The sequence below is a fragment of the Bidens hawaiensis genome, unplaced genomic scaffold, assembly GCF_021521415.1.
Source record: "Bidens hawaiensis isolate Kalapana, Puna unplaced genomic scaffold, B.hawaiensis_p1.1 tig00016475_1, whole genome shotgun sequence".
NCBI classification, from domain to species: Eukaryota; Viridiplantae; Streptophyta; class Magnoliopsida; order Asterales; family Asteraceae; genus Bidens; species Bidens hawaiensis.
Window position 1 is genome coordinate 97,316 of NW_027492515.1, and position 72,089 is coordinate 169,404.

Here is a 72,089-nt window from a genome sequence, read left to right on the forward strand (position 1 = left end):
AATCTTTCATCATTCACCTATAACACAAGTGACCACATCTATTCTGTAATTTCTTTACAGGTCAACCCTCCTTCCCTAATTGCTCATGTCTTCATCGTATCATCCACCCACAACTCGTTATTTGATGAAATCGATTGAGTTATATGATTCAATTAAAATAGAATTCAATCTTCAAAAAACAGAGCATCACTTTTTTTAAGGGGTTTAGATGAAATCAACCAAATTAATCAATTGAAATAACATATGAAGAAGAGTAAACAGGAATTAAGAGTGTGTGAAATCAATTGAACAAGATTTGAACTTTAGGAATTAATTGATTTTGATGGTTGAAGAGAAGATACGTAAATACTTTGAATATGTAATTTCAAGTAGAATAATTTTAAATTTCAAGTAGAGTATTTTTAAATTTTAGAGTAATTTTCAATTTCAAATAATGTAATTTTCAATTTCAAGTAGTTTAATTTTCAATTTTAAGTAGAGTAATTTGTATTACAAATAGAGTAATAAACTTATATAAGTAGAGTAATTAATGTAACCATACACTCAGACTCTATTTTGTTTAACAAGAACAATTCCTACCTTTGTTGCTATTGTTGAATCTGTATTACTTTTGATTTGTTTATCCAGGTTTACAAATGAGATAGCCTTCACTTTAATTTGATAATGATGTCATCAGCAATATCAATCAAATTTTTGTAGTTACTGGGTAATATTTGAACCATCAATTTTTACAAATTCACTGATTTAAAGCTTTTTAAAATAGATTGAAACAATACAACATTCGATTTGCCAATCAACTTGTAGTTACTGGCTAATATTTGAACCAACATGATTTTGAAGCAGGCTATTTGAGGAAGAAGAAATAGATACAATAATTACTCTACTAACAAAACAATTACTCTAGTTGAAACAAGCAGCGCAATTTAATTACACTACATAGTTTACAAATAGAGTAATTACTCTATTTGTAAACTATTTAGTGTACACTACGTGTTTATTGAGTTATCAGGTAATTACACTACAAACATGATTTTCACTTACTTACAAAAATGTCACCGCCTCCACTTTGTTTTAGTTCGCACGTTTAGTACAAATATTTAATTTGTATGATAACCTTCCCATGTATGTGTGTGTGTGTGTGTATATATATATATATATAGGGAGAGGATCAAAAGAAAACTCACCTTTAGAGAGAAAACTAAAAAACTCCTAAAGAATTATTTTTAATTAAAAATAAAAAAATATTTTCAAAATTATGTTTTAGCCTTTATTCTTATATTTTCTTATATTTCACTCGAAAAAAAAAACCCCCGCTGTAATGCACATACGTATTACTGTGCGATACCGTTGTATTACACATGTATATTACTATGTATTTTTTAGTTTAATAGTGTTTTATTGCATATATTCAATATTTGTGTATTGTATATGTGTATTAGTGTTGTATTATATGGAAAAAAATAATAATAAAATAAAAGTCGATGCGGTGCACATGTGCGTTAATGTTGTATTACACATACGTACTAATGTGTATTCGATGTGTGTATTAGTCTTATATTGCATATATACAATAGTGTTGTATTCTATGCAATACAAACACTTTTGCATATATGCAATGCACACTATTACACATTCGCACTATACCGACGAGGTTACCGACAAGTTTTTTTTTTTTGGAACCAATAACAACATATAAGAATAATTGAAAAAAAAGAAACTTTAAAAAAAAATTTAAAAAAAAGTTAAAAATAGTTTTTTAGAAGTTTTTAAGTTTTTTCTTTAAGAAAAGTTTTCACTAGAACCCACCCCTATATATATATATATATATATATATTATATGGGATCAAGTGTGTGTAATTGTGTGTGCGCACCTAATATATATATATATATATATATATATATATATATATATATATATATATATATATATATATATATATATATATATATATATATGGTTTTCTTTTTTTATTTGGTAATAATATCATTAACACATATATGATATATATATAAGTGTCCCCTCTTAATTAAAGAGCCTATATCTTATATATCTATAATATAACAATTAATTTTTTGGTTTACTCATGACTCTTGAACTAAAAACACACACATATATTTTACTCATCGACTCTTAATTAATCTAAAACAACACATATCTTACATGATCATTATCTGATTTATATCCTATATATACTTTCTGTTTATTGCAGCTGGTATGTCGCCTTTCTTTCTATGGAACAAAGAAGAACAAATGCAGGAAAGACAAAGACAGCACGACATTATATAGACATGAAGTGTGGTACGTACGTAGTAGGAGCCAGTCTCCTTAGTTAAGATTGGTCCAACTTTTGTCTTTCATACAACAGTTGCTTTCTTATAAACCTGCCCATTTGAGGTAGCAAAACTTTTTAATTTTTGTATTTTTCTAAATAAATGTATATAATAAAAAAAAAAATAAACCCATACTTTTGCAAAAACAAAAAATAAAAAGAAAAATATTTGACACTGTTTTCTCTAACGACATCCTCCCACTGATCCTCTCCTAGTCCACTTTTCGTCTTGTTGAGTTGGTACGGAAACACGTGTCAATCTCCGGTAATTGATGGTAAAAAAATATATTCTACATGGCTATTTTGATGATTTATGTTATTTTTTAGTAGCGCATGAGATGAAAAATTGACCTAGGAGCAAAAAGTTGGTATGGAGAAACGTGTCAATTTCTGGTTAGGTGGTTGTATACTTGTATGTACATTATTAGACCTATTATTTACAAAAGAAATACGTTATGCGATTTATTATTATACGGAAATGCAAAAATAAGTTGTACATTGATATATGTTGTAGTGGATTTCTTTCATTTCATTGTTTGGTGATTACTACGTACGTAGTAAAGTAAAACGTAAAACCTACCATCAAATTCAAGTGTAATTATGTATATGGCTTTCAGTAGGGTGAGAAAACCCCCACCAAAAATCAAATTAATTGCAATAACGACTTATGACCTAACCAAAGTAGGTTCAGTTTCTATACTTCAAAAAATATTTACTATAATAAAGCTAGCCAGTTTAATCACGTAAAGAAATACTTATTATTATAATAAAAAAATAAAAGTTTGTTGCCGTTTATAAAAAAAAGTTAAAAAATATACATATGTTTGCATATATTTCATATTTTTTAAAACAAACACCTATATTGAAGTCTATTAGAGTACTCAATATTATCCAACTGCCAACCCTAGATGCACAACTTGATAGCCAAAATATCCAACGCCTTATAAAAGTGCAACATTCCATCAATTAATTTTATTACCATTTCATGTCACACATGTGTATGGTAAGTATAAAGGCAAGATGATGTAAGCAACATGATAATAATCTAGCTGTTCATTGTTCATCAAAGTCTTGTAGAATAGATGTTTAAGTGGGTCGACTTTATTTTGTATTTTATTTCTATTTGCATTTAAGGTTGGGGTTAAAATTCAATTTTAAACAAATAGGAGGTCGTAGTAAGTATATTAAATGTACTCCGATTAAACTCAAACTAATAATATTAGAAGCATCACATCAAACTTTACGATATTAGATTTTAGGTTTTCGCTTGTAGATTTTAGATTTTTTATTCAAATCATTGTATCTTTTGTTTATTTCCGTCATTGTGTCGTTTTTCATTGACATCGTTTTTTTCTCAACATTATGTTATATTTTATGATCCATTATCTTTGTACCATTCGTAGATTACTGTAAAATAACCTAACCTATATTATTAAATTATTAATCCCACCAATAGTTCTTTGTATTTGATATTAGATATGCCGTCGATATCGCTGATATATCACTTATACATCGGTTATCAGTCCCTTGGCAAAATATCTGTCAAAATATTGGTACCGATAATATCGGCGATATTAACCGACATTTTACCGATATTGAACTGATATATCACCGATATTCCTGATATTACTGCTTTAAGTATGTATTATCAATTTGTAGTGTTCAATGCTAGTATTTTAAGTCATAATAGTTCCTACTTGCTAGGATTGTTAGTGTTTTAAAAGTTGCTAAAGGTTAATTTGTTAGTGGTAGGAGAGTATACTGAATTATTAGTGTTAAATTGTGTAGGTCCTCTAGAATGGATCTAACAACTTTGCTCGGATCAATCCGTGTTGTTGGTTAGCAGAAATCACCAACAGCACTCGGATCTCGGATCTTAGTTTGTTTGATTTATTTGCTTGAAGGTAGGAGAAGAAGAGAAGATGGAGAGAAAAACTTTATTTCCTGGAAGTTGTGTCTTTAGAGTTGTCATGAGTTGTGTGGAGAAATGGGCTTTTATAGGGTCCCCATTTCTCCACAGTTTACATTTTAACCGTACAAAATAAACATACCGAGTACGTAATACACCGACTAAAAGCAAACTAGAACGACATACACAATCCTAATAACAATATAGAGTATTGGCCCTACAATCTCCCTCTAGGATTGAGTATGTCGAGGAACCTTCGTCAAGTTCTTTGCTTCGTCTTTATTTCTTGAAATTTAGTACGTTTCTTGATCCAGGATCTTGAACGAGATTGAATCTTGAACAAATCTTTATTTTCCAGTCTTGTAGACTTGAATTTCAATCTTATTTTCTGGGAAGGATCGGCAACAATAAATTTTAGAAACATCAGTTGCGGGAGGCTCGACATCCAATTTTCCTTTGTTGACTTTCTTGAGCCGACTGGTTTCATTCCTTGTCTTCAGACACAATCAGTTCATCTTTAGGTTCAATCACCAACTTTCACGTTCTTGTTTTCTTTTAAGCGCTTCAGCATCTGCAACTCCAAGCATACTTGATCTTGATCTACCTGTCCATGTACACCTGCACATAACTTAGAACGAGTAAGATTCGTTCACAGACCCTCTTGAGGGTCAAAGAAGAATTCGTTCACAGGCCCTCCCAATTTCAGTCCCTCAACTTGTAAGTGATTTGTTTAAGTCCTAGGTTTTCAACAAACTTTGCATGAAGGACCTTAACAACAAAACACATGATTTTGACTAAAACAAAGTTTAATAAAATATGTACGAACATAATAAAAACTTAAAATCTTTTTTTTATGCATAATATTTTGAAGTTGAAACTAAAATAAAGAAGGAAATAAAAATAAAAGATAGGAGTAAAGATGAAATTAATATTATATATCAATAATATTTACAAAATTTTCTAACGATTTTAATATTTTTGTGAGAAAGATCACAACATGGAATCACATTATCTGTCAACATTCTAGATCACACTTCTATTTGGACATTATTATGCCAAGAACCCAAAGTTGAGGTGACATGTGAAAGCAAATTAAGCCCGAGGTATGATGGAGTCTGTAACATGTCAGATTAAATGGAGACCACACAAGCATTGTGCCTAATACATACCTTAACATATCACATTGACTCCCAAATACTTGTTAAATTTAAAGTGGACAAATTAAAATCGTTACAAATTAAAATCGTTAAATTTGTCCACTTTAAATTTAACAAGTATTTGGGAGTCAATGTGATATGTTAAGGTATGTATTAGGCACAATGCTTGTGTGGTCTCCATTTAATCTGACATGTTACAGACTCCATCATACCTCGGGCTTAATTTGCTTTCACATGTCACCTCAACTTGACTTAAACCTTTCTTATTTGATCACAGTACACTTATTAACACACTTGACACTTTATTTTTGTACACTTGACTCGATCTAGAAAGATTAAAATAAAGCAGAAGTTCAGGGCCTTAACATTCAGGTCGGATAATACCGTATTATTGCGCAGAGAAAGTCCAAGGCTTGAACAAAATAAAGAAAATAAAACAAAGCAGAAGATTCAGGGCCTTAATAATCATATCTTGTATGACTACAAACGTAGAAAATCCAAGGCTTGAATCAAAATAAATGAAGAAATAAAGCAGATGTTAAAAATCTTAAGACAGACATCTTTTTATTTTTCTTTTTCTTTTCTGACTCTTTGTTTGTCTTTTCTGACAACTTTCTTTTCTTTTCTGACTCTTTTCTTGACATAATAAAGTAAAACTGACACACGACAGTATAAGACAACTGTGATCAGGTAAAAAGGGGCTTGGGTATGACATGTTTAATTGCATTTCAGTCTTCATGGACATGACTTTAACGGAATAATGCAACCGCTTCATAACGTGTAACCACTAGCAAAGGCAGATATTTAAGTTTATATCACTATGACACTTAGTCATTTGTCAAGCCTATCTACTCATCAAGCAATGATCTTGTTGGCTTTTGATCTACTCATTTCATGTGCTAGAATCGTTAGAGATAATTTCTTATCATTTTCCAAGGGTTGGATCAATTTCTCAAAAATTTGAAAATTTTAATTATCCGACTCCCTCTAAATAGGAGCTCCCTCTAAACGGGACAATTCCTTTTAGATTTTCTTAAAAGTAATATAAAATATTTTTGGTAAATCAAATGATTTGTTTTTGCTTTTCTTAAGATGAATTGAAAATCTTTTTGGTGAGCTTTAAATAACTTAATTTTCTCCCTCTAAAATTGTGACATATTTTTAAAATATTTACAATTTTATATACAAAAAGATAGATAGGTTGTTTTAATCAAGATTGATCATGCCGATCTATTCGACCCGAAATTCAAATCGAGCATGATCGATGGTTTTAGTGAAAAGGTCAGCAAAGTTGTTGTCAAATGGACTATCTTAAGCATGCATTATCACATTTTATAACAAAGTTGAAGAGATTCAAACCGAGACCCAACAGCTGATGCTGGATCTATCACTTAAGAGAAGAAGTTGGACGAGGTTAGTTTGAAAACGCTCGATAAGTTGTGGTTTAGCCATTTGAACAAGGCTTCCATTCCTTGAAGTTTGTCCTCCCATGTCGCTTATGAAAAACTTGAATCCGCCATCAAATGGTTTAGCATCAAATAGCAAGGGTTCGTCTCCCATCATATGCCGGGTGCAATCACTATCTATGTGCCTAATACTATTGATAGTCCTCCTTGATTAACCCTACATGCACTAAGTGTTTAAATAGACATGGGCTCCCGGGATACTTTTGTCCCTGGAAGGTCAACCGTAAACCGACCAAACTTGATTTTATTTCCTGAAAACCATTTATTTCTTGGTGCATCCTCACTTGATGAAGGGTAGTCCTTAGGAATCCAAGCAAAAACTTGTTCCTTGGTTTTGGCAATTTTGGACTTTTCTTTTCTTGATTTTTGAAACTGTTTTTGGTGAATCCTTAGACTTTACAGTCTTAGGACCCTTTTTGATTTTATTCTTTTTAGATTTCCAGAAAGGTTTCTTTTTGCGTTTTACTTTATTTACTTTGGATCTCACATCCATTTCACTGGGTTTACTATCAGTTTGATCAGTCCTTGAATCAGGGCTACTGAAAGCTCCTTTTGGGGACTGACTAAGCCGCCTTTGAAGTTCAAGCTGTTGCTTGAACCAGTGCTTGCAATGTCTTGCAAGGTGAGAAGAGTGACCACACACAAAACAGCACTTTCTCCTAGGAATGCCATAGAACTCATCTGAACTATAATGTGGTTGGTGCTGTGGGAAAGGTGATCCTTGGAAAGGAATATGATTATAAAACACATTTGTGTAATATGGATCAACAAAATTTTGTTGATAATGATCATAGTAGTTGTTATCACAGAAGTTGTATGACTGAGGATTTCTTAATTGATTGGTTGTTTGAGAAAATGATCGTTTATTTGGTGGAACATATTTACACGAAGTACTTGGCTTTTCATTTTCAAAAACTTTACTCACTTGAATTATCCTCAGTCTCACAACTTGATGATGAACAACTTGATATGTTCACCTCAACAGGCCTACTTTCGTTGACACATTTTTCAACAAAAGTTTCATTACAAATGGTTTCATAATCACAACTCGTGTCCGTTTCCAACGACCCACTTTCTTCAACACAACCGGCTTCAAAAGATACATTGATGTTAGTTTTATCAGATGGTAGGACTGGAGCTGCAGTTTGTGAGGCAGAATGTAACACCGTGAAAATACCCCATCTAATTTTGGGCTAAAGATGCCAATTCTGAAAGATAAAGGACTGAAAATGAAAATTTTGGGTTTTTAGACCCATCGCGCTACGCGGTGGTCTCTTGACTAACTCCATCGCGCTACGCGACAGAGAATCACACAATTCAAGAAAAAGGTAGGCGTCGCGCTACGCGACGAAGAAACTCACTGGTCTCATCGCGCTACGCGATGACCAGGTTAAGTAACCCGGGACACGTGGCTAACCACGTGTCAACACGTGGCAGCTTCTGATTAACTGCGGCGTCGCGCTACGTGACGGCCTTGGGGAAAAGGCCATCGCGTTACGCGATGGTCTGCAAAACTCACCTATAAAAGGGCAGCTACAGGTTTAAGCAATTTCATTCCATTTTCACCTTAGTTTTCAAATAGTTAACCTTGGTAAGCGTGCAAGGAAGTTCCGAGGTGTTGAGGGCTGTTTTTGCGAAGAGACGAGGAGTCGTTACACTGTTTAACGAGTTGTTGATCGTATAAACAAAAAGAACAAGCCAAACCGCTGCTGATTTCTTAGCTCTTAAGTTCCGTCGAGCCGATTAAGGTAGGATTAAGGTTAAGTTACTTTACCAGTTACTTAAAATACATAAGATATAGCTTAGTTAAGGGTATAGTCGTTAAACTGTAATTATTTTCCAAGTAATGTTTTATAAAGCAAAGACGTTGCTTCCACGTGAAGTAATGTTATCAAAACTATTATTTTGACTGGAATGTAGTAACTGGAAAGGGGGTATCATTAGTAGACTCTTCTTGCCTAAGGAAAGCAATTCGTACAAATCTCAATCAACCGCGGGACCCGTTTGCTTACCTGGAGAAGTTTGCCAACGTGATATCCTTTATTAGGCCAAAGCGTGCTATTCCAAACGTCATATGTAAATCCAAAGTATTTTCATAAAACAACTATAACTATCCTAAGGTTAGGTCAGACCTAAGAGTCTGCTGATCAGACCTCGTGTCTGCTGAACTGAATCAGACTTCAAGTCAGCTGATCAGACCTCGAGTCTGCTGAACTGAATCAGACTTCAAGTCTGCTGATTAGACCTCGAGTCTGCTGAAACTAAAACAGACTTAAAGTCTGCTGAATAATACCAACTAGGTACTTATGCATACCTATTATGAATATAGGTTAATTGAATACTGAAGCCAAGGAGGTTGATATTTCCTACTGATAATATAAGGTGAACACGTTAACCTTTTACTGTCTGAACTGATTTTACTCTTGTAATAGACTGGTTGTTTATTACAAAGAGTCTGATAAATGTTTGCATGATATATAATCTCTAAAATCATTATAATACAAAATAGATAATAAAAAGAAACTCAGACCGAATATACATGTGTCTGGATCCAAGCATAACTGATAATTGGCATACAAAACCAAGTCAGTCATAACCGGTTCTCCAACAGGGTTACATAGCCTAGGGGAAAGTTGTCTCCGAACAGGGGCTATGTACTTGGGGAACCTTTGAATTGTGTGTTTAGGGCAGTGGTAGGAATGGACAGGCATTCTTGCTGAGATTGTGAACAGAAAACTATGTTTGTATTTAACGACTGTTATAAATGTTTTATCGAGTCAACGTTTCACCAGCATATAGCTGACGTGTTTTTCCCACCCTTGCAGGTAATTAGATGACAATAGATGGTATACAAGGATTGGAGTCATAGAAGATCGCTCGAGATGGCTCGTTTTGAATATTATAAATCCTTGTATTATTAATATCACGATATTGTAAACTTGAAACTCGGGTGTTAAATTCCCGAGTAGTTTTGATAATGAAATTTAATATTTTAATATGTAAAGACTTCCGCTAAAATAAACCCGCTACTCTGATATATTTACAAAACATGTACCAACTGTTGGTCATACTCCTAGGCCCTGGATCGGGGTGTGACAGGTTTGTATCAGAGCCATCGGTTTCAGCGAATTAGGTATTAAAATTAGTACCTAGGCTTTACCCATTTAAGTAGGGATAAGTTATGATTGGTAGTCTGCCTATCCCTAAGTTATTATATTTACAGATGTCTTACACTAACTACTATGGACAAAAACGTCGGGTCGCAAGGCGATCTAATCCTGCCCCCGATGCTGAGCCGTCTGACCAAGTTAGCACAAATTTTGGTCCTAAGTGGCCAACTGTTTCAGTAAATCCGACTAAACCGGTGCACGTAAACCCAACTGATCTGAATCCGATGAATCCAAACCAGTTAAACCCTGTTGATCAAATCGATCCTTACTTGGCTTACGGAAGCCAACCAATTTATGCTCCGGGAAGTCCAGAAATGCCAATAGAAATATCCATGACACTTCTGAAAGTGTTCCAATGACCGGTACCCCGAACTATTATCCATATGATCTGGAAGTTCAAAGTAGAGTCAAACAAGAAACCAGTACTGAATCCTCAAGTTGGATGAACTGTCATTCTAACTAGAGTCTATGGCATTTTGGATCACCCCCACCAGGTGCTCAAACTTTAGCCGAACCAAGTCGAAGATCGGTTTATTATTCTGATAATCCTAGTTTTCCACCGTATCACGGACCTGTACCAACCATAAATGAACAAGCAAACAAGATACGGGAAGAAGCCCACCTGATTGAAGAATTTTATACAACCAACCTTCCTGATGAGGAAATGCAGACTTATATAGCTAATCCTCACCTGTATCCGAGAGAAAATGCCTATCTTTTTCCTTCGGCATCCGCACCAGTAGGGTATCCCAACCCACCCAACTCGGTGATGGATGAATTAAGAAACGAAAGGATCAAGAAGAAAAAGATGGGTGATAAAATCATAAAAAAATGTGATAAGATGAAGAAGATGGTTAAAAAATGGACCAAAGATTAGGATTATATACTGCTGTTGTTGTATTTCTACTTTTTGTAATAAAAGTTTGCGTATTGAGTTTCAAATTCATGTATTCATATGATTTACAGAATGTCTGAACAACGAGAAACCCGAGTCAGTCAAGGGAGTCAAGCTGATAAAGCGAAGACCCCTGAAAATAATAATTCAACTACCGGAAGAATATATTGGAGGAATTCGTGATATGATAAAAGAAACAGTTTCTCCGTTAATCAAAGAAGCGGTGACTCCTTTAATAAAAATTGTTCAAGACCATACCGCGAATTCAAAAAGTGTGGCTAGATCAAAATCAAGATCAATTAAACAACCAAGTCATAGCATATCTGTTCATTCTAAACCAAAAGATTCAAAAAGGACGAGGGATGATAAAAAAAAAGAACCAAAAGATAAGGGATACGAGAGTTCTACTGCTGAGTATGAGCCAAGACAAACAAAGAAAAGGAAAGTCAATACGGGATATACGTTTAAGGACTTTCAAGTATATAAACCGAAAGAATTCTATGGGGATAAAAGTGCGATTGTTACTCTTTGTTGGCTCGAGGAAATGGAGTCAATAATTATTATCAATAAGTGTACCGAAGAGGAAAGTATCCAGTACTCGTCCCAGATGTTTAAAGGAGAGGCACTAGAATGGTGGAACACATTGATTGAAATCAAGGAAAGAAGTAATATGTACAATCAGGAATGGAAGATTTTCAAAGAACTGGTCAAACAAAGGTTCTGCCCGATACATGAAGTCGATCAAATTCAAACCAAGCTTTGGAACCACAAGGTCACCGGCACTAATCTCAAGGAATACAACACGAAGTTCCTTGAATAATGTAGACTTGTACCGCATCTGGTTACACCAGAGTACAACAAAGTAACCAAAGATACGTTTATGGGTTGCCAAAGGAAATTCGTGATCATGTAAGATCACATATGCTTGCTAGCATTGAGTCTACAATTGAATTAGCAGGATATCTGATGGAAAGTATGATTCGAAATAAGGATGAAGAGAAAAAGATGGTGGTAGAAAGAAAGAGAGAGAATGATGGTAGACAGAAGTTTGGAAAAGGTAGAGAAGGGTCAAGTGTGTTTAATCGACCGTTGTGTAAGAATTGTGGTAAAAAACATGATGGTAGATGTTTGAAACCCACCCCCAAAGTTGATGTTCGCAACTTTGATCCGTATTCAACTTGCAACTTTTGTAAATGACCGGGACACAAAGAGGAGGATTGTAGGAAGAAATTGATCATCTGTTTTGATTGTGGTGAGAAAGGGCACTTTAGTGCGGAATGCACTAACAAGAAACCGGCAGTTGGAGGCGCCAGTGGTAGTGGTGCCAGAAACGAAGTCAAGAGGGGAAACGCCCGTGCATTCATGCTTAACACTCAGAAGGCGGGAGAACTACCAGACGTGATTACTGGTACGTTTCCTATTAATAATGTTTATGCTAGGGTTTTATTTGACTCAGGAGCCAATCAAAGTTTCATAGATTATAAGTTTTATAGTCTATTGAATGAACCTCTAGTTAAACTAAAAAATCAATATGAAGTAGAAACGACTAATGGAAACTTAATCCGAATATCTGAGGTATTAAATAGTTATATTATCTTAGCCGGATATGAAATGCCAGTGCAATTGTTACTAATGGAGTTAGCTGGATTTGATGTTATTTTAGGGATGGACTGGTTAGCCGCCAACCAAGCCCGAATACTATGTAACGAAAAAGCTATTGAAATTTTAACTCCAAATAAGAAAATGATGCGAATAGCTGGCGATAAAGATAATCGGTAAGATAGGAATCATTTCAAAAATAAAAGCTAGTCATTGTTTGGGAAAAGGTTGCTTAGCATTTATGGCTTATGTAACCAAGGAGCCCGAGTCTAAAAAACTAGAAGAGGTCCTAATTGTCGCTGAATTCAAGGATGTATTTCCTGATGAGTTGCCTGGAATTCCGCCCGATTGAGAAGTTGAGTTTAGAATTGACTTAGTTCCCGAAACAACTCCAATTGCTAAATCTCCTTATATATTAGCACCAATTGAGATGAAGGAACTGAAAAAGTAATTGGATGAGTTATTCAAAAAAGGATTCATACGACCGAGTTCTTCACCCTGGGAGCTCCAATATTGTTTGTTAAAAAGAAAGACGGATCTATGAGGATGTGTATTGATTATCGAGAATTGAATAAAGTCACGATCAAGAATCGATATCAGTTGCCAAGGATTGATGATCTTTTCGATCAATTACAAGGTACAGGTTGTTTTTCCAAAATTGATCTAAGATCCGGGTATCATCAATTGAAAGTTTAAAAAGAAGACATATCCAAGACAACATTCAGGACCCGATATGGACATTATGAGTTCACTGTTATGCCTTTTGGACTCATTAATGCTCCGGCAGCTTTTATGGATATGATGAATCGAATCTGCAAACCTTACTTAAATAAGTTTGTTATTGTTTTTATTGATGACATTCTTATCTATTCCAAGACGAAAGAAGAACACCAAGCTCATTTGAAAACCATACTCGAAACGTTAAGGAAAGAGAAGCTTTATGCCAAATTCTCGAAATGTGAATTCTGGTTATCCGAATTACAGTTTCTTGGACATATTGTTAATGAGAAAGGTATTCAAGTAGATCCGACAAAGATTGAAGCTATTACCAAATGGGAGAAACCCAAGACTCCGACTCAAATAAGAAGTTTTCTGGGGTTAGCAGGTTATTATAGAAGGTTTATCCAGAATTTCTCAAGGATAGCGGTTCCATTGACATTATTGACCCGCAAGTCTGTGAAATTTGAATGGGGACCAAAGCAAGAAGAGGCATTTGAAACTCTTAAACAAAAACTAACAAATGCACCTGTCTTAGCCTTGCCTGAAGGACAAGATAACTTCATCGTATATTGTGATGCTTCACATACAGGAATGGGATGTGTTTTGATGCAAGGGAAGAAGGTAATTGCTTATGCTTCACAACAGTTAAAAGTTCATGAAAAGAATTACACCACACATGATCTTGAACTTGGAGCTATAATTTTTGCGTTGAAATTATGGCGACATTACCTATATGGTGTAAGGTTCACAGTTTATACTGATCACAAAAGTCTAAAGCACATATCTGATCAGAAAGAATTGAATATGAGACAGAGACGATGGATGGAGACGTTGAACGATTATGATTGTGAAATAGTTTACCATGAAGGTAAAGCTAATGTGGTAGCTGATGCTTTAAGTAGAAAAGAACATGAAAAGCCAAAACGAGTGCGAGCTTTGAGGATAGAACTCAAAATTGATCTATTAACTAAAATCAAGGAAGCTCAGAAGATGGCACTAGAAGAAAATAAACATAAAGGCTGAAAAATAAAATGGAACAATAGATCAATTAGTTAAGGGTGACGACGATATACTCAGATTAGGGAATAGAATCTGGGTGCCAATGGTTGGAAATCTACGAGAGAAAATATTAGAAGAAGCCCACAAATCCAAGTATATGATGCATCCGGGTAGCAATAAGATGTATCATAATCTCAGGGATGAGTATTCGTGGATCGGAATGAAGAAAGAGATTGCCTTGTATGTGGCTAAGTGTCTAACCTGTTCAAAAGTTAAAGCTGAGCATCAAAAGCCGTTGGGTTTGTTAACACAACCTGAGATTCCGGTTTGGAAATGGGATATGATTACTATGGATTTTATTATGAAATTACCCAAGACGTCCCGACAAAATGATGTTGTCTGGGTCATTGTTGATAGACTAACCAAATCAGCCCATTTCATTCCAATTCAAGAAACATATAGCATGGATAAATTGGCGCAACTGTATGTAGAAAATATTGTATCATTGCATGGTGTGCCGTTGTCAATCATATCCGATAGAGATAGTCGTTTCACTTCTAACTTCTGGAGAAGTTTTCAAAAAGCGATGGGTACGTGTTTAAATTTGAGTACTGCTTATCATCCACAAACAGATGGACAGAGTGAGAGAACAATTCAAACATTGGAAGATATGCTTCGCGCTTGTGTTATAGATCTGGGTGGAAGCTGGGATACTCACTTAGCGTTGATGGAATTTTCGTATAACAATAGCTATCACACAAGCATACAAATGGCTCCATATGAATCACTATACGGACGGAAATGTACAACACCTGTATGTTGGTCTGAAATTGGTGATAATCAGTTATCTGGTCCCGAGATTGTTCAAAGAACAACTGACCAAGTAATACAAATTCGAGAAAGATTAAAAGCAGCAAGTGACAGACAGAAAAGTTATGCTGATGTAAGACGAAAACCGTTAGAATTCAAAGAAGGAGACAAAGTGTTGCTCAAAGTATCACCTTGGAAAGGTGTGGTTCGTTTTGGAAAAAAAGGGAAGTTAAGTCCGCATTTTGTTGAACCATTTAAAATTATTGAAAGAATAGGTCCTGTAGCCTATCGACTTGAGTTACCCAAAGAAATGCAAGGAATCCATGATGTATTTCATGTATCGAATTTAAGGAAATGTTTAGCTGATGAGACACTTGCTATGCCTCTAAGGGATGTACAAGTGAATGAGAAACTCAAGTTTTTAGAGGAGCTGATACAGATTGAAGATAGTCAAATCAAGTTTTTAAAAAGCAAAATGTTGAAATTGGTCAAAGTAAGATGGAATTCCCAACGTGGTCCGGAATTCACTTGGGAACTTGAGTCCGAAATGAAACGAAAATATCCACATCTCTTTGCATAAATTTCAAGGATGAGATTTTTTTAAAGGTGGGGAGGATGTAACACCGCGAAAATACCCCATCTAATTTTGGGCTAAAGATGCCAATTCTGAAAGATAAAGGACTGAAAATGAAAAATTTGGGTTTTTAGACCCATCGCGCTACGCGGTGGTCTCTTGACTAACTCCATCGCGCTACCCGACAGAGAATCACACAATTCAAGAAAAAGGTAGGCGTCGCGCTACGCGACGAAGAAACTCACTGGTCTCATCGCGCTACGCGATGACCAGGTTAAGTAACCCGGGACACGTGGCCAACCACGTGTCAACACGTGGCAGCTTCTGATTAAGTGCGGCGTCGCGCTACGCGACGGCCTTGGGGAAAAGGCCATCGCGCTACGCGATGGTCTACAAAACTCACCTATAAAAAGGCAGCTACGGGTTTAAGCCATTTCATTCCATTTTCACCTTAGTTTTCACATAGTTAACCTTGGTAAGCGTGCAAGGAAGTTCCGAGGTGTCGAGGGCTGTTTTTGCGAAGAGACGAGGAGTCGTTACACTGTTTAACGAGCTGTTGATCGTATAAACAAAAAGAACAAACCGAACCGCTGCTGATTTCTTAGCTCTTAAGTTCCGTCGAGCCGATTAAGGAAGAATTAAGGTTAAGTTACTTTACCAGTTACTTAAAATACATAAGATATAACTTAGTTAAGGGTATAGTCGTTAAACTGTAATTATTTTCCAAGTAATGTTTTATAAATCAAAGACGTTGCTTCCACGTGAAGTAATGTTATCAAAACTATTATTTTGACGGGCATGTAGTAACTGGAAAGGGGGTATCATTAGTAGACTCTTCTTGCCTAAGGAAAGCAATTCGTACAAATCCCAATCAACCGCGGGACCCGTTTGCTTACCTGGAGAAGTTTGCCAACGTGATATCCTTTATTAGGCCAAAGCGTGCTATTCCAAACGTCATATGTAAATCCAAAGTATTTTCATAAAACAACTATAACTATCCTAAGGTTAGGTCAGACCTAAGAGTCTGCTGATCAGACCTCGTGTCTGCTGAACTGAATCAGACTTCAAGTCAGCTGATCAGACCTCGAGTCTGCTGAACTGAATCAGACTTCAAGTCTGCTGATTAGACCTCGAGTCTGCTGAAACTGAAACAGACTTAAAGTCTGCTGAATAATACCAACTAGGTACTTATGCATACCTATTATGAATATAGGTTAATAGCATACTGAAGCCAAGGAGGTTGATATTTCCTACTGATAATATAAGGTGAACACGTTAACCTTTTACTGTCTGAACTGATTTTACTCTTGTAATAGACTGGTTGTTTTTACAAAGAGTCTGATAAATGTTTGGATGAGATATAATCTCTAAAATCGTTATAATACAAAATAGATAATAAAAAGAAACTCAGACCGAATGCACATGTGTCTGGATTCCAAGCATAACTGATAATTGGTATACAAAACCAAGTCAGTCATAACCGGTTCTCCAACAGGGTTACATAGCCTAGGGGAAAGTTTTCTCCGAACAGGGGCTATGTACTCGGGGAACCTTTGAATTGTGTGTGTAGGGCAGTGGTACAAATCCCGGGAATGGACAGGCATTCCTGTTAAGATTGTGAACAGAAAACTATGTTTGTATTTAACAAATGTTATAAATGTTTTATCGAGTCAACGTTTCACCAGCATATAGCTGACGTGTTTTTCCCACCCTTGCAGGTAATTAGATGACAATAGATGGTATACAAGGATTGGAGTCATTGAAGATCGCTCGAGATGGCTCGTTTTGAATATTATAAATCCTTGTATTATTAATATCACGATATTGTAAACTTGAAACTCGGGTGTTAAATTCCCGAGTAGTTTTGATAATGAAAATTAATATTTTAATATGTAAAGACTTTCGCTAAAATAAACCCGCTACTCTGATATATTTACAAAACAGGTACCAACTGTTGGTCACACTCCTAGGCCCTGGATCGGGGTGTGACACAGAAGGAACAAATTTCACAGGTTTTGGTATTCTACCAACCCTGTATGACATTTCTTCCTCAGGAGAAGTATTATAGCTGAACTGGGGTAAGCTGGTATAATTATCATTTAAAGGTGGAGGTACAACAGTATAATCATACCCTAGCCCAGCCTTCTGCTTAGTACTTCTTTGGGCTCCAATGATATCATCCAATTTCTCCGATGATGTTTCAAATCTTTGGATTATCTTTTCTTCTTTTCTCTTCTCAGAAGCATCAAGTTTAAAACTTTCAATTACATCTTTTAGTTTTGAAATTATGTTTTTATAATAAATTACTTCTTGTTTTTCTTGAAAAATTTTAATCCTCAGATTTGCAAGATCATCACGATGAGTTTCTATTTTCTCAACGTAAATCTTGTCAGCTTTTACATACTTAGCATTTAATTCTCGAAGTTTTGCATTTTCTTTCAAAACTTCATTTTGATGATATCTATAATATGTAACCTTGTCAATGCAAGCTTGCATGCATAAGTTGTGGTTTACCTCATCGCAAGGTGATGTGTCGAGAATGATAGGACATGCATGGCTGCTTCCACCTGCAGCACTTATCCCAACTTTATTACTTGACCCAACTTCATTTTCTTTGGACTGATTGTTCATTTGGAGCTTATCTTCCATTATTTCAAAAGACTTTATGGTAGAAGCCAACTCTGAGAGTGTCATGGTATACAGGTTTGTGGTTCTCTTAATGGTAACCACATTGACGCTCCATGTATAAGGTAGTGAATTCAACAGCTTCATGTTGATCTTAAAATAAACCATTGATGATACCGGCACTTCTCATTTTAGTGACGAGTGACTCAAATCTGTTGATGAGAGAGGCAACCGATTCTCCTTTAATATGTGTAAGCATGTCGAATTCTCCTTTTAATATTTTCTTTCGGCTTTCTCCCATATCTAGATTTCCTCCAAGCTTAGATTCGTAAGACATTTTTTTTGTAGAGAAAGAGAAAATGAAATTAAGTTTTTTTTTTTTACTACTGTACCGAGAAATACTCGAGTCAAATGGTAAACTCAAGTCGAATGTGAAACTCGAGCCGAATGTGAAACTCGAGTCAAAGGTAAACTCGAGCCGATTGTTAAACTCGAGTGGAATTTGGCTCTAGTGAAGTAGAGTGGAATTTGGCTCTAGTTAAGCAGAGTGGAATTTGGCTCTACTTGACTAGAGTGGAATGACTCTAGTAGACTAGAGTGGAATTTGGCTCTAGTGGACTAGAGTGGAATGACTCTAGTGGAGTAGATCCAAAATAAATCCATGACCCAGTGGAATTTTACTCACTTTGCACCAACAACAACAGTACACCAAATACTCAAATACCAAACACCACACCAAATCTCAAAATTTCACAAACTTTTCACAACCAAAAACAAAGAATCTGTGAGTTTCTTGTCATGAACCCGTAACCCACTTTTTCACACAAAACAACTTCAAATCCAACAAAAACTAAGATCAAAATCCGAAAAGTTTGACCCGAAAACCACAAAAAGTTAAGCCGAAAGCTCTGATACCACTTGTAGGTCCTCTAGAATGGATCTAACAACTTTGCTCGGATCAATCCGTGTTGTTGGTTAGCGGAAATCACCTACAACACTCGGATCTTAGTTTGTTTGGTTTATTTGCTAGAAAGGAGGAAGAAGAAGAAAGACTGAGAGAACTTTTATTTCCAGGGAGTTGTGTGAATGGGTTGTAATGAGTTGTTTTGGAGAAATGGGTAAGTGACTCTTTATATAGGGTCCTCATTTCTCCAAAGTTTACATAATAAACGTACTGAGTACGTAATACACCGACTAAAAGCAAACTAGAACGACATACACAATCCTAATAACAATATAGAATATTGGCCCTACAAATTGCTATATATATGAATTTTACATGATGTTAAAAGTTACCGGTATATCCCATCGATCTCTCACTGCAATAACCGATATATCTATCCGATATTTTTCCGCATTGGCTAGTTAGGATATTAGAACTCTCAAGTTTTATTAATATTAACTAATAAAAAGTAAATAACCACGTTAGGGCTCCTCCGGACCCAATACAAAGCAGCAGGCTTCATATATAAACCACCATTGTTGCTTGTAAAACGATGGTGACCGGAAAGCGTATCAAGTCACCACTTGAAACCAGCTGACGCCTGACGCCTCGCCTCATTTGAACTCGTAAGCAGGGCCGTCTTCGAGAATCACTAAAAGGTTTTGGGCCAAAGACGAATATAAATTCGTGCCTTAAGTAAAATATAAATTCGGTAACTCATATATAATAAGTAAATGATCGATATGATAATTGGGCTATAAAGATAAAACGAGTTAACAGGTTTACTAGCAATTTTTATATAAACTTTTTTTAATAAAATTTCGGGCCTCAGGATGATCGAGCCTAAGTCGGTCGACTTCCATGGCATCCCATTCCAGACGGCCCTGCTCGCCTGAGTAAGTCTAGCTTTGACAGAGATGGTGATTGTTGGGTTAGATGGTGATGGTGGTTTTTAGCGGCGGTGAGTGGATATTCATTATTTTATTATTTAAAAAAAAATTATGAAATCAATTTTTATCTATTTATTTTATAATAAATGATATTTTTATTTTTCACTATGGTTTTTAAAAATTTAGCTGAAAAAGTAAATGCGGTGTGGGTCATTCTCAACCCGAGGTTCTACATAAACATCCCTCCTTTAAGGATAGGTGAGGAACATTGCACCGCCTGTCCAAAATGGTCACGCGTGACGTGTCTAAATAACCATGGTCACGCGGGCCATTCTTTCTTCCAGCCATTTTTTTTTTCTGTTCTCTTTCTTCCGGCCATTAGGTGGAGATTGAAATACAATGAAGAAAAGCTGAATTGACACTGAGATGACACAGACGTAACGAAAGATGGTAAATGAACCGCACTAACAGTAATTTTAGAAAAAAAAAAAGAATTAAATCTGTAATATGAATATGTCACAAGAACCAACACTAGGTTGTGAGGGTTTCACAGGAACATCGCCACAAGCTAAGGGGCCACGCACAGGGTCGTCTGTGAAAATAGTTAAAAACAATTTTAGCGTTTCATAAAGCTATTTTTTATTAGATTCAAATAATTAAACATTTAAATTGATTTATTAGGTTGTGATTTGGGTTGCGCAATACTTTTTTTAATTAAAAATTGGGCTTAAATATATTGGGTTTAAACACTAAGTATTTGTTTTGGTATGTGGTAAATTGGTAATAGAAAGGACAACTAAATGAAATGATCAAATGAATGAAATATATCATTAGCGGCATTCCACTTATGTTTGGTTACCATGTGATAATGAAATAAATTATTATTTTATGTTATTTGATCGATAAGAAAAAACAAATAAATAATATAAAAAGAATAGTGAGTGGCAGCCGAAGTTGTGGTAGGGGGTGGTGGTGCTGGGCAGATTAAGCTCTGGCGCGAGCCTGGGCCCAAACAAGAGCTTGCATGCCCCTAAGTGTCGCATCAGCTTGTTTTCTCACGAGCCGGACTCGTACTATTGCTTGGAGTCTAACAAATGCTTTTAGTGCTCGTTTTGCCTACGAAAAGCACATCGATAAATAACATTGTACACAAAATCCAGTAACTTAGCATCTGCCCACCACCTGTTCGACGAAATGCCTGTGAGAGATGTACGTTCTTGGACCATTATTATTTCGGGTCCTTCTAGACTCGGGTCATACTCATACCGTCTAGCATTGGACTTATTTACCCAGATGCTAAAACAAGGCATTACTCCAAGCCAGTTCACATTTTCAAGTGTTCTAAGGTGTTGTGCAGCTGCAAATGAGCTTGGTTTGGGTAAATAAATCGATTCTCAGTTGGATATTAAGAAGCGGATCGTGTTTGGATACGACGCTGGAGAATTCTGTTTGATTATGCTACCAAGTTTTTCGAGTCGATGAGTGTTAAAGATACTGTATCATGGAACATAATAATCAGTGCTTATGTAAAGAATGGTGATTTGGAGAAAGCTTTAGGAGTGTTTTGGGGATTACCGTTTAGAAACGCGGAAACTTGAAACACGCTTATTGACGGGCATTTGCAAAACGGGCATGAAAAAGTTGCGATGCAGCTTCTTTACCAGATGGTGGAGACGGGGCCGCCTTTTACGAATGTTACGTTCTCTATATCATTGTTGTTAGCATCTTGTTTGACTAATGTTGACACTGGAAAGCAGATTCATGGTCAAATTCTTAGACTTAGAATTGGAATGCATGATGTGGTTATCAAGAATTCGCTTATTGACATGTACTCGAAATGTGGTCAAATGCACAAAGCAATGATCATTTTCAAACTTCGAATCAGTATGTGTCTGCAAGCTTGATTGTAAACGGGTACATTCAAAACAATAGATTAGAAGATGGTTTAAAATTTTTCTTATTTATGATAACCGAGCATGGTAAAGTTGACGAATATACCCTCCACGAGTGTACTCTCCGCTTGTGCGGATGCTGGACTTTTGACCCTTGGTCAACTAATACACGTATATATAATAAAAACCAGGCATGTACTAGATGCGTTTATAAGTTCATCAATGATAGACATGTATGCCAAATGCGGCCGGTTGCAATCCGCTTGGTTAATATTCGAACAATCCAAGACTCAAAACGTTGTGTTGTGGACCGCTATAATATCATGTTATGCGTCACATGGCAAAGGCACGGAAACAATTCGTTTATTTGAGACGATGGTTAAGGAAAGGATTAAACCGAATGAAGTAACTTTTGTGGCAGTTTTAACCGCGTGCAGTCACGCAGGTTTCATTGGTGAAGGGTGCAGGTACTTTGGGTTGATGAAAGATGTTTATGGGATCGAGCCGGAAGTTGAACATTATACGTGTATGGTGGTGGATCTTTTGGGTTGAGCGGGTCGGTTGAGTGAGATAAAGGGTTTTATATATGAGAATAATGTTTCACATTTGAGTGCTGTTTGGAAAGCTTTTTTGTCATGCTGTTATTTGCATAATATAGTTTCAAGATTTGACTTGAAACTATCAGTTTGGTTCATACCGGGACCTGTTAGTATTGAAATAGCTCGTTGATCGAAGTTCGCTTGAAACTCGCTCACAATCAGCTTGTAGATATACGAGCAGAACCGAGCTGTCTGGATTCAGTAAGATAATCACAAGTCCATTCTTACGTATTTGTATGTACGAGAGAATATTAGTTTATGTTGTTACATACATGGTCCATCCATATATACAATTCAGAAATACAAAACATTCAAATTTTTATAAAATATGCGAGCGATGTCTGCATATTTTTCTTCTTTGCCATTCTCTGTCGGGGTCAAACAGCTGGTCAAACTTCCCAACTGAACCATTCCGTGTTGATCCATCTTCACACCAATTTTTTATAAAAGGATACTTATAGAAGTTATCATTTTGCATAAAAGAAACCACCAACAAGCATAATTTGATTTCTAATAACACTACTAAAGCGCTAAGAAACAAGCTATGATATCAACTTTCGTTATATACTTCAAAAAAGTGGCTAAAAATTACCAGGAAAGAGCGAAAGCCCGACTGAATTCGAATTGCAGCCCATTCTTTCCTAACAAACATGAAATCTTTAGGCGGAGCTCTAACCACAGCAGCAGAAAACGAAGCCTCATCAACACGAGTAGCATCCGAAGTTGGCAAACACCCCGCACCTTTTTATCGCCTTTGTAGATGATGCCACCAACGAACCTCCTGCTGATAACATAAAAACCGAACCGAACCCAAACCGGAACTTAAAAATCTGAAAATTAGCCCAAAATGAAAACTGAAAAACTGACACCAAACCAATTTCAAAAAATCAAAAACCAAAGTTATTAATTTTGGTTCAATTTTAGCCCAAAACAAACCCAAACCAAACACAGAAAAACCGGGAAAAAAAGACTAAATATACGGGCCCAGGCGCGGTTATAATCCTGCCTCCTTTGTTCAACTGTCTTAACCGAACTAGATTTATTATTGACAATTTGGCCCGAGGTTTTAACAAAGTCTTGGTCTACGCGTGTTTATCAGTTTCTGAGCATTTAGTCAGGACATCTGATAATAAGCAGAACACAGGCGGTTTAGTTTCGGCTAACAGTTTGACCACAATCATTCAGGACCCTTGATCATCTATAAAAGTTATCAAGACCCACAGTCTGGAGACTGTTGTGTGGTGCAACATTGTTAGCCACATGTCAAAGAGACAAGATGTTGGAAAATGTTGAAACTCGAATTGTTGTTTTTCGGTGTTCTGGGTCAATTTTTGGATGACGAAACACATGAAGATGTGATCACAAGTAGCATAAAACCAAAATTGTGGTAGTTTGTGTTTACCATTAAGATCCACCTTTCAACAACACTTTGAACAAAATTGACCTAAAATCAGAAAGTAAAACGAAACTTGTAATGCAAATAGAGTGATTAACTTAAAAACATAAAAAACCTATTACATGATAGGTTCAACACACAAGTAACATCCTAGTCCTAGTACAGAATAGAACAGAACAAAACAAAATAATAAAGCAGAGTTTTTTTAGTAACGAAAACTCAACGGCTGCGGCTGCTGCTGCTGTTAGAATGGTGCCTGTTCCAAACAATTTGAAAATAACAGAAGATTAAAAAAAAAAAAAGCACGGGTAATATACCACCGATGGTAATTAATTTGGGTCGATTAAATCCTCCTCATCGGTCATGATATCATCAAAACTCGCGTCAGAGTCTTGCCCGCCATCGATCTCATAAGCTACAACTGAATGATAAATAAAAAAGGTTACTATACTATATTAGCTAGCTAGACTAGATGGATAAAGAGAGATTTAACATCATGTTTACCATCTGACTCGTGGTCGGGCGCATCTAGTGCGATGCATTCTTGTACAGTTGGTTCGAGATAACGACAACGTGATAGACAACATAGATCATGATTATAAAAAATGCGTCCACGCGCCATCAATAGTCGAACAATATCTTCTTCAGTCAAAACCGAAGCAGGTGATTTTGTGGCGTTGCGCTTGTTGGATGTTCCCATTGCCTGGAACAATTCCCCAAAATATTATTACATGTATGGTATGGTATGGTACTTGATTTCTGAACAAACAAGTGCATACCATGAGCAAGTGATTTTGTGGTGCCCCCAAGCTTGTTAGATGGTTTGGTAAAGAACAATCTACGACGCACACATCAATGATCATAACAAACAAACAAACAAACATAAATACAAACATAGATAAATCATAAGACTTATGCATACATACATACATACATACCCTGAGCAAGGGATTTTCTTCTGCCACTCTCATTACCTGCATGCACCATGTGTAAGGAACAATCAGGGCATGCATACATACATACATGTATATACATAGAATGATAACAGCAGTAGAAGAATGCTAAAGACTCACCATAAAGCTTATTCATACGCCTGGAATTCATTAGGCAAAACCCTAACTTGCAATCACAAATCCGGATACAATTTAATTTATTTATGCATATTTCGCCCTCCTTAATGTTAACTTAAAAATAGCAAATTTATCTAATGACTATTTAACCCTTAATGTAACTAAAACTTTAAAAATTACATATTTACCCATTTTATGTTCTAACCAAATATATTCAACCAGATTGTTCATGTAAAATGCTAAGTGATCGAATATGAAGATTGATATGTTCGTTTCATTATATCTGTCTCATGATATTTTTTCAAATCTTGATTAATAGGATGAAACGAGAACAATGAAATTATAAAAATCTACCGAAGGGCAATTTTGTCATTAATAAATATTTAATAAAGGAATGAGAAATATACGATTAATAATTTGGGTTGGGTGGAGCTAAGGAGGTTGAAATATGCGATTGTCCCGGAAAAAAAAATTAATAAGGTGTGTTGTACTAATAGGGTCTAGCTTGTTGCTAGCCTCGGTTTTAATGTTTTGAATAAATTAGGTTCTATCGAAGTCTGATAAATGGGGACTCAACTCATATATGGGAAGCTATGGAGACAAATGGGGACTCAACTCAACGCATACGCGGGCTCGACTAAATGGGGACTCAACTCATATATGGGAAGCTATGGAGACAAAGATCATCCAAGTAGCAAAGGAGACTCTCGGGGTCACAACAGGAAAGTCAAGTGGGCATAAGGAGTCTTGGTGGTGGAATGACGCAGTGCAAGACAAGATAAGGGACAAACAAGGATGTTTTAGGGAGCTAATGAGGTGCACGAATGAGGAGGAGCGAGTGGATTTGAGGGACAACTACAAAACGGCCAAGATAGAGGCAAAGAAGGCAGTGGCGGAAGCAAAGAAGGCGGCCTTTAAACGGATGTATGAAAGTCTAGAAACAAAAGAGGGGGAACATGCTATGTTTAAGATTGCCAAAGCCAGGGAGCGTAGAAGGCAAGATCTAGGACCGGTGAAGTTCATAAAGGATACAGATGGGCATGTACTGGTCAAGGAGCAGGACATCAAGCTAAGATGGCAAACCTACTTCCACAATCTTTTTAACAATGGGAGAGCTTACCAAGAAGAACATGACAACACAAACTTTCATCGACAACAATCGAATAACTGCTACTGCCGACGGATCACACGAGAAGAGGTGAAGGACGCACTTAGGAGGATGGGAAGGTCTAAGGCGGTTGGCCCAGACAACATACCCATCGAGGTGTGGAAGTGTCTGGGGGAGGAAGGAGTCATGTGGTTAACTACTATGTTCAATAGTATTCTCAAATCAGGTAAGATGCCAGACCAGTGGAGGAGCAGCGTTGTAGTTCCTATCTATAAGAACAAAGGAGACGCCCAATGTTGTGGTAACTACCGAGGAATCAAACTACTAAGTCATACTATGAAGCTATGGGAAAGAGTGATTGAGGTTAGACTTAGACGAGAAACTCAGGTTACGGTCAACCAATTTGGCTTCATGCCGGGGCGTTCCACCACAGAGGCAATACACCTTATAAGAAGATTAATGGAAAAGTATAGGGAGAAGAAGCGTGATCTACATATGGTGTTTATTGACCTAGAAAAGGCCTACGACAGTGTGCCACGACAGGTGCTCTGGGAGTGCTTGGAGGGTAGAAGAGTGCCCAGGAAATACATAGAGATAATTATGGATATGTATACCAGGAGTGAAACAAGTGTCCGTGCGCCAGTGGGGGATACTGATTTCTTTCCTGTAGAGGTAGGTCTTCACCAGGGGTCAGCGTTGAGCCCGTTTCTTTTTGCAGTAGTCTTGGATGAGTTGTCAAAGTCGATTCAGGGGACTCTCCCGTGGTGCATGATGTTCGCAGACGATATTGTGTTACTTGCTGAGAAAAAAACAAGATCTAAACATGAGGCTTGAGGAGTGGCGAACAACCTTAGAGACAAAAGGTTTAAAGATTAGCCGATCTAAGACGGAGTACCTACACTGTGATTTTGGTGAGATAAACGACAGTGAAGACGCACACATCACAATTGAAGGGCAGGTGGTCCCGCAGGTAACGAAGTTCAAGTATTTAGGATCATTTGTACAGAGCGATGGGGAATTAGACAGTGATGTGACCCACCGAGTTCAGGTAGGATGGTGTAGATGGAAAGCAGCCACAGGTATATTATGCGACAAGAGTTTCCCGACTAATCTGAATGGAAAATTCTATAGGGTGGCAGTTAGACCTGCAATGCTATATGGAACAGATTGTTGGGCCATCAAGAAGGCACAAGTGCGGAAGATGGAGGTAGCAGAAATGAGAATGCTACGTTGGATGTGTGGGCACACAAGGCTAGACAGAATAAGAAACGTTGTGCTTCGCGAGAGATTAGGGGTGGCGAACATAGCAAACAAGATAAGAGAGTGGAGATTGAGATGGTTTGGACATGTAAAGAGAAGACAGACGACGAATCCTGTTAGATCCGTAGAAAACATTACTATAGAGGGGAGGAGGGGTAGAGGACGACCGAAATTGACTTGGGATGAGAGGATTAGGCATGATTTGATAGACCTAAACCTCTCCGAGGACATGGTTGAGGATAGGAATTCGTGGAGAAGTAGAATTAAAGTTAAGGATTTTTAGAGAGAATTGAATACCTTAGGGCTTAGACTTAACTTATTTAGGTCACATACCATAATGGTATTTCCCTTACATATTTTATTATTATTATTATTAGCTTTTATATTGCGGTTAAACTGTGACCTTTTTATTAATATTATTATAATTAGTAGTAGTTTTTTATATAACTGTTAAACTTTGATTTCCTTTTTTTTTGCTTCATACACAAGTTCTTAGAGCCGAGGGTCTCTCTGGAAGCCACCTCTTTATTCTTTTGGATAGAGGTACGGTGTGCCTACATCCCACCCTCCCCAGACCCTACCTATAGCTCTGCTGTCGGTGGGATTTTACTGGGTATGATTGATTGATTGATTGATCGAAGTCTGATAAATAATAAAACTAAGGATCTGTTTAGTCGGGCTAATGGAATGGAGGATAGATGTAATGGAAGAAGGGATATAATGGACGAAGGATTGAAATCGATAATTAACATTCATTTGGTTAATCTATGAGAATTGAATGAATTATTTTTTTATGTTGTTTGGTAGCCGCAATTAATTTTCTTTTTACCAAAATAAGAAAATTGCAATGGTGACGATGACGACGCCAAAGACGATGACGGTGGTGGTGGTGGTGGTGGTGGTGGGGTCGGTGGTAGTCAAGTGGTGGTGGCGACGATAAGTGGTGGTGGTAGTGGTTTCGGCAGCGTGACAATGGTTGTGACAAACACATCTTTTTCCTTTGGGGAGGGTACTCTGAGTAGTGGGTACCTCGTAGGACCTCGACCCGCCTACTCGGGTCTTGTATGGATATGCAGGAAGGGGTGCTCCTAGGTGTGTGTAGGGGTTGTGTTTGTTCGCGAGAATGGATTCCTCGTCAAGTCAGTTTGGGGGGTGTGGACACACTTGCGCGAATTCGGGTAACGGCTACAAGGGAGAAAGAAAAAGGAAACTGTACCCGACCAGGGATGGACGTAAACTCGTAAGCTACCGAGGGTAGGGATAATCGTCCAGGTCTTTTTGTGAAAGAAAAAAGCCGCCCCGCCGCAGCAGGCGGGTTGCTTCCTCTGTCGTCGCCGGGGAGCTCTTGGCGAGGAGACCTTAGGAAAAGTTGCTAAAACAAATGGGGGAGGAGGATCGACCCGTTCAGTAGAATTCCGAAGAAAGACTGTTGGCAGCAGGTGGAGACATTTCTTTGGCCCTTCTAAATTGCAAAATCAAAATGCAAAAAAATGCGGGCAGGGTGGAGCTGGCAGAGGGTTCGAGAATAGGGTAGGGTCATGTTCTTAAGATTCAGATAATAAAAAAGTTCCAAACCCTTTATGTATGCACCTCCGTACAAGTGCTGCGTACAAGTTCCGGTCAGGATGATTGGGAAAGATCAAACCAATTTAAATCACAGTAGTAGTAGCGTAAAGGCCGTAAGCCGGGGGGGGGGGGGGGGGGCGGCCATAACATCTATTACTTTCACACCTCTCTCTTTTTTTAGATATCTATAGATAAAGAGAGAGATCCGCTGCGTGAGCAATCCGACTGTGCGTTACATGTGCTCTACAGGCTGCACTCCATCTTTCTTCCCCCTTTTTCTTTTTATTTGGAAGACGGGCGTTGCGTTTGGTTCGAAAGGCAAGGTTTTCAGTATGTCTCCAGAAAGGCCCCCACTAGTCCGGCTAGCTAGTGAGTGGTTCTTTCGGGCGGGAAGCAGGCCGGGCCCTACGGGCGGGCATCCCCCGCAACGCAAGCAGCATTGTTCGCCACCCCCTGAGAAGCAAAAGATTCTAGAGTCCAGGCTGAAAATACATGCATAGATAGTGGTCTAATGACAAGGCCGACGACGGAAGCTCGGGACGGAGCCGTATGATGCGGAAGTCTCACGTACGGTTCCCTGAGAAGGGAGTGGCTACCTACTGGAGCTTCGACCAATCACCACCGGTCATTTCCGCTTTGGGACCACCCCTTACTCTACCATTATTATAGGGGTATGGGGTTCGAGACAAAGAAAGATCAAGGCAGCATATCAGCTTTTCCTTTATACTTTACTTGGATCTGTTTTTATGCTATTAGCTACTCTGTTGATTCTTTTCCAAACAGGAACCACCGATTTACAAATTTTATTAACCACAGAATTTAGTGAGCGGCGCCAAATCTTTCTATGGATTGCTTTTTTCGCCTCTTTCGCCGTCAAAGTGCCTATGGTACCAGTTCATATTTGGTTACCCGAAGCTCATGTAGAGGCACCTACGGCAGGATCCGTCATCTTGGCGGGAATTCTTTTAAAATTGGGAACCTACGGCTTTTTAAGATTTTCAATACCCATGTTTCCTGAAGCGACACTTTGTTTCACTCCTTTCATTTATACTTTAAGCGCGATTGCTATAATATATACTTCCTTGACCACTTTAAGACAGATCGATCTTAAGAAGATCATTGCTTACTTCTCAGTAGCTCATATGAATCTGGTGACTATTGGTATGTTTAGTCTGAACATACAGGGAATTGGAGGTAGCATTCTACTGATGTTAAGTCATGGACTGGTTTCTTCAGCCCTTTTTCTTTGTGTTGGTGTTCTATATGACCGACATAATGTGGCTACAATAACAGTGGTGGCGGCAGTGGTTGTCAGGTGGTGTTAGTAAAAGAGAAATGAAATGAACAAAAGAGAAATGTAAAAAAACAATTTTGATAGTATGAATAACACCTTTTTTTAGTCCCTCATAGTAACTCATTTCATTCTCACCGTCAAATTAAGCAAGCTAAAAAGAATATGGGTCACACATTTAGTTAAATTAAGCTAAAATGCTTTTAAATTATGCACCCCAATGCGCACTAGGCTCCTGCGTTTGGGGAGGGCCCAAATCGATTCACGAACTGATGTACACAGCCTCACCTTACACATTTTGTGCAAGAGGTAGTTTCCACGGCTTGACCTCTATGTCACAAAATAGCAACCTTACCAGTTGCTTGAAGGCCCGTCCTCAAAGCTAAAATGTATTTCAGTACTTAAAATCAAGACAATGCACCAACAAAAGATAAAAAAATAAAATAAAACTTTTAAGGTCATATCAATAAATAAAAACAGAAATCCAAAAGATTCATATCTGAAATCCAAAATAAGTTAAACAACAAGCTGTTGAACTCTTAACAATAAAACAGTAACCAAATTTGTAATCTTGTTAACTACTATAATAATGCTTCTTTCAACCTCTTCTACTTCTCACTTCGTCATACCTATCAACAAACATAGGTGGATACAAATCTTTACCCAACTCTGCTGAATAAAGATCAGTGTCACTTCTTCTTGCAGTCACCGCCTTCGAAAGCGGGCTCGGGTTTTGACCACGAGACCGCCTTTTCGCCTTGTTCGACTCCGTTAGACTCATATAACTCGGTTTGCTCACACTCCCACTTTTGCTGGATAAACGAGTCGCCTCCGAAGTTGAAGACGACGAATTGGTTGACGATGCAGTGTCGTCAAACACAGAGCCAGAACACGGGTTTGTTGATGATGAATGCGTTATCGGGCTTGACATTGACATATACGGTTTTGCAGACACACGAGTTGAAACTAGATTCTTTGGTCGGTATATGAGCAAGACTTAACGCTCCGGTCGTCAAGATTCTTGCAGCCGTCCATCCATTTAACCAACTCCATTCGGAGTTTTGTTTAACAGATCTTGGTGAACTCGCCTTGTTTTTCGCTAAAATGTTGTTTGGATTCGCTCTTTGTCGCTACAAGCCAAACAAAAATGCATACTATGTTACTAAAAGTTAATCATAATAGCTAAAACGCTAATATTAATAATAATAACCTGCTGATAAAGAGCATAAGCCTTAGCTCTATCCCTCTTAATGAGACCATCTTGCTTCATTTGTTCTTTTGATTTTAATTCTTCGGATGTTGCATTACTATTACACCATCCACCCTATTAAATAAAATTAGAAAACATTAGCTGACGGGTAACGAATAATTAAAGTTTAGACAATGAATAAATTGTACCTCAGATATTTTGACAGTCTGGTTTTTAGAAGCCACAGGAGATTCTGTGGTCCGGGCAGATTGAGCTCTGGCACGAGCCTGGGCCCGAACAAGAGCCTGCATGCACCTAAGTGTCACATCAGCTTGTTTTCTCACAAGCCGACCTCGTACTATTGCTTGCAGCCTAACCAATGCTTTTAGTGCCCGCAAAGCTCGTTTTGCCTACGAAAAGCACATCGATAAATAATATGTATATGTTAACAAGACTAATAAAAAAAAGTATGCTGGTTGCATCTTGTGATAGGGTTGACTCAAATGCCAGCAAACTGCTATGCTGATATTTCCGACACACGAAAATAAAGCACGAACCTAACACGAAATTCGGGGTTTAAGCTTAGCATAAACTGGTCTGGGTCAAACCCGTGAACACGTCTGGCAAAACAGGGTGTCAGGGTGTGATCGTGTCAACCCGACAGGGTTCGAGGGTTGACCCATTTAACCTTCTATTTTTCAAAAAATGTGTTTTATGTTACCAAGTTATTTGGTTGGGTAAATTATGCCCAAATTTAATACTTAGTCCAAATATTTATAACCAAAATGCATTTGTTTCACATGCATTTATTTTTGGTTATAAAAACTGTGATTTTTGAAGTATTAATATACAAAATAAAAGTAAAATAAAAAAAATAAAAAAGCAGGCTAAACGGGCTGTGTTCATGTCAACCCGCTAATATTTGTGCTGTGTTCGGTTCATAGATGTTTGGTTCATACAGTTCATAGGCTACTTATAAAATTATCATTTTGCAACAAAGAAACCACCATCATTCATAATTTTATTTCTAATAACACTACTAAAACATTAAAAAACAAGATATGATATCAATTTTCCTTATATTCTTTCTGCATTATGTCAGATTGGTTAAAATACTAAAAAAAGTGACTAAAAATTACCAGAAAAGAGCGAAAAACCGACTGAATTCGAATCGCAGCCCATTCTTTCCTAACAAACATGAAATCTTTAGGTGGAGCTCTAACCACAGTGGCCACAGCAGCAGAAAACGAAACCTCTTCAACACGAGAAGCATCTGAAGTTGACAAACGCCCCGCACCTTTTATCGCCTTTGTAGATGACGTTACTGACGAACCGCCTGCTGACGGGCTCCTCCACAGCTTCCATGTTCTGCTCTTGTTACTCCCAGTCTTCTCCTGCCCAATTAAATCAATTAATTAAGTGTCTGCATACAACCAAAAAAACAGAAAAACCCAAACTGAAACAAAAACCAATGCTTTTGTAAAAACCGAACTTCACTTTAGTTTTGGTTTTTCAAATAATAAAAACCAAACCGAACCGATTTCATTTTCTATTTTTTATTACAACTACTTCAAAAGAATTTAATAATTAAATGTAACTCAAATATTCTTGCTCATATGTATAATAATCAATTAAATATATGTCAACATAAGCATTTCTTCCCAAATTCATCATTTTGGATCAATATTTTTTCGTCTCAAAATTTTCATACTCAAATGGCAAAAAACCGAAAAAACCCAAAATAAACCAAACCAAATCGAAACTGAAAAATCTGAAACTGAACAGTTTTCGAAAAATCAAAAGCCAAAGTTTCAGTCTTTTGGTTCTGTTTTATGCTCAAAGCCGTAAAAAAAGATTTTCAAAAATTCAAAAACAAAGTTTGTGTTTTAGCCCGAAACCAAAAAAACCCAGGAAGCCGAACCGCACAGTTTTCAAAAAATCAAAAACAACCGTAAAAACCCAACCCAAACAGAAAACCGCGCACACCCTTAAACTAAATCACAAAACAAGTTACTTGATCAGAGGTACTAGAATTGGACTTCTGAAACCCGATCAACGATTTAATCCATTTCGCAGATCCTCCCATTCGTAAAACAAAACCTCTGTGTTTTGGAAGTCGAATTCGGAGAGATTAAAGTGGGGTTTGCTTTGCACTAGGAAGTGGGAGAGGCGTTTGAATTTTGAAAGAAAAGTGAGAATTAAAGAAGAAAAAAAGTAACGGTCGAATAGTTTTCATTGCCTTCTAATAAATGCGTTTCCGCTTTCAATACGCTCACGGAATTCTTTTTCTTTTTTGATCCCGTAATGGGCCAAAGTTTATTTTATTGGGCTTGTTAACTGATGTTCGGTTTTGGTTATGACCGTGTAATGTACCCGGGTCAGGTTCGTGTTCGGGTATTGCCTCTAAAAACCATACCCTGTGTATCGGGTCGGGTATAGAACTAGATACTCTAAAATCGGGTATTTGAATACTCTATTTTCGGGTATTGAAAAAACCCTGTTTTTGGGTTTTTTTCGGGTATATATTGATTTTTTAAGCGGTTGCACTTTTTTGGGGTATTTTTCGGGTATAGATCCGTTTTCGGGTATGAAAAAACCCGGTTCTAGATATAGAACCGATTCCGGTTTTCGAGATTATCTGGTACAAATCGGGTCCAGTTCGGGTACGGATTTTGGTATTGAAATGCATACCTTACCTGTACAGGTAGGGTCGCGTACGGGTTCGAATATTAAAAATCGGGTATAAAAAACCCGGTTACGTGTTCGGGGTTTTTTGGATCTCTAGCTCACCCTATTCATTGACTCAAAACAATTAAATCAAGCAATGTTTTAGGAAGACGACACCTACTTTTGCTAGGCCCGGTGCAATGTAGGGACGTTCCTTTAGTTGAGTTGGCGGTAGGATTGATCTCATTACGAATGTCCTTATAGTGAAAGAATGTGAATATTGAATGGGTTAGATTGGTGTTGGGTCTGAACGAGTTTGTAAAAAAAATGAGAAGAGTGATATGATGGAATTTAAAAATCCCTCAATTTTTTTTAAATTAGTAACGCAATAATATAAATAAAAAATAATAACTCAAAATATAGATAAAAATGAAAAAAGTAAAACAACTATAAAGCTTCCTCGCCGTCCTCGTTAAAAAAAAAAGAAAAGAAAAGAAAAGAAGAAAACTAAAACCAAAAAATTTCTGTTTAGCTTTAGGGATTAGTTTAGCCTTTTAAGGTTATGTTTCGGGTCTTAGACCCATCATAACTTATTCCAGCCTTTTTTTTTCTTTTTGTTTGATCAATTATAACCCCTTAAACATTCAACAACTGAGATTATTATTATGACCCATAACAACCTAAATAGGCTACATTTGTCACGAAGTTATAAGTTAAACTTTAATCAATTACCGACATTTTAATTTAATTGAAACGACGTTAATAAAAGTAGTTACATCATTCTATTCATTTATTAGTATGATGATAAATAAATAAATAAATAAACAAATAATAAGATCATTTATATGTGAAATATGAGAATTTATGTTCTGTTGGTTATAATAGCGGCTTTTAGCCTTTTATAGTAGATTGGCAACGTTGTTGAAGATAGCCCAAACCTAATTAGCAAAATAATATAAATCATAATCGTAATCAACATTAAGATAAAGATACTCATTATATAGATTTTAATTTCGTAATATATTTTATTTCAAAACACACACTTTTAGTCTTTTAGACACCGCTAAAAAGACTTAGAATTGAGAGGTAGGTTCTAAGCACCAATGACCAAACCAACTTAGCTTTGAAAGTTGTTTAGAGCCAATGAAGACGTACACTCGGCATAGATTAGGTCTTGAAGACTCAGTCATGGTCTTCAATAAGAGAAGAATAGTTCAAATAAATATATACAATAACATGCATATATACACACTCACACCGAAATAATATAGAGTGAGAGAAATATACACGTTTTTGAAACTTTTGTGGTTCGAGACACATGGATTAATTAATTAATTAGATAAATGAATTTGGATATGTCACAAACAGGTAGCTCATATTATAGCGGAGCAAGTCCTTACTATATGCATGTGTGTGTCATTGATTGCATCATTTAGCAATAAACCATTTTTGTCATGATAATACTTGGTTAACTTATCTTCCTGAAATCGATATAACATGAATGATTTCCAGGTAATATTAGTTATTTTAATCAGACTATACTAACTTGTATGGTTTACTTAAATAATGTGTGATCGTTAATTAATGTTTAATGTCGCATGCGTAAATTTAATATTTTAGTTTTGTTTGTATAAAATGCTGGCATTTTAAATAGAATGGTAACTAACTTTTAGGGGCATATTCATAGAATAGTAACCAAGTTTTAAAAGTATTCAATTAGGCTACTTAACTTTAAAAAGTGTTTCAATTAAGTCACTCAATTTTCATGTTTGATTAAATTAAAGGTTTTAGCATATTTTTTTAGCCTTTTTCTTTTTTGTTTCACATAGAAAATCTTTTTATCTTTTTTTTTTGAAGTTAACGCTGAGTGGCGACGTGAATTTTATTTTTTATTTATAAATTTTAATATTATTAACGTTTTTTAAAATTTTTTAACTTTAACTACATATATTGCAAATTCCGAACCTCACATCTTATCATCCATTTCTTTCTTAACACACAAAAAAATTGGTGAGACTTGGTTTGAAGATTTAGTGACCCGATTTGAGGAAAATATACATTAGTGACCTAATTAGAACACTTTTGAAAGTTGATCACAATTCTATGAGATTTTCCCTTTTAAATAATATGCGACAAATTTGTCATTATGATAATTGTATGATATAAACTTCCTTTTAATCTTAAAACAATTTTATAGGATAACTGTTTATCTGGTTTCTATATATATCTATTATATATATACTTAATTGCATATATATAAATAAGGAGAATTATAGGGCACCTCCCTTTCTGCTAAAACACCTATTAATGCGTCCTGTATAGGGCTATACGGGGCGTATAAGGTCCCCTATAGGCCCCGTATATAATCTTATACGAGACGTATAATACCCCGTATAGCCCTCCGTATAATCCTATACGAGACGCGTAAGGGGGTGTCTGGGTGTCTCCTAGCATGACCCAATAATAAACAACAATATATTGATGTGCAATATGCAAAGATATGTATTTTTTTTAGTTTGAAAAATACATACTGGTACTTGTTGACAGTTTTGTGACAATTTATTTATTATAATTATTTTTTTTGTTTTCGATATAAACTAAAAAAAACATGCGAAAATTATCGTTATGATTGTTCTCAAAACTACAAGAACACTGATCGACAGTCATTTGCATATTGCATATCATTGCATTCTTGAAATAATAATAAGTATATTGATAAATCTTGCACAATCAATAAATGTATATATAGCTTTTCATATCAATAAAGCTAGTAATATATCGAATAACTGTGTGTGCTTGTATTAAAACGCAATTGTATAACATAGATCATCTTCAACACCCAAACATCTTATGATAAAATCAGCGTATTATTGACGGAATTAAGGATCGTGTCAATGTATACATGTACATACATTATAAGAATACATATGATGTCCCGTGAATCCTTTATTGTTCTAAATACAAAGAAATAAAATTATAAGTTTTCTTCCTAGAGAAAAAATCGTAACAATATTTCACGAAGTTGTGAAAATTGTTAATCCCATTTAAGCAGCACTAAACACCCCCAAAGAATTTAATAAGTCGAGACGATGCCATGTTAGCAAGTAACAATTATGTAATGACTAAGAACCAGAGATCATTAGGCTTTACGTTAGTTAATATTCCGGCCCATGTTAACAAGTCGCGGCGAAAGGTGCATGCAAGGACTCGGTCTAGGTGATGGGATTGGCCCATTGCTAACCATTGTAACCTGTCTAGGCGAAAGACTAAATTGTTCAAGTGCTTGAAATTGTAGTTTCATTGGGTAATCTCTCACACAACCAATCCTAGGACCTGCACCGGATGTCCATCTTGGTGATTTCACATTTCCAAGATCGTGTGTCCCTATTTTCTCACAATGGATATTGAACAACTTGTCTTCGTTTATAGGTTGAACTTTTATTGACAGTTTTCCCCTTGTTGAATCACGCTTGGAGTTACCATCACAAGTAACATTTAGAAACGGATCATCGTCGTCTAGTGGGCATTTCTGCACATTATGTTATAATTAAATAAATATACTCATGAGAGACCTAAATATAATTGCAAACTAATAAAATAATAGAATAATAAATAATTTGAGTTACCTTAACATTAGTTAAATCAACTTGACGCTCCTCAAGATAGCAAATGAACTCTCTAAAGTTTTCTTCTGTTGGGTGGTAATGACCACTATATGGCCATATAGCCTGTCACATGTAAATATTTATTAGTTTTTATCATTCTAAATGCTTATATTAAATGATACCATTTTAAGGCAAGTTAATATACCTCAAGAATGCCATCATGAACCACCATTCGCCCTGCCGCGGTGGTGGCTGCACCAGCCAGAAAACTAGAATGTTGAAACAAACCCTTTATCTTTTGGCCAACATACAAGGCTCTTGATGTGCTAAGTACAAATATCCATTTGGTTCCTTCAGTGGTTTTCACAAATCTTCGACTGTGTTTGTATAATAATTTTCCTCCCTCGATAATCACTTCGTATTCTTCCCTCTCTTTCTACATGTAGAACATAAGATCATGAATATATAAGTTACTTATTTCTTTATAAAATAAATAGCATATAGTATAAAGTTTTGACTGAGGCATACAGGTCCAAGATATTTAATGCACTGTGATTGTAGTATGGTTCTTGGACATTTTTCGACATTTATTTCTTTACCATCGCCGATGTCAAGCCTAACAATATCACAAAATAATACACATTAAAGATAATCAATGTAGCTTAATAAGTTACTAATAAAATATTAATCGATTTAACAATCTCTAAAGATTACCAGTGAAAGAAAGGTTGTGAACTTTGACTTGTAAACCAAACATTGTAGTATAATTGTAGGTTGTGTCCATAACGATGGCGTGGGTCAATCTGTGAAAACGAATTTAACAAACAAAAATTCACGAGTTAGTTATATATGTTATATGTTATGATCAACAACTTTATCTATGATATTCAAGATTTGGCTTACAGCTTCAAGCCAATGGCAAATGGCTAGTTTTTGAGCTTTTTGGTCTTTGCATAGGCCTTTTCCAACCTAGAAATAATACATTCAAACAAATTTATGATTGAATTTAATATAGATGAAAGTCAAGGGTACTAAAATGTAAATTGTATTATAGTTCATAGTTGGATCATTTGAATCCAATGGTCAATGTTCAAACTTCAAACTCATTAACTTCATTACTTCCATTGCTTTGAAGATGAATATGTCAAATATTGACTCTCTTGAATAAATGAATATTATTATGTTAATTTTTAAGGGAAAGATTTGTAACACGTGGGCCATGGTAGTTCAAACTTATATTCCCTTCTTAAAAGGTATTATTATTATACTCCTTTAATAGATGTGACTTAATGTTTTGACAAGGTCGTTTTTATGATAGTACCACCTAGCTAGTACTAAATGGTACCTTTGCAACCCGGGTACAAGCTCTCCCCCACCGTGATATGGCACTCTCCGGCTTGTCGGTGCAGAAAAACGACACCGAACTCCGCTTTAAAGCTGCAAAATCCAAAGCTTTCCACCTGCATAAGAAGATTAATAATTATTTAACTTCTACGAAACTTAACTGATTAAAAGTCTGTCGATGATACTTCTTTGTTTAATAAAATGTCAAAACTCAAACCATGAAAGTAACTTATTTTTAAACTTATGATAATAATTAATAAGTTAATAACAAACCATAGTTCTTCAACAACAACTGCACAATCAGCAAGATTCCTTCGAGTTCGATAGCTCTTGTAGCATTTCTGAATCGTAAGAGCTGCGGCGTTGAGCTCGTTAACCAGCCTCGGATTACTAACAAACTCGTAGAATTCTCCATTATCTAAAGTTGATCTTGACAAGTTTTCTTGATCAAGAACAAGATCCTTGAAAGAAAAACTTGTCTCCAAGGAAGAAATTTTCTTGTCGGGTCGATCCGTAGCACGAACGTTGGTGACAGACAAAAATCTAGTTAATGAACTTAATTCACGAACTGTTTTGAGGACCCAGAAAAGAGACATGAACTTAAGTCCCATATTGGTGGAATGAATGAGTGAATATTAGGATTTAAGAAAATAAAGTTATTATGGTTGGTGGAATTGAAGTGAAGGTGTGTATATTATATATAGGTGTGGGAGTTGGATGAATGAAGAGGAACATGTGGAAAGCGATGCAACCGTCAAAGACGTATAGTTCGAAACAGTGTATGTGGTGTTGGAAAAAGAGAGAGCGTGTTGTGCCAAACATGAAACATATATATGGGGATGACTTATGAGATATATATATATGATGTATATATACACGATGTAGTGTTATAACTTTTATGTGTATATATAGCTTTTTTTCGAATGGTTGCGGGTAGATTAGATTGTGTGTGCGTATATATTTATATAAATATTAGTTTGATATTATAAAGTTAAAGTTATGGCATACTAATATATATTTAAATTAATCTGATAACTTTAGTTAGTAGCAAAGCTTGATAAAAAAAATAGTGCGGAGGAGCGGTCAAGATTTTCAGACTAAACGAGTAAATTTATTACAACATATAAAAATTTGCAAATGAAACCGACTAATTTACACTACTGTACAAAAAACAAGGGGTGTGTAGTGTTTTTTTTTTAGGGGTTGGGGGGGGGGGGATTCTTCGTTAAACTGTGCCATTGACTTTAGTTGACTAAAAATATTACCATCATCCCTTCCATGGCCTCTATCTTCTCCCATGCACCACTTCCATCACCTTCCAATTTTATGTCATGCACCTAAATTTTAGAAGGGTGGCGTGAGTGCTCATCTCACCTCTAACCACTTGCTAAGCTCTCTTTATTCTATGTCTACGTCATGCCATTCCATCTCTAACCATTTTTCGGCCATATATGAAAATGTTCGTCTTTCATTTCAGTCTATCTTTCAACTATTAATTTGTAAAGAGAGAGAGCGAAACAAAGATAGGGAGAGAGGAGCGAGAAAATCGGCATGATAATCCCGCTTGGGATGGGTTTTTTGCTGTACCGTTGAAGGCGGGATGGTGTTCCCGCTATTACATAAAACCGCACATAATATTAAAAAAAATAAACATGTTATAGAAAGTTATATCAACCAAAACAAATAAAAATATGAAAACTTTAAAAGAGTGCACATCTTTAGGATATGGTATGATGTTAAGGTGTATCCCATTTATCTTAGAGATCGAGGACTCGAGGGCATGCAAGTAAAAAAATTTAACTTCACAATGATAGTGTTAAGTAAAAGCAATAACACTAACATATATCTATAGTATATATAATACATGAGACAATGGTAGATTAAAACACTTGAAATTAAAATTAAGAGTTTTACAAATTCTAATGCATAAAGTACATGTGTTAATTGGGGTAAACTTGTCTTTTAAACATAACATAATTTATCCAACTTACAAGTTTACCCCCTCATCTTTAACCATATTATGTTTTGAATTTCAATTTTAAACTAACTTCCCTCCCATGATTTTTAAACGACAATAACTTTTTCATAAGCTAATATTTTGTAGAAAAAATACACCATAAAGACGTACATTTTATTCTCTTTAATTTGAATATGATATTGTTATAATTTTTAAAATTTAAACAAACTAATATGTTACGTAGGGGCATTCAATGCCGATTCTGATGGTTTTTAAGTTAAACTTGTGAGCCTAACGTTAGTATCGTTTTTTGTCGTCCAAAACCAAAAGTCAACCATTATTAATTTAACTGTTCCATCAATCCTAACTAAGCATTAACAAAATATGACACCTTTTAGAGGATTATAATATGAAGAATGATAATTTTAGCCAGATAAATGGAAGACATAAGACACGAAATAATAAAAAAAACAAAGATTACTACAAATCATACTGGAATTAAATTAATATAAAGTTGTTATATCCAAGTTTACCTGTATTTAAAAAAACTTTGTTCAATTGTATTTTAACTATATCTAATATATATAACAAAACATATCTAATTCTAAATAATAAAAAAAATTAAAATGCATTCAACATTTACAGTCTGGTCTGGTTTCATATGCCCAGTAACCGGTTTTCGGTATAAACCGCGAACCAAACCATTGACTATGGTTTGACAATTTTGAAACTGGTCAACCGATCAAAAGTAAAAATATCAATTGTGAAACCACACCGATATCCGATTTAAACTGTGTCACGGTGTAAACCAAACCATAAACATGAACACTCATAAGTGTTACGTGATTAACAAGGTTTGCGTTCAAACACTCGCCACATCACGCGAGCACCCATCTAGTATGTATGTATATATATATGAGTTGGATCTAGAGAGAACTCCTCATAAAGAGAGAACTAGAAAACTAATAAAAATTATTTTTAACTTTTTTTTTTAAAATATTTTGCGGTTTTTTTTTCTTTCCTCCTAATAAGATGATATTTTTCCTAAAAAAACCGTCGATGTAATGCATATGTGCACTAATGTGTATTACATATATATAATAATGTTTTATTGCATATAATACAACACAATTGCATTATACAATAAACACTATTGAATGTATGCAAATACAACACTAATAATTGTACTCAAAACACACTATCGCATATACGAAATACAACACTAATGCACATATACACTATCTTGATTTTTTTGTATTTTTTGATATAATATAACACTATTGCACTAATACAATACAAAAAATTACATATATGCTATTCAACACTATTGCACATATCAAATACACACTATACATATATGCGATAAAAAAAATCGATGTATTGCATATGTTCACTACAACGAGTTTTTTATTATTATTTTTTTTATTTTTTTCGAGTGAAAGGTAACAGAATATAAGAATAATGGCAAAAACAAAAATTTAAAAATATTTTTTTAATTAAATTAAAAACATTTCTTTATTAGTTCTTTAGTTCTTTTTTTAAGAAGAGGGTTCTTTCTTGATTCTCTCCCTATGTGTGTGTGTGCGTATACATATATATATATCTACCTATTCTAATAAAGTAAAATAAATTGGGACACTTGTCATGTTTTGGTTAATTCTCATAATTTTTTCCCTCCAAAACTAATATACCATAATATATGTAATAAATCAATAATTATTCACTTTCCTTTTACACTATATTTATATAATATCTATATATTTTTATAAATATAAATATTAACATATTATTTTACTATATATTTCAAAATACTTGGTGAATTCCAAAAATTAACGACAAATCATATTTCTCAAATGAAAATTGTTTCGGGTTTTTTGTGGAAGTTAAATTTGATTTTATGGGTCAAAAGTTGGTAAATAGATTGTTTGGTACAAGTAAACTACATTTATGTCAAAATTTGTTACGGGTCAAAAATGAAAATTTTGAATATTTTTAAAAGTTTGAGAATGCAAAAGAGATTTATCGTCAAATTTGTTATGGGTTCAAATTGTTGACTTTAAAATGTTAAATGTATGAAAGTTAGAATTTTAAACATGATTCGGGTTTCAAGTTTATTTTTAAGGGCATTTTTTGAAATAATTAAAAAGTTCGGAATTTGGCAAATTGACTATTTTTCCCTCAACTATTAAAACTTAAGAAAAGATTGCGACACTTTCGATATGTCAGCCCCATGCCTATCAATGCTTCTAACTTTTATCAAATTTCAAATATTTATATATGTCAACATTAATTTTTCCTTCAATGGTGATCAGAACGTTGTATGGGAAGCATGCCATGCAAAACTATGCTCAAATGAAACAAAATCTTCACAAAATTGAATGGGTTAACATGTTATTTTTTACGTTGTCATTATGACAAAGTCGATAAGCCATTTGAAACTTATCAACATCTTTTTTATGGTGTAGCTCCGAAAATCAAGTTCTTGAAGAACATCCATTGTTGCAATTTAATATCCTACTTTCCTTTGATGGGTGGTAAATTGATAAATATATCAATAAAGGTAACGCCTCTTTTGTATTTAGGCTGAGTGGTTAGAACTACTATCATATGAGAAGTCTTATTTTCGAAATTGGTTCATAACCAAAATTCTTTCAATTATACATATATGACACCGAGAATGAATTTTTCAATAGAAAGAAGCATTCTCGGGTACGATTTTGCACGGACGTTTTTTTATTAAGTTTATTTAAAAAAAAACCATTTTGTGATATAAATAAAATCAATTTTTATACACATTGTATAGATACAAGCATAGATGTAATACATTTTTTTCATATACGCTATGTAATTATTTGTTTTACTTGTAATTTTTTTAATTTGAATTATCCCATGTGTAACACGGGCTCTAAAACTAGTATATATATATATATATATATCTACCTATTCTAATAAAGTAAAATAATTGTGTACATTTGTCATCTTTTGGTTAAGTCTCACAATTTTTTTCCTCCAAAACTATATATGTAATAGATCACTAATTATTCACTTTCCTTTTATACTCTATTTATATTATACTGTATCTATATATTTTTTATAAATATAAATATTAACATATTATTTTACTATACATATCAAAATATTTGATGAATTTCAAAAATTAACAACAAATCATGTTTCCCAAAGATTGAAAAGAATATAATTTCAAATGTTATCATTCACATTTTGGAATATGTATATTGTAGAAGATTGTAAAGAAAAACAAAAACTCAAATATGCTTTCATTTTACAAAGTAATTTTTTAATTATTAAATTATAAATATATGCTTAAAAGTTGATCAATTTTTTTTAAAATCAATCCATTAATCTATTATTATTATTATTATTAATGTTGTTGTTGTTGTAAATTTTCATATAAATTTATAAATTATAAATATATGCTTTAAATCTATCCATTTATTTTTTTCGATTAGTTTAGTAAACTATATATATGTTAAAATGTAAGAATATTATACACGAATCACTTTCAGACATAACAAAGTTTATCATACTTAATTTCTTAGTTTTTTTATCAACGATTGTTTTGGATTTTTTGTGGAACTTTAATTTGAATTTATGGGTCAAAAGTAGGTAAATAGATTGTTTGGTGCAAGTTAATTACATTTAGGTCAAAATTTGTTATGGGTCAAAAATGAAAATTTTGAGTATTTTTAAAAGTTTGAGAATGCAAATAGATTTATTGTCAAATTTGTTATGGGTTCAAAGTATTGACTTGAAAATGTCAAAAGGATGAAAGTTAGAATTTCAAACATGATTCGGTTTTCAAATTTATTTTTAAGGGCATTTTTGAAATAATCAAAAGATTCAAGATTTGGTAAATTGACTATTTTTCCCTCAAATATTAAAATTTAAGAAAAGATGGCGAACATTTTCGACATGTCATCCCCATGCCTATCAATGCTTCTAACTTTTATCAAATTTAAAATATTTATGTCAGCATTAACTTTTCCTTCAATGATGATCATAACATTATACGGGAAGCATGTTATGCAAAACTATGCTCAAATGAAACAAAATATTCACAAAATTGAATGGGTTAACATGTTATTTTTTATGTTGTCATTATCACAAAGTGGAGAAGCCCTCTGAAACTTATCAAAAAAAATTTTCATTGTGTAGCTCAGAAAAACATAGTTCTTGAAGAGTATCCGTCGTTACAATTTAATATTCTCATTTCCTTTTATGGGTGGTAAATTGATAAATATATCAATAAAGGTAATGCTCCTTTTGTATTTAGGCTAAGTGGTTAGAACTACTATCGTATGAGAAGTCTTATTTCCGAAATTGGTTCATGACCAAAATTCTTTCAATTTCACATATATGACATTAAGAATGAAATTTTCAATAGAAAGAAGCATTCTCGGGTATGTTTTTGCACGGGCATTTTTTTATTAAGTTTATTTAAAAAATCGTTTTTTGATATAAATAAAATCAATTTATGTACACATAGTATAGATAAGCATAGATGTAATACATTTTTTCATTTATGCTATGTAATTATTTGCTTTACTTGTAATTTTATAATTTGAATTATCTCGTGTGTGACACGGGCTCTAAAACTAGTATATATATATATAGGAAGATGATCAAGAGAAAACCTAAAAACTCCTAAAGAATTATTTTTAATTAAAAATAAAAAAATATTTTCAAAATTCTGTTTTAGCTGTTATTCTTATATTTTCTTATATTTCACTCGAAAAATATAAAAAAAATAAAAAAAACCTTTGTAATGCACATACATATTACTGTGCGATACCGTTGTATTACACATGTGTATTACTATGTATTTTTGAGTTCAATAGTGTTTTATTACATATATTCAATATTTATGTATTGTATATGTGTAGTAGCGTTGTATTATATGAAAAAAAAATAATAATAAAATAAAAGTCGATGTGGTACACATGTGCATTAATGTTGTATTACACATACGTACTAATGTGTATTCGATGTGTGTATTATTCTTATATTGCATATATACAATGGTGTGTATTAAATATGTGCAATAGTGTTGTATTTTATGCAATACAAACACTTTTGCATATATGCATTGCACACTATTACACATGCGCACTATACCAACGGGGTTACTGACAAGATTTTTTTTTGAACCAATAATAACATATAAGAATAATGGAAAAAAAAGAAACTTAAAAAAAAATTAAAAAAAAGTTAAAAATAATTTTTTAGAAGTTTTTAAGAGTTTTTAAGTTTTCTCTTCAAAAGGAGTTTTCATTAGAACTCACCCCTATATTGTCAAGAAAGAAATATCTCAAGGATTTGAACATGTAAAACTACCAACTTGCGATAAAATATTAAAAAAATATTATTTAAGTATAAACTAAAATAGTAAATGCAGAATAATTGGTTGACTAAAATCAGGACTAATTGAGTAATCTGGTGAAGCCAAGAATCAATCAATCTTCGCTTGCACGTCAATAAGTGATTTGAGTCTGGAATTTGAAAATTTTTCAAACCAAAAATTTGTCAAAGGGGCTTCAAATCCGTGTATTTAATTTTATTTATTTATTGAACGGTAAACTAATATACTCATGATTGAACTATTAGTAACACGGACAATGTTTTTTTTTTCGATAATATTCTTTATTGAACGATAAACTAATATACTTCTGATCACGCCCATATCATTGACGTAGCATCACCGGTAATTCTTGTCGGTAACCATTATCACTGACAGTTTACGGTTTACTGAAGTAACAGACCTTTGGTAATACTCAATTGGTTAGGAACTTTGGATTTCATTCCTTCAAAGTTATGAAATAAATAGCTCTTATATAATTTATCACAAATGATTTTAGGAGGAACATAAAAGCTAACGATTAGAGCATTCCCAGCCCATTCTCTATTCTATATCCGTATATATCATATAATTACACTAAAAATCACTGTTTTTTCTCTCTCTCTTGTTTAATTAAATAATATTTTTTATACCTTTATCATTATCTTTTATCTTTCATTCACTCTCAACCACTTTTAGAAAATATTAAAAAATTATACTGAACGGTGAAACCCTAAATTTAAATTCTTTACTCACAACCACTCATAATCATACCATATAATTTACAAATCCTTCTCACATATTTTTAGGAAACGGGCTAAGAATGCTCTTATTGTCACATGTAAACATTAGTTATACATTGAAAGTTCTTTATAAGTCATGACAGATTGTTAAATAGTTTTTAAAGGTTTTTTTTTTTTTTTCATAATAATCTTGTATGAGTGTATGACCATATATATTTTGACTTGTCCTTTTTTGTATAATTATTGAAACAATCAATTTGGAGGCAAGCGTAAAACATAACTCATCAAACCATCATTGTTTTAAATATAACAATCGTAGATATGGAGTAGATATGAAGAATGGTTTAGTTTTTATTCAAATTTGATAGTTTATAAACACACAAACACAGCATGTACACATAAAAATTATCGGTTGATATAAAAAAGTAATTTTACGTGGACGCGTACAAACATAATGCAACCTGTGTATTTTAGGGCAATGTTAATCAATATATACGCTCATTGAATCACAAGTGGTTTTAGACATATTTCTAACGATTTCTACGTCCTGTAATCAATACTCGAACATATCATCTATGTCCCAGATCCGAACAACTTGTAATTTTATAATGTTGGACGCATTGTTTTAATTGGTTTATAGATACACCTTTGTCACGCGGTACATTGAGATAAATTAATTTTGATTGTACGTTATATATACATGTATTATGTATATTGACTAGTTCATGCCATATTAGTATTGGTGAAAACTTTATATGTAATGGTTAAGGCGTTGATGACACGGATCATAAGCACTTACAAAGAAGCTTCAATGTATAATTTCATGTGGGTTTCAAGTTTCAACAAGAAGGAAAGACTGTCTTTTTTATAATAAGGAAATTAAAATAGCCTAAAGTTGGATGGTTGTTATATATTCATATGTTTTTAAATACCGAAGGTTATTTAATTAAACAAAGTGGCACTCTCAAGTATTAATCCAACTCAATAGAGATTTTTCTTTATTAATTACTAGCAAGATAATTATCAAATATTTGCATGCGGTCAAAGAAATTAAAAAAAATATAAAGTAAACTGTTGTTTTACAACTACACTCTTCTGTTATAAACCAAACTATTTTTGGGTTATTACAAACGGGTTATAAACATGATGTTTTAATTAAATTCGTTTAATAAAATTTAAAGCAATGTGCTCAAATATGTTTGGAAAATGTCAGAAAAGGTGATACATTTTGACTTTAAACTTTGTGTTCAACTGTATAAGCTTATTAGGTTATTAACTCATGTACTACACAGGTAGAAATTAATAAAATTGTCAAGTAAACATATATGTTTATTTATTTAAAGATATATAAAAATTTGTATTAATATGAACAGATAGATTTACATATATATATCTATAATCTATCTATAATATATATAAATGAAACCTTTAAAATCCTACATGTCGTAATGTGGTTGCTCCCCCCTTTTATGAAAGTCACCAGAATGCTTGATTTTTAAATAGAGGTCTCTCATTGATTTAACCCAAATTCATGGGTATGAGTCTTACCAAAACCAGATAGCTCTTAAATGGGTTATAAAATCTCAATAAATTAAAAATTAATCTTACCAATTATTTGATATAAAAATCCTATAAAATAGGGATATACTAAAATTTAATATCCAATTAAAAAAAATATTATTTATAATAAAAATTTAATAGGGATAAACAATTTTATACTAAAAGACATAAACGGGTCATGGGTCACCAAATCCAGATAGCTTTTAAACGGGTTATAACATATCATTTATTTATGAAACCCCTTCATCATCAAACCCTAAGTATATTATTAACTTTCTTACAATAAAAAAAATTAAAATCCAAAAAATAAATATTAAAAAACGAAAAATGTAAAATAACCATTATCTGAAGCCATCAGATTGCTTTATTTGTAAACGAAGGTTTCTCACGCATTTGACCCAAATTCACGCGTAAAGGTCTCATCAAACTCAGATAGCTCTTAAACGGGTTATAACATCTCATTATATTAAAAATTAATCTCATCAAATATTTGATATGAAAATCCTATAAAATAGGGATATATTAAAAATTAATATCCTATTTAATTAAAAAAAAGATATTATTTATAATTAAGAAACAATTTTATAATAAAAAAAATAAGCGGGTAATGGGTATCACCAAACCTAGATAGCTTTTAAGCCTGATTATAACATATCATTTATTTGTGAACCCATTTTATCATCAAACCTCAACTATATTATTATTAACTTTCTTACAATAAATGAAATTAAAATTCAAATAAATATCTATATATATATATATATATATATATATATTAAAACGAAGAATGTAAAACAACCCCCGTAATACGGGGGATAAAATCTAGTATATATATAATTAGATCAGTTTATAAGTAATCATAATTTTGAAAGAATGATTAATTATATTCAATGTTTTCATAACCGTATCGGACACTGAACCGGTCGGGTCCCCGGTTCACCGGTCGGACCGGCCGAACTCAAAAATATGAAAAAAACAATTTAATGAAAAATATATAAAAATTTCATAATAAACCGGTTGAACCGGTCCGGTTTTGCAGACAGACCGGTGAACCGGTTTGGACTGGCCGGTTTTTGGGAAGCGAGTGAACTGTAACGAACCGGACCGGTCGGATGACCGAATCCCGGTTCAACTGATCGGACCGGCCGAACCGGTCCGGCTTTTAAAAACATTGACTATATTATTAATATAACTATTACTAAAATCATATCTTATTACACTATAAATAATATATTTCATAAATAGTTAATAAAAAAGAAAAGTGATTAAGAATTTGAAAACAATACTATTACAATATAAAAGAAACAAGCCCTCATCTTCATTCAAACCCCATAACTGATTCAAAACCGAATGACCAAAATTTGATTTTTTTTTCGTGGCACACTATTGGAAAACAATAAACTTATGGTTTTGATTCATAATAAATAGACAAGTAAATTGATGGTTTAAATACCTTATGTGATAAATGATTCGAATAACAATGGCCGGGGGGGGGGGGTAAATACAAAATAAAAACGGTTGGGTGAAGGGAAGCATTTCGAAAAGGAGGATAAGTCGGTATTTAAAAGGGTCCAAACAAAAACATGTGTTTTAAGGCTAATAAAGACAATTATTAATCAGTTTAATAAGATAGTCAAAACTTTTTATGGTGAATCGGCAATTTTAGTTCAAATAAACGGGTAATGTGTATCACCAAACCTAGATAGCTTTTAAGCCGGATTATAATATATCATTTATTTGTGAACCCATTTTATCATCAAACCTCAAGTATATATTAATTATTAACTTTCTTACAATAAATAAAATTAAAATTCAAATATATATATATATATATATATATTAAAAACGAATAATGTAAAACAACCCCCATAATACGGGGGATAAAATCTAGTATATATATAATTAGATCAGTTTCTAAGTAATCATAATTTTGAAAGAATGATTAATTATATTCAATGTTTTCATAACAGGATCGGACACTGAACCGGTCGGGTTACCGGTTCACCAGTCGGACCGGCCGAACTAAAAAATTATGAAATTTTTTTTAAATATATATAATTAGATTAGTTTCTAAGTAACCATAATTTTGAAGGAATGATTAATTATATTCAATGTTTTCATAACTGGATCGGACACTGAACCGGTCGGACCGGCCGAACTCAAAAATTATGAAAAAAAATTTTAAATGAAAAATATATAAAAATTCCATAATAAACCGGCTGAACCGGTCTGGTTCACCGGTCCTACCGGTTGAACGAGTCAGGTTTTACAGACAGACTAGTGAACCAGTTCGGACCGGCTGGTTTTTGGTAAGCGAGTGAACTGTATCGAGCCGGACCGGTCGGATGACCGAATCCCGGTTCAACCGGTCGGACCGGCCGAACTGGTCCAGCTTTAAAAACATTGATTATATTAATAACATAACTATTAGCAAAATCATATTTTATTACACTATAAATAACGTATTTCATAAATAGTTAATAAAAAAGAAAAGTGATTAAGAATTTGAAAACAATACTAATACAATATAAAAGTAACAAGCCGTCATCTTCATTCAAACCCCATAACTGATTCAAAACCGAATGACCCAAATTTGATTTTTTTTTCGTGACATACTATTGGAAAACAATAAACTTGTGGTTTTGATTCATAATAAAGAGACAAGTAAATTGATGGTTTAAATACCTTAACTGATAAATGATTCGAATTACGATTGGGGGGGGGGGGGGCTAAATACAAAATGAAAACGGTTGGGTGAAGGGAAGCATCTCGAAAAAGATGATAAGTCGGTATTTAAAATGGTCTAAAGAAAACATGTGTTTTAAGGCTAATAATGACAATTATTAATCAGTTTAATAAGATAGACAAAACTTTTTATGGTGAACCGGCAATTTTAGTTCAAATAAACGGGTAATGGGTGTAACATCTAGGAAAAACCCATATTTATTTTGGACCAAATATGTCAACTTTGAAAGTTAAAGGATTTAAAAATAATTACAAAGACAAGTAATGGGAAAAATAAGATAAGAAAAAGAAAGCATCTTATCTTAAGGAAATAAGAAAAAAAAATCCATCTCACATGGAAAGATGGAAGAAAATGGAATCATTCCATATGGGTATAAATAAGGAAGAAAAGTTTCATCCCACATGGAAACAAGAAAAGAAATGGAAGCTCTTTATAAGGAAGCAAGTTTCCATAGAAATGTTTTAATGTGGCTAACCACTCTCCATAGTCCTAGCGGAGGGTGCGACGCACCCGACGCGCACGGACACGGACTCGGGCGATGGGCGTAATGTGGTGTTTTGACTTTGCACTTCGCACGTTCGCATCGCCACGAGCCACATAAGGCCCGCTTTAGTATTTTTGGACAAGTACAAGGACTGGAAATGAAAATATGAAAATTTCGTTCTTCGCGATACGCGAAGGATCAAGCCTCAACATCTTCGCGAAAGACAAAATACTTGGACCGACTTTGAAGCATCTTCGCAATACGCGAAGTTGCGGATCAAGGCATCTTCGCGATACGCGAAGTGGCATTTCTGCATTCGTGACACGTGGAGACGCGTGGCAGCACCTGGTGACACGTGGCAACCCTACCGATGACTCAGCGAAACTAGTGCACCTTCGCAATACGCGAAGCAGCTTCGCGATACGCGAAGATGCACGATTTCAGCTATAAATAGAAGGATGTTCGGCACATTCCAACTCACACCAACCACTTCACTTTTTGCATCGTTTTGCGTGCCGGCCTCGAAAAGCGTGCCAACCTCGAAAGGCATGCCAAACTCCGAAGCTCTGACGGTGTAAGCTCTGTTACGTGATATAGAGTAGAGAGTGCCGCTCGATTAGTCATAGGCATATAACTACAAATACCCGCGTGAGGTAGGGGTTCTGTTTAATATTATTTCATTATTATAATAGCTTAGACCATAGTCGGGGATATAGCCCGAACCTTGATTACTGATAAGCATAATATAACTTTTCAGAAGCAAGGATTATAGTTAAATTATTGTTTCTTCACGATTAAGAAACGTAATCATTCTCATGCAAAGGTTATAGTTAAATAGTATTTCTTAATGATTAAGAAAAATACTATTCATTCACACAGGTTATAGTTAAAGTAATGTTTCTTCTTGAAGAAGAAACCTGGTATAAATGTTTCTTCCTAAAGAAGAAACCTGATAAACAAACAAAAGGACTAAAGGTCCACATGTTTTATACAAACAAATAAATCATCAAGGTTACAGCTATACAAAACAGACTACAGGGTGTAGATCTAGATATTTATACAAATGTTATACTCGTACTATAGGCCCGAGATAACAGCCAATCAATCAATCTGAAAGCTGAAAACAGAAACAGGAATCAGTAACAGAAACTGATTTACAGACAGGGGTCAGTAACCGAAACTGATCAATATACAGGAATCAGTGTCAGAAACTGATTTACAGTCATATAAGGTGAATACGCCCTAAATTTTTACAACTCTTTTAGAGTCTGAATTTTTTACATAGGATTTACGAATCCTTAAAACTTTGTGTTGCAATAATAAGAAACGGGCATACTCAAATTAAGAGTATACATGTGTCTGGATCCATACATACATGGTGACTCGGAGTTCCCCAAGGCCATGCATATCATCAAACATGCATCTGGTAGTCTACAGGACTGATCAGAGAAATGATATTATGTATATGATTAATTGTACATGTACTTAGGGTAATTGTAACCCAATTGAGTTGGGTGCCTAATGAGTATTGTCACAAAGGTATTATTATTGATTTACACACTGGTATTATTGAGTCAGTGTCATTCACCGGCTGTGTGCTGACGTATTTTTTTCCCCCACATTTCAGGGAAACTGTAAAAGAATAGAACTGACATGCAGGACTGATAGAAGATTGGAGATATAGTCATTAGAGGTGATCTGATGGCTCAGATATTTATTCAGAATGTTATTAAAGAATTATATTTTCAAAAAGGCAGATATTTGGAATATTAAAATGGGTGTTCAATTCTCGAGATTTCAATATAATAATATTTTATCTGAAAAGACTTTCGCTGATATTTTACAATATCCAAACGGGTATTCTAACCCGACATTTTATAAATGAATAACATATTTTAAAAACTTCCGCTAATAACCCGCAACTCTGATATATTTTCAAAACATATACCAACTAACGGGCGTCGCACCCAGGCCCTAAGTCGGGGTGTGACAATGGGTATCAACAAACCTAGATAGCTTTTAAGCCGGATTATAACATATTATTTATTTGTGAACCCATTTTATCATCAAACCTCAAGTATATTAATTATTAACTTTCTTACAATAAATAAAATTAAAATCCAAATATATATATATATATATATATATATATAAAAACGAATAATGTAAAACAACCCCCGTAATACGGGGGATAAAATCTATTATATATATAATTAGATCAGTTTCTTAGTAATCATAATTCTGAAAGAATGATTAATTATATTCAATGTTTTCATAACCGGATCGGACACTGAACCGGTCGGGTTCCCGGTTCACCGGTCGGACTGGCCAAACTCATAAATTATGAAAAAAAAATTTTAAATGAAAAATATATAAAAATTCCACAATAAACTGGCTGAACCGGTCCAGTTCACCGGTCCTACCGGTTGAACCGGTCCGGTTGTGCAGACAGACCGGTGAACCGGTTAGGACCGACCGGTTTTTGGGAAGCGAGTGAACTGTATCAAACCGGACCGGTCAGATGACCGAATCCCGGTTCAACCGGTCGGACCGGCCGAACAGGTCCGACTTTAAAAGCATTGATTATATTTTATTAATATAACTAATAGTAAAATAATATCTTATTACATTATAAATAATATATTTCATAAATAGTTAATAAAAAAGAAAAGTGATTTAGAATTTGAAAACAACACTAATACAATATAAATGAAACAAGCCGTCATCTTCATTCAAACCCCATAACTGATCCAAAACCAAATGACCAAAATTTGATTTTTTTTCGTGGCATACTATTGGAAAACAATAAACTTATGGTTTTAATTCATAATAAAAGAGACAAGTAAATGGATGATTTAAATACCTTAACTAATAAATGATTCGAATAACGATGGGGGGGGGGGGCTAAATACAAAATGAAAACGGTCTGGTGCAGGGAAGCATCTCGAAAAAGAGGATAAGTCGGTATTTAAAAGGGGTCTAAAGAAAACATGTGTTTTAAAGCTAATAATGACAATTATTAATCAGTTTCATAAGATAGTCAAAATTTTTTATGGTGAACCGGCAATTTTAGTTCATTTCCATTTCAATTTAAATGAATGCAATAATTATTCCTTCAATTCAATTTTCTTTAATTATTTATAAATCGTAACCACCTTATGTTTTAACTTTACTTGAATTTTCATTTAGTGAAATAAAGCACTTACTCTATAACAATCTTCCTATACTATTAAAACAATAAGATTTTTAAACAAATGGCATATTTTTATTGCTTCTATTGACTATTTTCCTAAAATACCATTCATCCATAGAATTTCTATCTATTATAATAAATCAAAAACTAGGATAGTGGCCTGTGTTACACACGGATGGAAAAAAATTCAAACGTCATATATATATATATATATATGTGTGTGTGTGTGTAGCTATCCTAAGAATTCTTTACATTGTTTTTTGCAAAACTGTAAGGCCCCGTTACCGGTAGCCCTACTTTCGTGTTGGATTTACTCATAAACACAGTTCTAAATATCAGAGTTAATTAAAACTTTCGCGGAATATAAAAGCTTTCATAAAACATTTCATAACAAAACACGTCTTGTCTTAAAACATCATTTTGTCTTTCCAAATAAACGAAACATTAAACTTAAACGTCTTGAGTCTTCCGATGCCAGCCTCTTATTCAGTGTCACGTGTCTCCTCAAGCGAGCTGCCTCATCCTACTCACCTGCGTGCATACTAAAAGTCAGCTACGCTGAGTGAGTTCTAGTTAATCATACACTATACAATACACATAAACTTATATTCTTTCATTCATACTTTCATACTTTCTTTTGTATTAACTTACTTTCATATCTTACGTTATAAAGAGCATTACGCCCTACATTCCTCGAGTATTATTAGGGCTCGGTACCCTCCTTCCTCGAGTATTATTAGGGCTCGGTACCCTCTTTCCTCGAATATTAGTAGGGTTCGGTTCCCTAGTTCTCGAATATTAGTAGGGTTCGATTCCCTCTTCGTTACCATACAACCATACATCATACCTCGAGTATTATTAGGGCTCGGTACCCTTTTCGTAACCATACAACCATCATTTCCTTCTTTTATTAACTTTATCACTTTAATACACATAAGCATACATATCATACTTATCTTATACATAGCGTTACAACCTGACAGTACGTGCAATATCCGAAGATCGTTCACGTACCATCAAGCAATCATTCATACATTTCACATTATCCACATAAGGCATACACTTATCTCTTAGGATAAGCGTATTAACAAACATATTGAGTATGCACACAGCCCCGAAAACATAACACATAAATGGGGCTAGAAACTCACCTGAATCCTGTTACGCTCTCCGTTAATAGTTATTCCCTTCTTGAGCTGTGCATGGCTAACTGTATAATATTTACACGTATCAATTAACTACTACTACTCATGTTGTATTTCTATCTTTATATGACCCACAACGAACGGGGGTCCGGGGGCAGCGCCCCTGGAAGCGGGGTCTAGGGACGGCAGCCCCTAGCATGGTCCAAGGGGCAGAGCCCCTGGCTGGGGTCGAGCTGCCAGGTCAGCTTGGAAAAAATTTATTTCCATTAACTGTCTTAACACATTTTTCATTAGGTTTTTAATTTATTTTCTAAGCGAACTTAACTTTAGGCGAAGTTAAACCTTAAGCGAACTTAGCTTTAGGCGAAGTTATCAGTTAGGCGAACTTGGCCGTAGGCGAAGTTATCAATTAGGCGAACTTGGCCTTAGGCGAAGTTATCAATTAGGCGAACTTGGCCTTAGGCGAAGTTACCAGTTAGGCGAAGTTAAGCTTTGAAGGCGAAGTTAAGCTTTTGCAGGCGAAGTTGCCCAGTTCGCAGGCGAAGTTGCCCAGTTCAGCTACGGTTTGGTTTTTATCAAGCATTTTGGCGATTTTAATACCCTTGTTATGGTTCGACATCACCCACTAACGTTCCCTAACCATTTTCGGTCGTATATATATCCCGTATATACTATAAAGCTTGGATCTTTAAGCTTAAGGACATTCAAAAGGCTAAACGTTCAATAAAACGTAAACTTTAAAGGTCAAGAACATACCTTTTATACGTTCGGTGTGGTCGCGGTTTGCTTGGTAATCTCGTATATAGAAGATCTAATAATGGTTGGCTCGATTTTGGTCTTGGACGTCTCTCTCTCTCTCGGCCGAAATATGGTGTGTGTGTGTGTGTTTGGAGTGTGTTAGAGAATAAGATGGAAATGAAATGAGGGTTTAGGGTTTTAGCTTGGTTTAGGGGATATTTATATCCCTTAAAGCCCATGGACCTAAGGCCCATTCTCATTTAACCCATCTCAATTAATCTAAGTCCATGATCCGTTCTTTACTCGATATTAATTAATTAATAACGCGAAATCACTAAACGTAACTTTCTTTATTCAACATTATAAATTTTAGGATGTTACAAAAACCACAAGATGTAGGAAAAATATGTATAAATGGTGTGAATGAGAAACTGTATAAATATACAAACCATTGAATTGCTAAAGTAATAGTCATACTAAAAAAGGTAGCAAAAATTAGTTATAAATAATTAATTGTAGTCAAAATCGGTTTTTAAATAATTTGAAAGGAAATAGTTGATTATGATTCTAGAAAATATTAATTAGTGAGGTTATGATTCTAGAAAATATTAATTAGTGAATTATGTGGCAATTATAGAGATGGAAATCTTGTAAGCTTATGTGGACATCCTATTTGAAGGTTATGTGGATATCTTGTTTTGCTTTAATAGTACAGTAAGAAGATTAGCATTAAGATTAAAATTAATTGATTAATTATGTGAAAATTATAAGAAGGAAAGTGGATGACTTGTAAGATTAGGTTTAGTTGGACAACCTAGGAGGAGAATGACAGGTGCACAAATCGCCGTTTCTCAATAGGCGTTCCTCATCAGTTTCAAAACCCTAAACTACTAACTTTTCATTTAAGATTGCCAACAATTTTGGTTTTTTGGCTTGATTATTGTTTGTTTTGTTTCAGTTTCGGTTTTTTCTCGATTCCTCCCTAAATTGGATTTTGTTCCTATAATGAGCGACTCAATTATCTAGAATTCATGTTGGCTGATCCAAACAATTTCGTTGAACAGATTTTTGTAGTTTTACTCGCTGATTAGGTGTTTGAGAAAATGGCCGAATGAAATCCTGTTCATGAACTGTAAACTACATTAGTTTTTGATTTCTTCTAGAGAAGGCTGATGAATTTTGTTTGGTAAGAATTGTAGTCGTCTATACTTTATTTTGTTTAAAATATGCACAAATTAGGTCGAAGCATTAATTAAATTTCCTGACTTTTTTTTTGGTGATATATTAGAAAAATTAATAAAACGAAATGTGAATGATTGATTGAAGGAGTGATATAAGTTGTAATTTGGTGAGCATTACAATTGGTGTTTGCCACCTTTACTCCTGGTATGCTAAATATAAATTTCATCATCTTATTAAACAGAGCAATTCACTGGTTATAGAGAACTTGATAAAAATGGGTTATCTACATATGAGTCTCCGATGAAGGAGTTTACCTTGAAAAGCATGTCGAAGAGTCCAAATGGGACAATCAGTAATATATTGAATGGTTCTCTTTGTTACTTCTTTAGGATTTATGATAGTGTAACATCTGTGGGTCAAAATCTGGAAGAGGATTTGGTATGTAGTTTATGTCAAGTTTTATTCAAAGTTTTGAATTGTAGATGTGGTTATGATATGCAATAATTAATATTCTCTTTTGTTATTTTGGTGTATTTTGATACAGGCGGCATTTTAAGTAATACCTTGACTTAATGAAATTAAGTTTGGTAGTGGTGTGATTGATGAGCTATGGTTTCTGGATTTACCTCGGGAATGCAGATTTTCTTATGGAATAATGATGCTAGAGTATGGTAAAGTGGTTCAAGAAAGTGTTTATGAGCAACTACGTGTGGTTCATGAGGGTCAGTTTAAAGTTGTTTTCGCTCCTGGTTTAAAGGTTGATCATCGTATATCTTAATCTGATATAATAACTGATTTGGAAGTTGAAACTAACCCTTTGAAACAATTTTAGATACTAAGCTGGGAATCCTGTTCACGCCGCCACGAGGAGCTTCTTCCTCATAGACTCGTGGCTCCTCAGTTAAATATTATCTTTCTTAAATATAAGTATATATTAGAACGGCCACTTTTTGCATGTTAACAAAGCAAGTTTTTGTATATTTCAGGTGAATCGGTTCTTAGAAGTTATTCAGAAATTATAGTATACTATTGCTGAAAGTGGATCTGGTGGCGTTTCCCAGCAAGATTTGCACACAAGCGGTAATATGTGTGTTAAGTGTTAATTCAATGCTGTCCGTTTAGAGACATTCTAATGTTAATTTCATGACTGGTTGTTTCTTGGCATTCAGGCTCGTGGCAAGCAGCTAGCCAGGAGCTTGGAGTTGTAGTCAATAAACCACTTGGGATTTACTAAAAGGCGCGTGAGGTCCTTATAGGTAAAAATATTAAATACCAGTCAGTTACTTATATTGTTTGTACCAAAAGCTGGGCATATTTCATATTGTTTACTTTTATCCAATTACTTTTGCTAGATTGTTGAAGTTGTTTATAGCATGAAAGACTTGATGGATTTCACTTAAGAAACTAAAATTGGCCCAATTGGTAATGATTCATATCATTATATCTTGAATTCAAAGTTTAAATTTTCAAACCATTATTTCATATGTCAAAATGAACATTTTCTATATGTTTTACAGAGGCTTTGAAAAGGTTTCCCAGACAAACGAGTGTAGTAAATTGCAAACGCAAAGGATGCAGGGGATGAAGCAGATGTCAGGTAGTTGGGGAATCTCAAATGACATAAATGCCCTTGGCGGTCTTGTTGGATTACACTGGGAGTTAACAGCTCGATGAGCCATAGTTTTCAGGTGGGCAGCAGCCGAGGAACATTGGTGTACTCAAACTGATCTTCATGAACTCAAACTCTTCTTTTAATATCTCTGTTCAGAACCGATCTCCAATTCAAGGTCAGTGAAGAGGTAGGTCCCAGCAGAGCCCAGTTGGACCCGCAAGACTCACCTTGAACAGGGACGTCTGCGCAACGACCAACTGCTCCAGCAGGACCCACCATGCTCAGAGAACCTTACGCGCAGTACGCCAGCTGTACCTGCAGGGAAAGCCTCCCAATGGTGAAGTACCCCGCCTGTTCCCGCAGCTGCGGATACAAGCCATCAGGGAAGGCTACCCGCACTAACAGCAAGGCTACACGCACAAGGCATTAGCTACTTCAGTAGTCACATGAAGGAATGAGCAAGGCGGGAACACTCCCGCCTAAATGAGCCAGTCCGTATGCTTCTGGAAGATCTTTCGTACTATACCTACTAAGGTATGGGCAGAACAGACGATTTGACCAGAACAGCCCGTGAACCAATCACAGGGTGACAGCTCACCGACAACAGTACGAGGAGGAGCACCCTCTAGTACTGTTTGTCACTATTAGCCGCTGCCTACTCACCAACCCTTACAATGGGACGTGCGCAGCCTACAGTTGGTGGAACAGTGCGTAGCCGGCAGTAAAGGAACAGTGTACAGCCGACCTTGTTACTGTTGGCCGTAGCCTATCCACCAACCAGCATGGCCTGTGCGTAGTCCACTGTTGGTAGAACAGGAATACTATTCAGCCGGCTGTACCTTCTAGGAAACCTACCTTCGGCTATAAATACTCCAACACCTTGGAATGGTAAGGACATCATCTGATATCTCAATCTTATCTAGCAATCTCTTAATATACACTTATATTCAGAGCAATCTAGTCTGATTCTCACGCCGGAGGGTGGTCACAAGGAGGAACCCCCCCCTTCTCAGTGACGAGCTTACGGTGTCTGTTTTGCAGGTCCCCTGAAGAACAACCTTCTCTGCTGGACCTCATCCTCGTGGGAAACATTACTTAACCCCCAGATTATCTATAATCTGCCCCAGGGTTCACTTAGTGTTTCTTCATTGGCGCCATCCGTGCATAAAAGCTAGAACTAATTATTAGTTTTTTCAAAATTTCTGAAGAAATGGTTAACGTTACTCCGGTCCCAAGGCCAGTAATCGACCAAGAAACCCCGGTAACCACAACCCCAGCAACTGGGGGGAACACCGGCGGTTATACAAATCTTACGAACACTACCCCGACTACCCAAGCCGGGGCAAGTGCAGTAAATATTCCACTGGGGTTCACTGATGCCCAGTTGGAAAAACGAACGAGGGTCCCTCGCCAAACACTAGATCAAGTGAAGGCGTGGGCCGAAGCACGTCAGAGAGAGTTCCAAGCTGAATTGGATGAACGCTTGCGTTCAGTTCAACAGGCTGACGAATTCGGCAGTACTCGCCAACATCTCAATATGAACAGTGAGTGCGAGTACTCAGACGACGAGAGGGAAGAATCCGATACCGACGCAAACCCTCGCCATAAGGCGAAAGGGAAGCGTAAGGAAACGGACTTCCAACCGAAAAGGAATTTTGGGGAAGCTTTTAAACCAACGAATGCGGAGAGAAACCCGCGTGACTTCTCCAAAACCTTTAGACCAACTGCTACAAATGCAGGAAAGTCAAAGTTCGCAAGGGACATTGCGGAAGCAATCGCCCCGAGAAGTGCCAAACAAATGTCCAACATTGGCACTTATGATGGTCTATCCGACCCAGACGACCACTTGAACAGATTCATTGCGGGGGCAACCGTCAGTAACTGGACGGAACCCACGTGATGTTATATGTTCCAGATGACTCTGGTTGGAGCGGCCAGGGCATGGTTCGATCGTTTACCGGTCCACCACATATATGATTGGGCGGACTTTCAGAACAAGTTCAGCCAGCACTTCAGCCAGCAGAGGAAATATACTGAAGAACAGTGGACGATCCTCAACTGCGTTAGAGAGGAGGATGAATCTTTACTAGACTTCATCACCCGCTTCAACTCCAAAAAGCTAAGTCTCGGCAACATAAGTGAAGATCTTGTTCGCGCCGCTTTCATCCAAGGCGCCGAATACCCAGAGCTTATCCGCACATTGACGGGTAAGGATGGCATGCCATCAACATGGGATGCCATCATGACGGCGGCCAAGCGCTTTGCCGAGACGGAGAAGCAACTGGGAAGGGATCTTCCCCAGAGTACACACCTCTACACGCAGAGGACAAGAGAGAACAATGTTCGGATCGCCCGGCAGAACAAAAAGAGGAAGCTAGGTATCTGGCAGTCAAGGGTAAACTTTGACACCTCATCCAGCTCTCACCCTCTTGTTGGCGGAAGAAATCACACACACCCTTCAAGCCAAAAGCACCGGTGGACGCCACTCACCAAAAGCGTCACGGAGATATTTGCCACTGAAAAGCTACCATGGCCAAAAGCTCCAATGATCCGGCAGCGACCTAATGCGGATCAGAGCAAATCCTGTGACTTCCACGGGACAAAAGGTCATGGTACGGAAGAGTGTACATCCTTGAAGGATATTATTGAAGCATTCGTCAAGGATGGAAGACTGGCACACCTGGTGGCATCAATCAAGAAGGGAGGAAGGAACGACAACCGGTACCGAGGCAACGGACGAAAGCCCGTTGACATCAGCATCAACATGGTTCATGGTAAGATCAGAGGAAGAAAAAGGCGAACGACAGAACCATGTGCGTGGAAGGAAGCTGAGGTGCGCTTCCCGCGAGTGCCAGGAGGACCCAGCAAAGAAGGCCCTATCGTCATCAAAAGCCAGCTGGGGCACTACATCACTTCTCGCACTCTTGCTGACAACGGCGCCTCGTCAACGGTGATGTACAGGCAGTTCTTCGACAAGCTAGATGACGAAGACAAGGAACGCCTGGAAACGATCTGCGCCTCGATGGAAGGGTTTGATGGCAGCACAAACACCCCCCTGGGTATCCTATCTTTCCCCGTCACTCTTACGGATGGGAAACACTCCCGCACAGAAGATGTGGACTTTGTCGTGATGAGGAAGCCACACCACACATACGACATTCTCTTCGGGAGAGACGGAATGGCAAGATTCAACGCCGTGGTATCCTCAGTCCACGGCATGATGGGATGGCCAACAGCTGAGGGTGTAGCGATGATCACCGGCATTCCCCAGGTATGCATCGCATCTGTCTCATCTAAACCCAAACCAAAGATGGCTAAACCAACCATCACCGAACCAGAAAGATGGGCCTTCAACGGCAAGTACCCTGACCAGGCCGTCTCCATTGGCCCAACAATTGTTGATCCCACACGCACCTTACTCAAGCGCTTATTACAAAAAAACACTGACATCTTCGCGTGGACACCAGCTGACATGACTGGTGTACCCCGAAGTAAGGCAGAGCATAAGCTCAAATGCGATCCGGCTGTTACGCCGATCGTACAAAAGCGCAGAGTAATGGGGTCAGAACAAACTAACGCGTGTAGAACCCAAGTCAAGGAACTCCTTGACGCAGGCATCGTACGCGTTAGTAGATATCAAACTTGGGTTGCAAATCCCGTTATGGTACCGAAGAATAACAAACAATGGCGCATGTGCATAGATTTCAAAGACTTGAACAAAGCATGCCCCAAAGATTGTTATCCGTTACCCGAAATTGATCTTAAGGTGGACTCGTTGGCACCGTTCCGCCTTAAATGCTTCCTGGACGCGTATAAGGGGTACCATCAAATCCACATGGCCGTTGATGATCAGGTCAAAACCGCTTTTCGGACGCCCGATGGCACATTTTGTTACCAAATGATGCCATTCGGACTTAAGAATGCCGGGTCCACATACCAACGCCTGATGGACAACCAGTTTCATGCCCAAATTGGGAGGAACTTGGAAGTCTACATGGATGACTTGGTCATCAAAAGCCCTGACCCAGAAGCGATGTTGAAGGACATCGAAGAAACTTTCAACACGCTCAGGAAGATAAACATGAAGCTCAACCCGAGCAAGTGTGCCTTTGGAATGAAAGAAAGGAAGTTCTTGGGGGTCATCGTCACTAAAGATGGCTTCAGAGCGAACCCTGAAAAGGTCGAAGCCATAATCAAAATGGAATCACCTACCACCATCAAACAGGCTCAGACACTGAATGGACGACTAGTGGCACTTAATCGCTTTTTGGCAAACCACGCGGATAAGTCGTTTCCCTTCGTGTCAACATTAAGAAACTGTTTAAAGAAAACGCACTTCCGCTGGACACCAGAAGCGGAAGCGGCTTTTCAGGAGATTCGGTCACGCTTGATCGAACTCCCAACGCTCACAGCACCAAAAGCAGGAGAGGAGTTAATCCTATACCTTTCCGCAACAGATAGAGCAACCGGGGCAGTCCTGCTAGTAGAGCGAAAAGGCATCCAGATGCCAATCTATTATGTCAGTCGTATCCTAACAGACGTAGAAACCCGGTACTCTACCCTCGAAAAATTAGTCTTGGCACTTATACACGCTTCACGCAGGTTAAGACGATATTTCCAGGGTCACCCAATCACCATTCTCTCCAACTTCAAACTTGCAAACGTTCTAGGCAAACCCGAGTTATCGGGACGCCTAGCCAAATGGGCAATTGAGTTGGGGGAGTACGCGATAAAGTATAAGCCAAGACCAGCCATAAAAGGCCAGGTTTTGGCCGACTTTATTGCGGAAGTGCCTGCATCGCGGGAAAAAGAGTGTCAGGAAGAGGCTCAACCCTCTCCAGCACAAGACATCAATGATGTCTGGCGACTCTACACTGATGGAGCAGCCAGTAACGAGGGTTCAGGCGCAGGGCTGAAACTAACCAACCCAGCAGGCCAAGAATACACTTACGCTATTCGACTGGATTTTCCAAGTACGAATAACGAAGCCGAGTATGAGGCATTCTTGGCTGGGCTGAGAATTGCGCGTAAGATGGGAGTGAAAAACTTGGAAGCCCACATGGATTCCATGTTAGTAGCCAATCAAATCAACGGGACGTACACGGCCGTGAACGACACAATGGCCCTGTACCTCGCACAAGCAAAATCCCTTATGCGCGATTTCAACGACTGCAAAGTCACACGTCAAGCGAAGTGAAAACAAATCTGCGGATGCGTTAAGCAAGCTTGCATCGTTAGCCTTCACCCACTTAGGAAAGGACATCCGCATTGAACTCCTCGAGACACCTTCGGTCCCGCACAAGGAAATTTGTGTCATCCAAACCGGCACAGAAACATGGATGACACCAATAATAAAATACCTTGCGGCAGGTACACTACCAGAGTCAAAAACACAGGCAAGAAAACTACGCTGTAAAGCACTGAATTATCAACTCATCGATGACATCCTTTACCGACGTAACTTTCTTGGCCCACTCTTATGATGCGTGGACAACCAAGATGCTGACTACCTCCTAAGGGAAGTACACGAAGGCATCTGTGGAGTACACGCAGGTCCCCGCGCTGTTGTAGCTAAGCTAAACAACGTGGGATACTTTTGGCCGGGGATGCATACGGATGCGCTGGCATACATCAGAAAATGCAGGTCTTGCCAGCTTTACGCACCCAACACGCACCGCCCGAAGAATGAACTTGTTCCAGTCACTTCTTCATGACCATTTCAGAAGTGGGCCATCGATGTGACAGGCCCATTTCCTACAGCAGCAGGAAATGTTCAGTTCCTAGTGGTAGCCATCGACTACTTCACCAAGTGGATAGAAGCAAAACCCTTAGCCCAAACAACCGCAAAACATATCAAAAAATTTATTTGGGAATTTATTATTTGTCGTTTTGGACTTCCACAGAATTTGGTGAGCAATAACGGCACCAACTTTGCTGACAAGAAGCTACAACAGTGGCTGAAAGAACTTCAAATCACCCACACCTTTACCTCAGTGGCACAGCCGCAAGGTAATGGTGAGGTGGAAAGAGCAAATAAGAGCATCGTCGAAGGCATCAAGAAGAGACTCTTGGAACACAGATCCGGCTGGGTGGACGAGCTTCCGCACGTCCTTTGGGCAAACAGAACGCTGAAGAAGGCCAGTACGGGAGAAACCCCGTTCAGCCTCACTTATGGCACTGAAGCCATGGTCCCGGTCGAAATTGGTTTACCCTCACCAAGGGTCTTGATTCAGCCAGAAGACAATGATGCGGAAAGACGGTTGGACCTTATGCTAACCGAGGAACGCAGAGACTTAGCCGCAGTGCGTGAAGAGAACTACAAGCGACAAATGCAAAAGTACTACAACACGCGGGTAAAACTCTGCAACTTCAAAGTAGGAGACTACATACTGCGTAACAACGAGGCTTCGAACCAAGAACGCCCAGGAAAGCTGGCCCCGGTCTGGGAAGGGCCATACATTATCAAAGAGGTCCTGGGAAAGGGCGCATACATGCTCGAAAGGCTCGATGGCACTCCCATCCCAAGAACATGGAATGGAGCTCAATTACGCAAATGTTATATGTAGATCAATTCCAAACTTGTAAAGAAAAGGCCTAGAGCCACTTCTAATGGAAATGATTCTCCTTTCACAATGTGTTGATAGCCTTACCTTTATACTTATGAACTTCCCACACTGATGTGCCGGTATTCACCGCATAAATGGGTGAAGAAGTAAGTCGTTACGTGTGGAAGGCGGCAAAACCCGCATAAACACAACGCTAGAAATCTCAAGTTTTAAGGAAAACCTACACGCAGGTCAGATGTAAGTAAAGTTTAGCCATCCTTGTAAGTGCAAGTGACGGTCTTACCCGCACAATCACGAACAAGGAAGCAAAACTTCAACCTATCATCTACCACGTTCAAAGGTTAACTTATTCTGAACACTTAGAAAATTTCAAAGGAAAAGATGAGGAAAACTTCCACGCAGGTCGGATATAAGTAAAGTTAAGCCATCCTACTAAGTGTAAGTGACGGTCATACCCGCACAATCATGAAAGAGGAAGCGAAACAAACTTATAATTTGCCACGTTAAAAAGTTAACTTATCTAAGTACTAAAGAAATTACTAAGTTAGATCAAAACACGCGTAAAATAAACAAGGCAAAGAACTAACACAATCTTTATTTCATCAAATTCAAATATTACAAAGATAGCTATACAAAAGCAAAAAATCTACGCTAATGGTGGAAAGGGATCTTCAGAATCAAGCTTCAGGACCACTTCCACTTGGACCCGCTCCATCAGTAGAGCGTGGTGGTTCAAGGAAAGCTTTAAGGATAGCTAGCCCATCATCAGCAGCAGCGACTTCGTTCACCTTCTCCACCACTGGATGCGGAAAGGCGGCATACTGGTTCACTGCTTGGTCATAAACAGCTTCAGTATTCACATCGTACAAAGGGAAGTTGGAAGGCGGGATGCCTTTCTCAACGAACCCTATACCAAGCAGGAAACCGGCCTTTTCCCCATCCTCATGAGAAGCGTTGAGGGCTGCGCTCATAGCATCGTCATAAGATGTCTCTGAAAAGACCCGATGCACAACCTACAAAGAAAAAATACAAGTATCAGAACCTTTTCTATTTACAAAGGAAAGCGTAAAGATATGAAAAGCTTACCCGAGACAACGCTTCTCGAAGAAGCCATTCCTTGGCAACCAGAGCTTCTTGGAGGGCGGCTTGAGCTTGGGTACAGGCGCGTTCGGCTTCACTTTTATTAAGGTTGGCAAGCAACACTTCCTTTGCAGCAGCCTCTTCGACGCCCTTTAGCTTCCGCTCAGTGTGGTCAAGCACGCCCCTCTGGTCCAGGATCTCTTGGAGCTTCTTCGCGTCCTCCATCGCCAAGGCATCATGAGCCTGCTGGAGAGCCTCTAATTTGGCTTTAAGCTCTTCATTCTCCACGCGTAGAGGCTCGGCAACAGCTTCAGCCTTGGTGGCCCTTTCAGTTGCGTTCCTAGCAGTCTCCTTAGCCAGCCGAAGCTGTTCATTAACAGCTTGGGCAGCCTTGGAGCGAGCCTCGAGACGGGCCTGAACCTCAACTTCAAGGGCCTTCAACGCCTTCTCCTTCTCCGCAGCCGCGGCGGAGAGCCTCCTATTCTCCTCCCGGACAGCCCGCGCCTGAGCTACTTCCTGAATGCGAGCTGCTTTTAACTTGTCTTTTTCACGACAAAGCAGCTCGACGCGCGGCTGCATCCGGGCCAGGAGAACCCGAAGCTCATTGCTTAGCCTACCCTCCTGGTAGCTAGCCATGGCTTCCCCCAACGCACCACTGGGAGCAGCGTGACGAGCCCACTCCACGCACTCCACAGGTGTGCGAAGGGTTGTTCATCGGCGGATGTTCCATCGTGGAACATACACTTCATTGGAATCCGACACTGCAAAAAACAAAAAGCAGTTAGGAAAAGATGATAAAAAAATATATATATATATATATAAATTAGGCCAAAAGAACCCTACGCACCTGTAGGGTCAATAACAGGCCGATAGCCGCCAAACCCGTCACCTGAACCCAAGGGAAATCCGTCCAAGAGGTCAGGTAGATGGGAAGGAGGCAGAGGTTGGCGAGAAGCCCCATGCGTACCTGAAGGATCGGCCGTCGAGGCCGATGACGGAGGAGGCATGGTGAAGTCCGCCGCGGTCGCCGCTGCGGAGTCCGCAGCAAACGTAACCGCCGGCTCGGTGAAAGATGCGGTAAAAATGGCACTCACAGCCGGCGGTGACGTCATCACAGCTGGAACAGTCTGCTCAGAGTGAGCAACTGAACCAGCGGAAGCAGGCGCAGGCGCCTGGGTCGTCGCCTCAGGTAGGCTGACCAAGCCTACCGTCATTGGCGGAGAGGTACTCCTCTGCACTCCACCCTGGAATGCGTCAACATCCACGCCTGCACAAAGAAGATAAGTATCAATGATGGAAAACTATGAAGTTAAAAGACAAAGGAAGTTTGTACTTACGGGTTTTCTTGAGCCTGAAAGTGCGGACGGGCGGGGATGAACCCGATGGAGCCGGCCTCTTCACGCCGGCCACCGTTGTTATCCTGGGCTCTCCGGAGGTGACAATCGTTGCAGCCTCCGGAGCGGTCTTATCACCACCGGGATTCCCCGCCACCTCTTCGCTCTCGGTCTCCGAATCAGACTGAGGCGCCGGATCGGCAGTGGAGGCCACCTTCTCCTTCCCCTTCCCGCCGGCAGCCTTCTTCTTCCGCACCAATGGAGGACCATCTGCGGATTCCTCATCAGAACATACGATTAGAGGAATTCCAGCAGAGGTTTCAACATTGAGGGGTCGAGGGTCGAATAGCGCCTTACCTGGCCGCCGGGCGCTAAGGATCTCGTGGCCTAGCGGATAGACCTCCACGAACCGATCCGCCGTTTGTTCTAGGATGGGCAACTCGTTCTCGTCTAGAGCGCGAGTACCCATCCGAGCGGGACCGTCAGCCTCCCGCGGGTGCATGAGCGACTGCAAGTCGTTCCCCTCTGAAATAAACAGGAAAGAAGTTAGAAGAGATTCTAAATCAACAAAAAGAAACAAGGCATACCGTAAGGAACAGAGTTCGAACCGTATTCGAGGACGATCGGAATCTTTCGCGCATCCGCTTTCTTCCACACCCGGCTCATCCCGAGCATCACCATCCCGGACTCCGCAAACCGGTAAACCGGAGATTGGACCCGGGATATCTTCGAGAACCATTCCGCCTCCTGGTAGTTGGAGGCGTGAAGGCTGGGAAGAGCTTCCCCGTTCTTGAATTTCATGGCAAGGGGGATGGCGCGAGCGGAGATGTAGAAGAACTCCCGCTTCCACGAGCGAAGACTGCGCTCGGTTGCGCAAATCTTCAAACCCTTAATTCGGGTTATCAACGTATACCACCCCTGGATGCACCTCCAAGTGTAAAAGGTCATCAGGCGGTCAACATAGGGCTCAATGCCCAGAATCCGGCACACCCACTCGAAGTGCCGGATCTTGGCAATCGCCATCGGGTGCACCTCGGTCAGGTGCACACCGTGCCTCTCCAGGACACGGTATACAAACTTTGTCAATGGGAACCTAAGATTCCCATAAACAAAGAATGCAGCATATACCCCGATCTTGCCTCTGGGGGCATCGTACACCGTCTGATGGGGTTCAGGAAACTCAGGCTCGAGAGACTCGAGCATGAACTTCCTGACGACGTACTGATACAGATCGACAGGCAGAGCACACTGGCACTCGCCAGCAGTACTCTTGTCATCGGCTGTAGACTCAAGATCACGAGACGACATCTTGCAGATGAAAGAAAACGATTTCGAGAAAAGGCTCGACTGAAAAGTTGAGTATTCACCGGAAATCATTCTAAAGATGAAGAGAAAAGTGAAAGTGTGAATTACAAAGAACCCTCTCCCCCTTTATATACTAATCGCAATTAATGCGATGAATTTAATGCGGAGGAGAGAGAAATCGAAGGTGCAATGAAACTATGACACGTGGCAAAAAGCAAGCTGGCAACAGCTGTTGAAAGGACGCATACCATTAATTTCGCGGCTACGCGCCCGAAAAATCGGCCCACGCGCCTGAAAAAGCGTCTGGAATGACCAGGTACTGTCACGTCACCATAACTTCCTGCACGTCCTGACACAGTCAGAAGAAAAACCGTCGCACGACGTTTCAGAGGTTTGGACTGTTCTTATCCTTTCACCAACTCTTCGAATTTCAAAAAAATTCAAAAAGATTCAAAAGTAAGCGAGAAAATACCCCTTACCTTGGCAACCAAGTAACCATAAGACGGGTGCGGGTACAGTGTCAAGGCAAAACCCTTCACATACTGAGCACCCGCAGGGAATTGACGCCAGGAATACCTTGGAAGTAAAGTAACCGTAAGACGAGTGCGGGTACAGTGTCAAGGCAAAACCCTTCACATACTTAGCACTCTGCAGGGAATTCAAACCAAAAAGGATCTTCTGGGCCATGCTTGCGGAAGCAGGAATAACATCCCCGCATGACGGGAACGTCGAGAACTATATTGTTTGAAACTCCATGATGGGATTGGTGGTTTTAGCATAATTGATCAATATGTTGAAAACTACCAAAACCCCATGGAGAATCCACACAAGTGGGACTCAACGCTCCTGACGTGCGAGGAGGTTACAAACCTACCCGCTTCATACCCAAATATCAAGCAGAAAAGTCGGGAATTTCTGCGTGACATCAGGAAAACCGCGGGAAGAATCACCACGGAAAACCTAAAAACTAAACCCTTTTCAAAACCCCTTGCTAAGTCCAAAAGTTCACCTCACTTATTAATAATTCATGAGAAGAACATTGGACTGGGGGGGACTTGAAGAGGTAGGTCCCAGCAGAGCCCAGTTGGACCCGCAAGACTCACCTTGAACAGGGACGTCTGCGCAACGAGCAACTGCTCCAGCAGGACCCACCATGCTCAGAGAACCTTACGCGCAGTACGCCAGCTGTACCTGCAGGGAAAGCCTCCCAATGGTGAAGTACCCCGCCTGTTCCCGCAGCTGCGGATACAAGCCATCAGGGAAGGCTACCCGCACTAACAGCAAGGCTACACGCACAAGGCATTAGCTACTTCAGTAGTCACATGAAGGAATGAGCAAGGCGGGAACACTCCCGCCTAAATGAGCCAGTCCGTATGCTTCTGGAAGATCTTTCGTACTATACCTACTAAGGTATGGGCAGAACAGACGATTTGACCAGAACAGCCCGTGAACCAATCACAGGGTGACAGCTCACCGACAACAGTACGAGGAGGAGCACCCTCTAGTACTGTTTGTCACTATTAGCCGCTGCCTACTCACCAACCCTTACAATGGGACGTGCGCAGCCTACAGTTGGCGGAACAGTGCGTAGCCGGCAGTAAAGGAACAGTGTACATCCGACCTTGTTACTGTTGGCCGTAGCCTATCCACCAACCAGCATGGCCTGTGCGTAGTCCACTGTTGGTAGAACAGGAATACTATTCGGCCGGCTGTACCTTCTAGGAAACCTACATTCGGCTATAAATATTCCAACACCTTGGAATGGTAAGGACATCATCTGATATCTCAATCTTATTTAGCAATCTCTTAATATACACTTATATTCAGAGCAATCTAGTCTGATTCTCACGCCGGATGGTGGTCACAAGGAGGAACCCCCCCTTCTCAGTGACGAGCTTACGGTGTCTGTTTTGCGGTCCCCTGAAGAACAACCTTCTCTGCTGGACCTCATCCTCGTGGGAAACATTACTTAACCCCCAGATTATCTATAATCTGCCCCAGGGTTCACTTAGTG

General features: G+C 37.2%; 2 protein-coding genes and 3 pseudogenes across 3 annotated transcripts; 3 read left to right on the forward strand and 2 right to left on the reverse strand.

The window, feature by feature from the left end:
- The first annotated feature begins 15,014 nt into the window (after nucleotides 1-15,014).
- Nucleotides 15,015-15,635, forward strand: LOC143551631 (uncharacterized). Its single transcript, XM_077042024.1, has 2 exons — nucleotides 15,015-15,255; nucleotides 15,418-15,635. The coding sequence occupies exons 1-2, from the start codon at nucleotides 15,015-15,017 to the stop codon at nucleotides 15,633-15,635; spliced, it is 459 nt and encodes a 152-aa protein (XP_076898139.1).
- A 5,592-nt stretch (nucleotides 15,636-21,227) lies between these two features.
- LOC143551632 (pentatricopeptide repeat-containing protein At1g11290, chloroplastic-like) lies at nucleotides 21,228-22,708 on the forward strand (annotated as a pseudogene).
- Nucleotides 22,709-30,864: 8,156 nt separating this feature from the next.
- Nucleotides 30,865-33,544, reverse strand: LOC143551617 (protein IQ-DOMAIN 6-like; annotated as a pseudogene). The gene is made up of 5 exons (XR_013138532.1): nucleotides 33,473-33,544; nucleotides 32,598-32,852; nucleotides 31,668-31,868; nucleotides 31,480-31,593; nucleotides 30,865-31,399 (listed from the first exon to the last, which is right to left on the reverse strand). The product of XR_013138532.1 is annotated as a protein IQ-DOMAIN 6-like (transcript).
- A 2,885-nt stretch (nucleotides 33,545-36,429) lies between these two features.
- LOC143551633 (IQ domain-containing protein IQM1-like) lies at nucleotides 36,430-39,685 on the reverse strand. Its single transcript, XM_077042025.1, has 9 exons — nucleotides 39,348-39,685; nucleotides 39,076-39,190; nucleotides 38,634-38,699; nucleotides 38,445-38,533; nucleotides 38,259-38,346; nucleotides 37,936-38,166; nucleotides 37,752-37,853; nucleotides 37,288-37,654; nucleotides 36,430-36,467 (listed from the first exon to the last, which is right to left on the reverse strand). Exons 1-9 carry the CDS (start codon nucleotides 39,683-39,685, stop codon nucleotides 36,430-36,432), a joined length of 1,434 nt encoding a protein of 477 aa, XP_076898140.1.
- An 18,793-nt stretch (nucleotides 39,686-58,478) lies between these two features.
- Nucleotides 58,479-72,089, forward strand: part of LOC143551634 (putative transcriptional regulator SLK2) — a 14,005-nt pseudogene continuing 394 nt past the window's right edge.

Excerpts from the sequence above, each read along its gene's own strand:
- LOC143551633 (XM_077042025.1), bottom strand. The coding sequence starts at position 39,685 with ATGGGACTTAAGTTCATGTCTCTTTTCTGGGTCCTCAAAACAGTTCGT. Across the intron at positions 39,191-39,347 it reads GTTGTTGTTGAAGAACTATG|GTGGAAAGCTTTGGATTTTG; the intron begins GTTTGTTATTAA and ends CTTCTTATGCAG. Across the intron at positions 38,700-39,075 it reads CTTGTACCCGGGTTGCAAAG|GTTGGAAAAGGCCTATGCAA; the intron begins GTACCATTTAGT and ends TATTATTTCTAG.
- LOC143551631 (XM_077042024.1), top strand. The coding sequence starts at position 15,015 with ATGGCTCCATATGAATCACTATACGGACGGAAATGTACAACACCTGTA. Across the intron at positions 15,256-15,417 it reads CAAAGTATCACCTTGGAAAG|CTGATGAGACACTTGCTATG; the intron begins GTGTGGTTCGTT and ends GGAAATGTTTAG.